The following is a 59,507-nucleotide window of genomic DNA, read 5'->3' as shown; positions in this document are numbered from 1 at the left end:
TTGTTGTAGTAAATTTATTTGCATCCGATTTGATAAGTACATCTTTTGTTGGAAAAACATTTGAATCAAACTTGCAAAAAAAAGTTGTATTTTCTGGTACATGTGTTGACTTCACAAAAGTAAATAAGTGAAGATAAAATTTAAAATCCTTTTAAAGCACAGCAATTACAACACTTATATCCTATCATATTAAATTTCTATCCTTTTAATCAATCAGTCAATAATGATATTGTAACTTTGTGTTTTCTGGTATTTACTTGACTGTTTTTCATGTGTTTGACCCTGCTGTGTTATTTTCTGCACATCTGTTAAAACACTGGATGGTTCATTTATGCAAAAAAAAAAAAAAAGAAAAATTGCTGATCTACTTCAATCTTTCTCTAGTGTTATACCTTATACATTGCATTTATACATTGTCACTTGTTATATTTTTATTCACATAATGTCTTATTAATAGTAGTGTTGTATGTATTCATGCTCTGAAATGTGCATTTTACTGTATGAAAATAGAAAAAAACTGGAATGAACATGTACAACACTTTCCACAAGTGGTACCATATCTGAGAAAATTAATCTGTGACTGTACATGCTATGGATATTGTCCTACTTACATTTTTAATTTGTTTCTATACTTGTCTCCTTTGTGGTCGATATAAACACAGTCTGCAGTTCAGCCGTCTCTGTACTTTGATTTTTTCTATTTTTAAAGTTTCTGGCTCTGATAAATGATGTAATTTTGTGGATTATGTTTTAAAAGACAACGTGCCTTTTAAACCTGCCAGCAGGTTTTGAGGTTCAGAGGAGCTTACTATAAAATGAGTGGGATTATAATGTCATTAAATCAGCTCGTGAACAAAACTGTGCTCCTCATCAACCAACAGCAACGATAAAAGCTCAGACATGTTAAAAAGATGAGATACAAGCCGGACTTTGGTCCTCCACATGTGAGGCCGTCCCTGAGTCTGGCTCAAAGTTCAGGTCATGCAGACAGTTTCAGTATTGCCTCTGTGACTGTCATTATTCTACCTGTGTTCACTCTGAGCTGCAGGATGGTCTGCTGGGCCCGTGCTGTTCCCCTGCTGCTCCTGCTGGGCCTCTTCAGCCACAGTTCTGTGGGTCAGGAGGCTGGAGACCCGGCAGCAGCACCACCACCAGGCGAAGGCTCGGAGGGCAGGCAGGCTGAGGGTGAGGAGAATGACTGGGGGATGGACTCCCTCAGAGGCAGCTTTGAGGCCGTCAGCGGCTACTTTGACTCGATGCTGGAGTTCATGGGCGGACGTGATGGAGTTTGCCAATACCGCTGTAGATACGGTGAGTTGGTTAGACGGAAAAGTAGAAATATTCACACTGATCAGCCAGTGTGAATGGGGCCCTCCACTTGTGTTCATATATCTGTATTGTATATTTGCTGAGTTAAATGAAGTACAGAAGTTTATTACAGCTTCCCTTTAACCCTCATTTACAGACACAAAAAAATATAGTTTCCATGTCTGAAAAAAATCCCAAAAAATCTGCAAAAAAAATTCCTCAAATTTCTGAAAATTTGCAAAACCTTCAGGGAGAAAATTCCAATAATTCCTGAACAGATTCCATAAAAAGTTTTATTTAAAAAAAATTCCTTAACAGATTCCCTGAAAAGTTTTATGTAAGAAAATGGATAGAAAATATTTTCAAAAAAATGAGTAAAAATCTTTGAAAAAAAAATCCTAAAAATATCTAAAGTGAAGATATATATATATATTAGTAAAATTTCTAATATTTTCTTTAAGAACATTCACAAAAAAATCAACCAAAATCCAGAGAAACCTGGGTGAATGTTCTTAAGAAACATTTTTCACCTTTCATTTTTTGCACCAAAAAATGTTGGAAGATTTTCCAAAAATGTTGAAAATGTGGACATCAGAAGCTTCACTGTGAAACTGTTGCTCTAACTAGAGTTTGTAAAAACAATAAATTCTGCATTCCTTGTTGTAGCCAAGAAACTAATAATGACATAGCTGTGACCAACAATTACATAACATAAATTCAGGGATTTCAGCTAAACTGTGGATTGTATTGACACAGTGCAGTGAGTGATAATTATGGGAAACAAGTGAAAAATTTAAGTAGTAAAATATTTACAGTATGTAGAGTCTTTTTTCCATTTCAAAGCCTTTAAAACATTATTAAGACACAATTCTAAAGGAAACACAGAATACATTCTGTGTTATTTGGTCACAGGTGTAGATAAAGAATCATCAAAATGTAATCTTTATAAAAGTGCATATAATAAACTGTTATCTCTGATGATGAAGCCACGTCTGCAGCACAGCCCTTTATAACAAGATGCTGAAGCTGCATCCTCAGAGTCTTATTAATCACTGAGCTTCTTTTACTGCTCTTTTACATTTGCTTCTAGTACACACTCAGTCTGCTTAAGGTTAACACTGCCTCTCTCACAGAGAAATTCAGCAAACTCTCATTTAAATTTGATTTAAAATTACTATAAAGAGGTGATCTTACATTACTGATATTAAGGCACAAACAAATATCAGCTAAAAAAAAGTTCTCTGGTCAATAAATCTTTGAACAGACACTCCTGTGTTGCTCTTTAATAAACTATCATGTGAGATAAGCCACAGCACACCTCTACTCTAATAGGATTTGCTCAGGCTAATGTTGTAAACTCTTCACTTATCTTTTTTGTTATCATCTGGACGAGGGCCTGGAAATGGACTGTGACCTGTGGATGAATGTGTCAGATAGAATGAACCAAATGCTGAACACAGGATGTGCAAACATGAATCTGCTTTAAACCCACGAGGTTATCAGAGTGTAGCTCCCTCACACCAGCCAGTTGTGAAACATGACCTATACTTGATGTTTTTTCTGCCTTGTTTCGCCCCTCAGGTAAAGCTCCTCTTCCTCGACTCGGATACCAGACGCCTGAACCCAACGGATGCAGCTCCTACTTCTTCGGTCTCCCCATTCCAGAAGGGGTGGGTCTATTCTGACTATTCACTGAAAAATAAATGGACAGCTAGTTGTTTTATCCTCCATTACTGTTTGTTGTAATAAACTGATTTTACCTGAGCTATTCCACAGATTACAACAAAAAATTGAAAAGAAGTGGCAACAAAATGGCTTAAAAAAATGCAAAAATATTACTTTAATTTAGATATCTTTTATGAATTATTGATGGTTTTCCATCCAATTTGATTACTAGATGTTTGCTAAAGGAATAATTCTACATTAAGTCTCACTCAAGAAGAAATATCTCCACAGCTGTCAGCACCGTAGAATGGTCTGACTGCACCTCATTAGAACTCTGCTGTAAAAAAAAAGGTGTGGTTTTTATTTGTTTAACCCTCCTGTTGTCCTCATTTACAGGCTCCAAAAAATATTGTTCCTTGTCTGAAAAAAATCCCAAAATTCAGCAAAAAAAAAAATCCCCAAATTTCTGAAAATTTGCAAAACCTTCAGGAAGAAAATTCTAATAATTCCTTAAAAGTTTCCCTTAAAAGTATTATTTTTAAAAAAAAAAAACAAATTTTGCAAGAAAATTCTTCTAAATATCTTGAAAAAAAATGAGTCTACATCCGGTGATTCACACTGACTTCCTGTCAGATTAAACTCAGCATCGGCACTATTTTAGTGACTGTGGTGACTGCATACATGCGGCTGTAGCCTGAAATCGCTCAGAAGTAAAAGGTAAAAAAAAAAACTGACTAAAAATAAAATCACTGATGAAAGCTCAGCTAAACCTGACAAAAGCAAAATTCACTGAAATTGGGACTAAAAATAAAACACACCACTACTGCAGGAATTCGGGGCAGAGAATTACCATGGAAACGGCTCTTAATCACCTCTTTCAGCTTTTCTGCTGCACCAAAACAACTGCAAATACTAGCTACTGGACGTACTGTAGGAGAAAGAACAATGGATATTTGTTATTTTACCATTTATGGTGGATTTTATGCTGAAAATGGTGAGACGGGGGCATCAAGAGGGCAGAAAAATGGTGCTTACTCTCCTCTCTAGGTGTAACCAATCACTGCTGAAATTTTTCACGGCAGCTCAGAAGTATCGTTCCTGGAGAAGGTACTTTTTAATCCCCTAAAAACTGTCCAGAAAGAGGTTCTAAAGGGTGGTTCTTGCAGTTGGAACATGCTCAGAAGTTGAAGAAGAAAACTGAAGATGAAGAAAATCAGAAATCCTCTTACAGTTGTGCTCATAAGTTTACATACCCCGGCAGAATTTGTAACATATGGACCATTATTCAATGACAACATGAATGATCAGAGCAAAGACAATAAATAACTTTGTTTTTATCATGAACCCTAAAGGAAAGAAAAGTTTTTCCAGGATCAAACATATTTTGGAAAAAAATAAAGGACAATATTTCACAAATTTTGCCAGGGTATCTAAACTTATGAGCACAACTGTGTAAATATACGGTGTACAACAACAAACCAAGTGCTCAGTCAAGCAAAACACTGACAAATGCTGAACAAAATGCTAATATACTGTATGTTTGACTAACAAACAGGTTCAGACTGCCCTTAAACAGCCTTCAGGTTCCTGCAGGCAAAAAGAAACAAACAAAAAAACATCCAATTTTCATCAAAACTGTGAATCAACAATAGATGTCTTTTGCAAAAAAGAGGAATTACATGATCCATATCTGATCCAAGTTTTCCTACAGTCCTTAAACATCCAGAGCTCTCTGTTTGGTGTGAGGTCTGCATTAATTACCAGATTAATCCTTTTTCTTCCCCATCAGATGGACATGGGCATCCCTGCCATGACCAAGTGCTGCAACCAGTTGGACACGTGTTACGACACCTGCGGCTCCAACAAATATCGCTGCGACTCCAAGTTCCGCTGGTGCCTCCACAGCATCTGCTCGGATCTAAAGAAGAGCCTCGGCTTTGTGTCAAAAGTAGAAGGTCAGCGGCTCTTTAAAGCTTTACTTAATCTAATGAGCCCTTTTACTTCAGCACTGATCACCTTCACCTCGAAGTTTAAGTTATGGAACTTCCTCTGAGAATATTTCAGACTAGAAATGTCTTTTTTTAACCCTCTGAACCTCAAAACCTGCCGATGTGTTTGAAATGCATTTTAAAGTTTGTTTTTTTAGTTTTTGTAAAACAAATGAAGAATTTCAACACATTTTTTTTCTTTTTTTATATGGTTTATGGCTTTATAACTGTGTCATGCTGCACAAAAGATATTTCTGAGTTCTCTCTCGGTCTCATCACAATTTTTCTGTGAGAGCTGCAGGACTTTATATTTACATGAATAATGAGCTCAGTGAATAACAAGAAAAGCACCCAGAGATGCAGCATTTTTTAAAAATATAAATGCAGAATTTATTAAGATATTGATGATCAGAAATCACAGCACCATAGAATGCAGCCATTTAATACAGACGTACCCACAAACAAAATGACCTTGTGCTGAGCATGTGTGTGTTATGTGTGTGTACGTTATGTACGGATACCGAATCACGTGACCTAAATACGTAGCGGACGGCAGGAATTGATGGGACTCAGGAACACCCCCACAACTTAATTATTCCTTGTATCATTTCCGATGGATAAGTTCACAGTGGTGGATTTGTAGTAGGATCACAATCATGCGATCATCACCAGGCAGCTGACGTACAGTTCACTTGTTGCCATGGTTACAGTGACGCCGTTCCACTATCTTGCAATGATACAGAAATCTTTAACAAATCCAGGGATCCAGACTAAAAGCCACATCACTGCCAAAATCTAATCAGTTGGTCCTTGTGTCATTTCTGACCTTCCCTGAAAATGTCATCCAAAATCCATAACTGTTAGTCTGTTTTTGGGCACAGACAGACAGACGAACGCTGATGGTCATAGAATTACGCCAAGTTATTTGGCGGAAACTGCTTGGAGTTCAGAGGGTCAGAAAATTACTATCATGATAAAATGTCTCTTAATTGTGGCTATGTTGTTTTTCTGGTTGGTTTTATTGTTTGGATGTTAACGTTGTTGTAGAAGGGCACCACATGAATACAGCTCATTAACCAGCTATGATCACATTTCTTGTAGCAGTACAGGTTTAACAGAACATTGTTTTATCTTTGGAATCTGTGAACACCCTGCTGTGCTCTGACTGTCTTTTCTTTTTCCTCTTTCCTCAGCATGTGAAACTGTAGCCGACACTCTGTTCAACACAGTGTGGACTCTGGGCTGCAGACCCTACATGAACAGCCAGAGGGCGGCCTGCTACTGTCCAGGAGAGGAGAAAGACGAACTCTAGATCCAGAGCAGAAACCACTCTCATATTTATAAAACTGTCTGTCTGAGCCACATTTCAGGCGACGGTGCTCTGAGCTGTAGCGCTGCAAAGGCAGTTTAATTTATTTAGAAGTTGTTGCTTTTGTTTTCCTCAAAACGATGATTCTCAACTCAACTCATCTTTGTTAGCAGTTCCACTGTGCTGTGAGTAAAAACCGCAGCGTTGGTATTTGTTCAAATGCAGGTGGCGATGGAATATGACACATTTTTTTCCACTGTGCATGTGTAAAGTGTGAATAAATACAGTAAAATACACAGAATTCAATGACAGCAGCCTTCACTCCTTTTACACCAGATCGGTTCATCCAATCTACCTCACAGATTACTTAGTTTTTAGAAAGTAATAAAGTATAATACTCACAAAACGGAGCTTAAATGAATCTAAAATGAAATGAAGACAGTGTTTTATATATATACAGCAAGTGATGTCTTCAGTGTTTCTGGGAATCTTAAATTCAACAATGAAAAATATACGAGTTTTCAAGGCTGATTCCAGTAGCACAGTATTTCTACAATTAAGAGAAAGTAGTACTTGATTTTCAGCTTCATAATTTTCACAAACTTTAAGTGTTTGTTCAGAGACAAACCTCTAAGACAAAGATTTTAATGTAAGTTTAAGTTGTTGAAGTATAAAGTAGATTATATAAGAAAAGGAAAGAAGTGGCTCAAAGTAGAACCATAAATTATGTGCCAAATTGAGGCAGGAGTTGGTAGTGACCTGAATCATGCACTAAGAAGCACTGTGCATTCAGTACTGGCATGTGTCAGTTATTTCATCTTATATTAGTGTTTCTTGGAATAAAGTGACTTTTGAATGAGCTCTTCCACAAATTACAACTAGAATTTGTCACTTTCAATTAGATACCTTTCATGAATTAACGATGGTCCATCTGAATGGTCTTCTAAACGTTAAAGAAATATTTCTGCATAAATTGTGTTGTATTGCCAGAAATATCCTCACAGCTCTGTGTCAGTGCTGTAGAATGGTCTGACTGCACCTCATTATCAGCCTGCTGTGGGAGAACAACCTGAAAGCACAGGATCAAGCTGTTAGAGACCAAAACAGAGCTAAAAGACAGTACACACGTGGACAAAATTGTTGGTATCCCTCAGTTAAAGAAGGAAAAACCCACAATTCTCACTGAAATCACTTGAAACTCACAAAAGTAACAATAAATAAAAATTTATTGAAAATTAAATAATCAAAAACAGCCATTACTTTTGAATTGTTGATTAACATAATTATTTAAAAAAACAAACTAATGAAACAGGCCTGGACAAAAATGATGGTACCTCTATAAAAGATTGAAAACTATTTGACCAGAGTGACATGATTAACTCAGGTGTGTCATTTAATTGACATCACAGGTGTTTCCAAACTCATAATCAGTCAGTCTGCCTATTTAAAGGGAGACAAGTAGTCACCCTGCTGTTTGGTGAAAAGGTGTGTACCACACTGAACATGGACAACAGAAAGCGAAGGAGAGAATTGTCCCAGGACATCCGAAAAAAAATTATAGACAAACATCTTAAAGGTAAAGGCTATAAGACCATCTCTAAACAGCTTGAAGTTCCTGTGACAACAGTGGCTCATATTATTCACAAGTTCAAGACCCACGGGACAGTAGCCAACCTCCCTGGACGTGGCCGCAAGAGGAAAATTGATGACAAATTGAAGAGACGGATCGTTGGAATTGTATCCAAAGAGCCCAGAGCAACCTCCAAAGAAATTAAAGGTGAACTCCAAGGCCAAGGTACATCAGTGTCAGATCGCACCATTCGTCGTTGTTTGAGCCAAAGTGGACTTCATGGGAGACGACCAAGGAGGACACCACTGCTGAAAAAAACTCATAAAAAAGCCAGACTGGAATTTGCAAAAATGCATGTTGACAAGCCACAAAGCTTCTGGGAGAATGTCCTTTGGACAGATGAGACCAAACTGGAGCTTTTTGGTAAGGCACATCAACTCTATGTTCATAGACTCAAAAACCAAGCATACGAAGAAAAGAACACTGTCCCTACGGTGAAACATGGAGGAGGCTCAGTAATGTTTTGGGGCTGCTTTGCTGCATCTGGCACAGGGTGTCTTGAAAGTGTGCAAGGTACGATGAAATCTGAAGACTATCAAGGCATTCTGGAGAGAAATGTGCTGCCTAGTGTCAGAAAGCTTGGTCTCAGTCGCAGGTCATGGGTCTTCCAACAGGACAACGATCCAAAACACACAGCCAAAAACACCCAAGAATGGCTGAGAGAAAAGCGTTGGACTATTCTAAAGTGGCCTTCTATGAGCCCAGATCTGAATCCCATTGAACATATGTGGAAGGAGCTGAAACATGCCATTTGGAGAAGACACCCATCAAACCTGAGACAACTGGAGCTGTTTGCTCATGAGGAGTGGGCCAAAATACCTGTTGACAGCTGCAGAACGCTCATTGACAAATACAGAAATCGTTTAATTGCAGTGATTGCCTCAAAAGGTTGTGCAACAAAATATTAAGTTATGGGTACCATCATTTTTGTCCAGCCCTATTTCATTAGTTTTTTTTTTTTAATAATTATGTTAATCAACAATTCAAAAGTGATGGCTGATTTTGATTATTTAATTTTCAATAAATTTTTATTTATTGTTACTTTTGTGAGTTTCAAGTGATTTCAGTGAGAATTGTGGGTTTTTCCTTCTTTAACTGAGGGGTACCAACAATTTTGTCCACGTGTGTATATACTGGGTTTAAACACAGTCATTATAAGTTGGATGTTTAGTATTTTGACAGCACTGTGTCTTAAACCTACAGATGAAGTGGACACAGAAATTATGTGGTGATGTTAATTAAACGTCAGAGCATCAATAAAGGTCATCAGGATTCATCCTCTGACTGGATGATTGTTATAAATTAATCATTATATAATTAACAAAACAATTAAATAAGCTAGCATCTGCTCTAAACAGCAAACTTCTATAACAGACTGTACTGAAAACTACACGTTTACATAACTTCATTTTCTAAAGATTTTACTAAGTGTGTCAATAAACACCAGGATCTGACCATTTTTACAGCCTCAAACTATTCAGAGTAAAAACCTATATATGGTTAAAAACTGCAACAGAGTCTCCAAAATGTATTTTGTGTAAACAAATTTATACAACAAAAAAAAAGTCCAAACAGGCACAGAGTTACAAAGTAGTGACATTTATAGAAATGTAGATCTGTAAACTGGCAATTATTTGCACAAAAATATTATTTTTGAAGATGTAATTACATTTTAACAGTTGAGTATGTATCTACAAATGCAGACCACAACTAAAACCGTAACTGATCCTTGAGCACTGAACTGCCTGTTTAAATACCTAAACATGAGGTCCATTTTCTGCCCGGACTCACCACAGTTTCAAATCACAGAACAGACAGAACTCTGGAAAAAGAGAAAAAATATATATAAATACACAGCAGTTACTTAATGCTAGGTATGAGCTGATATTTATTAGCCTAGCCATGCTACACCCATGTTTCTAACGGCACAAGGGTCTAGGAACGCTCGGCAGGGAGGGAGGCGGGCTAAAAGGTTGTCTATCAAATCACTCTGCAGCAATTGGGTAGGTATACAACCAATCAACGCAACGAATAGGCTGACGTAGTTCCGAGAGCACCGGCGGATTGTGGCTAAGTCCCATTAGCTTCCCAACCAGCGGAGCCGCGGAGCCAACTGGTATATTAAGGATTTGCCATATCCCGTCAGCATAAGTCCAAATACGTCTTTCTTCTCAATGAAACACTTCAGTGCCGTCCTTTGTTTATCTTTCAAGTTGAATTTTAGCTTCAAATCTTTAGCCGAGTCGAAAGATAACTGTTTATTGTGCGCCGGTTGTTTCTGTCAGAATCGTCGTGCCTCTGTCGTCACTTAGTTACGCCAGCCTTCTGACTCTACACTTCATGGTGATTCGTCCGGCCAGTTTTAGGAGAATCCAGCCTCGAGCCTTATGGAGGGTAACTAGACCCTCCCTGGCAGAGAATTAAATTCGTTGCCGTGGGTTGTCTAGCGCGGCTAGGCTAGATATTTATATCACCAAGAACAATTTCAATCAACAATTATTTTAACTTTTGTAGAGACTATTTGCTTTGTTTTGTCACCTAATACATGAAATCATAATATTTCATTTCAGTAAGTAAGAGAAACTTGTTCTGTGATGTGGAATTTGTAAAACAGAGAACAATAAATGGAGGAAAGGCAGATTTTAAATAGATATTTAACACAATATTTGATGATTATTCTACAGGGAAACATGTAAGTTATAGCAAGGAATAACTGAAACATAAATTTAATCTCATCTGTGGATCTTCTTCCAGCTAACCTTACCACCCTAGATACCCGTCACTGCAGGCAGATTCATAGTAGCCCTGCATGACTCAAAGGCACACGGTAACCACAGTAATTGGAAAAACACCAGGATGCAAAAGGCTGGAAATATCTGTGAAGATAGCTTACTTCAACCATTCTCAGATGTAAGGGAGTTAGCTGGCTGCATGACTGTGGACTGAAGGAGCTGGCTGCGGTGCTTCGCCTTCTGGTTGAATGCGTTAAGCTGGAAAATAAAAATAAGAACGATTTAACAAAACAACACAGTAATCAATAAAGAAAACAAAAGTCTGTGAGATTTCTTCCTCAATCCTTCTCTGGGCTGTTTCTCTATAATGATGGCAAAAGGGAGGCAAGCCCCCAGAAAGCGGTACGAACAAATTCAATTAAAATCTGTCTTTGCTAAGTCTTGCTAACAAATGAGCAGACAAATGGGACAAACACTCCTCAACTCAACCTCCTAAAATGACATGGATGGAGGAGCTGACGAACCCTTTTCCTCAGGTTGGCCTTTATTTCCTGCTCCGTCGGCTGCGGTTTCTCCTCATTTGACTGTTGGGTTTTGGAGTCATCCTTGTCGCCCTGCGAAGCCTCGGCCTTCTGTGCCAACTCCCGCAGTGCTTGTTCCTGTCTCAGCAGTCTCTTTCTCTCCTTTCGCTTCTTTCTGTTCTCTGGAGTCTGTGTCTTGTTCCTTTTCTTCTTGGGGCATCCGATGATGTGCTTCAGACAAGGCTGTCGGCTTGGCTGCACAGTTCTGACGGCCTGCAGGAAGCAAGGACGAGAAGCCGATGCACCCTGACCCTCGCTCTCGGCCAGGTCCGGAAGCTCACATGAGATATGATTTTCAAGACGGCGCTGGCGGTGGTGCTGGTAGGGGGTGATATGAACAGGGACTATCGGGGCAGAGACGTTTGGGTAAGGAACAAGAGGCTGTGACCAGAGAGGATGTGCTGCAGTGCTGTAGGCGACACTCTGGTTGTTGGTGTAATGAGAATACTGCAACAGACTGTAACCCGGAAATGCAGGGGGAGAAGGATGGGGGAAGGGAAAGGCTTGATTTTGCGTATAAGGGTGCTGATAAGAAGACATCTGTTGGGAGTTTATTCCATCTTGTTCCCTGTCCTGTGTCTCTTCGCTGACATGGCGGCCATCCTGTCGCTGATGAGGCGACGGGCTCTGACTGAAGCTCCGAGAGGTTGACCTGGAAGATGAGCGGGAGGAGGAAGAAGAGGAAGAAGAAGAGGAGGAGGGGGAGGAATCTCTGTTGGAGCCCCTCTGCTGACTCTCCTGCTCCTCTTTGCTGTCAGTACTCTGCCTGTCTACAATCTTCTTCCCGTACAGCCTCTCCTGAGTGCGATCCGCTAGTTTGCTCATTTCTTCCACTTCAAGGCTCAAACCCAAAGTTTTAAGAATGTTCTGCAAGTGTGCCTGATTCTCATCCACCTTGGGCTTCTCTTCTTCCTCTTTCTTCTTCTTCTTCACTACCGGTGGAGACTTTGATCGACTACTAGAGCCCAAACTGTGACGTCCTTTGTCATTGTTCTTCTCCTCTGCATCAGGTAAGGAGAGTCTCTCAGTGAGTGAGCCAGTTTTTGTCTCTGAACTATTGGTCCGACTGTTCGACTGCTGGCTCTCACTCCTAAAGACTGGATCTGACTTTTTCTCCGCGTCTGAGGACTGAATACTCAGGAGCTCCTCCTCTAAAGGAAGGTCCGCTCTGTCATCATTGACAATCCTACTGAGCATGTTGATGTCCACTCCTTTGTTCAGAATGCTGAGGAAGCGCTCGAAACCCTTGTTGACACTGTCCTCCTCCTTTGCTGGTGATGTGAGGCTTCGGCTGGGAGAAGGGAGCATGACTTCAGGGGCCTGGGAAAGATAAGACACACAAAGACATCACTTATTGGAAAATATTATTTAAAAAAGAAAGACTAAATTCTACCAGAATATTTTACAGGATGAGAAAATAGTAATAGACATCTCTAATCTCTCCTTTTATAGCACAGTATCAAAAGTACATCATGTCACATATCATCTGCTGTTTCAGTCATTTTGCTTCTCTAAATACTATTACATGTCTCAAAATGTTGTTTTCTCAATGTTTTTGCAGAACTGAGCAGACAAATACTGGATTTTTGAGGCTGATAGTCGTCCTATAGGAGCTGCTAAACGGCCTACGTTGTTCTATAACAAGGACAATGAAAATCTATTCTATATTCTAAACAAAATTCAAACATCTATAAAGACCAGTTCAAATTCAGATCAAAGGTTTATTAAAATCTAGAAGTGAAATGTAAATATTGCACATATTTTGATATGTCTTTGTATTTTTACATTACTGATTAGCTCAAATCAGAAAAGACACCGAAACAAACCTGAATTTAGGTAAAGGTCTTCATTTCTTGCCTGCATACATACTCAGGAGTGCTTTGCTTTATTACTAGCATGTACTCTGCATGCTGGCATTCTTTGCTTTTGAAACAGAGTAACGCAACAGACCACGTAAAAAGCTTGTCTTCTGGTACAAGCAGAGGGTGTTTTAAAAATCAAACTGATTTGTTGAGACACCAGTAAACTAAGCTTCTAAATAAAAAATGAAGGACAAAACTAGCAAACAAAGCATTGCTGATTGGACGATCTAAACACCTAAAAATGCGAGGAGAGGCATGTTTAGGTATTTCAAAGTGGAACAATAACCAACAAAAAACAGACAGTAAGCGTGCTGCCAACTTTCTAATGCACAGCTGAATTATTCTTTAACAATAAATATGCCAGAAAAGAGTAGAGCAACATCAATTGGACGACATTTATTGTATTAAATGTATTTTTGTATTGGGATGACACAAGCCTGACTAAACAAATGTGGACTGTGATTATAACCCCAAGCATATTTCATACAGCCGTCTTCTTTCCATCCATTACCTACATGTTTATAGTTTCTAATTATTATATGCTATGGAAATCCACAATCACTACAAAAATTTAAAGTTTTGCAGAGGAATTGGACTCCAGCAGAACAACAGGAGTTTTACTGGTGAATTAGTCGTCGTAATGAGAGTTCTGGCCTTCCTGCATTCAAAAGTTCAACAACAATTCCAACATCAGTACTTCAGCAGAATACAGCCGCTACGTTCTCAGCTTAGCTCTGCCCAATATGCTTGTGACTGGTTTTAAGAAGAAATCAGAGCAGTTTTGTTCCTTCTAGCAGACTGACAATGAGGTGCAATAGAATCACCCTGACCTTTTCTGTATATCAAATGTGAATATTTTAAGTGTAATTACACATTCATTTATCCATTTAACCATTTTCTTCTGCTTATCTAGAGTTGTGTTGCAGCGACAGCGGGATAGACAAGACAATCACAATATAGCCTTCACTATACTTGTTATGCTAACTTACATACTGTTTGAATTTTACTGCTAGCTATATATGGAGTATGTTTAATGTCAGAGCCGTACATCATAAGAGTAAACTATGTGTCAGTTTTCAATATTAGCTTATACTTTGTCTGTGTCACATATCCTGTCATGCATGTATCCAAATGTGTGTTGTTTTTTCCGTGCTTTCCCACCCCTCCCTCTTCTCCCATCCCTCCCCCTTGCCCTCCTCTGTTCCTCTCAACCCGCCCGGCCATCAGACAGATGGGTCCCCCCTATATAGAGCCGGGTTCTGCTCGAGGTTTCTTCCCTGTTAAAAGGGTGTTTTCCTTGCCACTGTCGCCTTTGGGCTTGCTCTGGGGGTCAGGCATATGGGTTCTGTAAAGCATCTTGAGACAATTTGACTGTAATTGACGCTATATAAATAAAATTGAATTGAATTGAATCAGATAAATGTTATCTATGTTATAGGTTTTATCACAGTGCAATTATGTGGCTGGCTTTGCAGCACACAAAAGGTCACGATGTTGTGGCACAGATGCGATTTGTTTTCAGTGTAACGGTGTTCATGAAAAGAAGTATATGACAAACCTCCTCTCTGTCAGCCAGCAGAATACAATCGTCACTGCTTCTCTGCTTCATTACTTCCTTCACTCTGAGCTTCAGGGGATGTTCCTGCAGCAAACCCTCTTTGGTCAAGTTGGATGAGTTTGTTCTGTCTTTACGTGACTGGACCTGAGCATGAGAAGAAAATACAGAATATCATCTGAAAGGTAGTTAACCTCTGGAAGCTGAAAGTCAATGTACTCCTCTTCACCTTTGAGTGGAAGCCGAGAGGACATCGCTGCTGCAGAATGACATTCACCCGATCTCTCAGAGTTTCACTTTTGCAGGAAACATCTGCTGTTGTCGTATTCACAAGGTGCCCAACTGTTTTCAAGGCAATGGAGGCTTTTTTGTGTATGATTCGCTCCTCTATCTCTCTGAGCTGCTGCTTCTTTCTTGCCAACCATTCATCTTCATTCATCTTCACCGCCTCTCCGTCCGGCTCCTCCAGCTTTGAGTCCTTCCTGTAGACGATAGGAGAGGGAGGACTGGGGTCCATCTGCCCCGCATTGCTGCCGTGAGGTTCAACACCAGCGTACCTTGCTGTGTAATCGCAGTAAGTATTCCAGTTATTGCTAGATGCTGAGGTATTCCCCATGCTGCTGTTGACAGCACTCTGGTGATTTGGCTCCAAGTGTCTCTGCAGTCTTTCAACGGCATCTTTCCACTCATGGGGATTCATTGTCCTGCAGTTTATGAAGAAGAAGCAGTGGTTGTCTAAATGGTACATGTACTGTGCATATACATGACAAACACAGTGTAAGAGTCACAACCAAGCCAATCACATTTCAGCAGGTCTGAAGTGTAACTCTACAGAAGATTTTAAAGAACAATTCATGAGCAAGACGAAACTTGATGAAACGGGGCATTTTCATTTTCAAAAACCAAAACAATGTTAAAGTTGACATTTGGAAACAGTGCTATTTGCTGAAAACAACGCAGTTCTCATGAAAATATTGACGCTGATACCTGAACCAAACTTTAAAAACTGTGGATGACGAAGAGACGTGGAGGCTTAAGACAAATAAGGTTTTTGTAGCTTCCAAATCTCTCTTCGGATCAACTGGTAGTACATGGATTCCTACGCACGTAAACAATAATAACGTACATTCTCATTTTTCACGGTTCTAAGTGTAGCAGTTAACTCCTTACTTAATATAAACATCAAGGTCTTTTGAACAAACCTTCACATAATCAACAAAAATCAACACAGACATTAATTTAGCTTACATGTTGATTTCTTACAAACTAAAACACAAAACTCAGCGTCTTTCTAAATAGATATATAACTGACTTGTTAAGTTACGGACCGACGAACAGCTAAACTAACTGTTATTAGCTAGCTTAGCATGGCAGCTAACACACCGTTTACCTGCTGCTGCTGCTCAGACCAACTCTTCTTCTGTTACGTCGCTAAGCAATGTTCATTTTAAACGTCTGTTACTCCGATAAAGGATAGTGGAATCCAAAAATGACAAGAAGTGAAGGACAAAAATTAAAGTTAAAGCAGCCTGCAACGAAAAACAGAGGGGGCTGCGGTTGCTGCTGCTGCTGAGGACTCCTCCTCTGGACTGCACACCGCCAGCAGCAGCAGCGCCCCCAGTGGACGGAGGACTGACACTGCAGCTACAAAGAGCGCAGTATATTCATATTTAGTGCTAAATTTGGTATATTTACTAAAACACTGTACTTTAGTACGATTTTGAGGTACTTCACTTGAAAATACTAATCTTTTTTTTGCTACTTTCTCCTTGCACTCTATTACATGTGAAAATATCCCACATCCTTACATTCATACAATATAAGTTATCACATTATAGAGTGAAGCGGTTCATGTTATAATAGGAAAGTACAGTCTCTTGTTTTTCCATTATAATTTTGCATATTGTAATAACAGAATAATATCTTGCTTTAATGCTAAATATGACATGATTTCATGTTGCAGCTGACAGTTTTATATCACAGGCTACTGCTATGGACACTTAATAGCACCTCAACTGACAATTTTGTTTAAAAAAAATCAGGGCAGTATTTCTGTATTTTATGTGGATTAACCTCCATTATTTTCTCAAGTTCTAAGACACCATCCATTGCTCTCGAGCTCAAAAGAAATTACCTGGCAACCATATTTAGAATTAACTAATTTCTAAGCAGAAAAGGGGAATTAAAAATGTTTTAACTTCAGCTGTAGGGATTATTGACAGTGTTATTAAAATATTTAGACATTTACATACAAGAAACTCTGTTAATTATCAAACGAATCAACTGTCAGATGTGCAGTCTGGATAGAGAACAGACTTTCCAGAAGCTTTCAGCAGCTCTACTTCCACCTCTCTGCAGGTCTGACATCAAATTTGACTAATCTAAATTCTGAAAAGGGACTATTTTAGTATTTTGTTAAGTAAAAATGTGCAAAATCCACAACAGAGACTAAAACAACTTCTGCATTTATCATTTTGATATTTTACAAATCAGAAACTGATTTGAAATGACAGGAAACCTTAATGTGAGACAACACAGCAGAAACATTTGGCTTGGCTCCTCGCAGGAAGTCACAGGAGACAACACTGTCTTTTTCTAACGCTATGTGCACAAAATAACCTGCTGGGCTTATAAATTAGCAACATCAAACACTTACCACTTTACAAACCAGTTTGTGGCGTTTTACAAAATCCTCACTGGTCATATTTTCTGTGCAGAGGTTTAAGCAACAACATACTTGATACTTACTCAAGGGTATTGACTTTGAATTCTGTTTAATAATATGTAGTTCAATATTTATACAACAGTTTCCTGCACAGATACAGAAAAAAAAGAGGAAATCGACCTGAAAAACAGAGAAGCTTAGGTGTGGAGAATGTTGTGTGTGTTGCAGGTGGGCTGTGCTGCTGATTTATGAGGATAAAGTCTTCTGTGTAGAATTTCAACAGCAATCATAATGTATCAAATTATTGTGTTTATACTACTCAACAAAATTAAGTAGACAAAGCTTTCAGATCGATAAAAAACATTTTCTGCACATTATTTCAGTGTTTTTCTTTTGGGACGTATGCACTATGTTTAAAGCAGACTGCGACGAGGCTCCAGCGCCACCATGTGTTCAAATACTGCATGTTCTTTAGCCGTGTTTCCATATATTTATCAAGTGAATTCGAAGTGAACTTTAAAAAAGTCACAAAAAATCTGTAGAACGAAATGTGATTTAGGCTTGTTTCCATAAGCTAGGCTGTGTAGTGTCTTCCGAAGGTAGCGCTACAGGCTATGTTAAGGTGTGAACAGATTAGAAGAAGCCAGAAACAAAACCAGTTGTTTGCCAACTGTTTAAAAAACCTTGAAGAAAAGCAAGAAACAAGCACAACTTTGTCCACCTACGAGAGAAAATTCGAGAACAGTCTTCAGAAATAGTTTTTCAGCCAGCCAGGTTGTAATCATTTCTTCTGGTCATGCTATTTAAACATTCGATACATCACACCTTGCTCAAAAAAGGTGTTTCAATCTCCCATGAAGCGCATTAACTCTTTTTCAAAATTGTCAAAAACTAACTCAAGCGAGCGTAAAACATTTTTGTACAAAATTGGGCAAGTTTTCTTTCTTATTTGTCATTCCCATGAACCTTTTCTAATGCGGTATAGAAACGCAACACGCCATGGAAACACGGCTAACGTGTTTTTGATGCTGATCGGGTTCTAGCTAATACACTGATGCTCTTCGCTGCAATGATCAAATCCGTGATTAGGGGTTCAGGAGAGACTCCCTGAAGTCCATTTTAAAGTCTCATTTCCACATCAAGCAAACATTTTCATCCAGGCTGCTTGGTTTCGATAACCTGCAAACAGCGGGGCCTCGACAGCGTCTTTGATTTTTGTGGTGTGTTAAGTGGTTGAACTGCATGTCTGTCTGGAAAGTTGTAAAACGGCGGCTGTGGAGGATTTATGTGCTGCGGGTAAAGGTGCCTTGTTTGAGCGAGCACACCTGGAAAGATGTTCAGAGGGTGGATGCGGGGGTAAGGTATGAAGGGATTCAGGCGGGGCATGAAAACCCCGGGGGCAGCATGGGGTAAAAGGGGAGGCAGAGCCGGGGACAGAGCTGGAGACAGAGGTGGGTATGGCATCGGTGCACAGCTGACAGGAGAATATGCTGGCATGACGGGTGCAACAGGAGGCTCTGACACAGGGTAGGTCGAAGTCGCAGAAAATGGTTGCAATGCAGGAGAACTTTCCTGGGTGTTAACTTCACATTTCTCACTGTCCTGTAAAGAGCTCATTGCCTGGCCATAATCAACAGCCTGATGCACCTCTGCTTTATCCCTCTGAGCACTGTACGAGTCTTTCTTTGAGTGATACTCTCGAGGTAACGAGCTAAAATCAGACCTGCTCGATGACGATGATCTGCTTTGACATTTCGGAGAATACACCTGCCGTGTGTTGCTCTCCTTACTCACAATACGGAACTTGTCACTTTCCTTCTTCCCATAGAGCCGCTCCTGGATTCGATGGGACATCTGGCCGAGCTCCTCGAATCCCAAATCCATGCCGATGGCCTGCAGAACATCCTGCATCTGCCTGTGTTTGTGCTCATCTTCAGGTGTCAGTGTCATCTTTTCCACCACTGGGGGAGACCTGGACCTGCTCTTGAAGTAGTTTTGCCGGCCATCGCTCCGTCGCTGAGGCTTGTCGTCGGACGGAGGACGCCTCTGAGGACTGAGGGATCTGTGATGATGCTGTGGAGAAACCGTTCTGCGGTGGGAACCTTCGCTCTCGCTCCAGTTGCTCTGGTGCTTTCCCTGCTGCCTCCACGGACGATCAGCAGAGTTCATGAAGGAACTTGGAGACAGAGTTCGATCTTTGACTTCTGCTGAGGTCTGAGTCACAATCTTGGTGAGAACGTCGACATTCACGCCCTTGTTGAGAACATCCAGGAAACGCTGGAAACCCTTTGTGGACTTCTGCTCAGGAACAGTAGAATTATGGGTGGAGACGTCACTCTCAAAAGACTAACGGGAAACACACAGAAGAAAATGAATAAATAAATTTACACCATTTATCAGAGTTAGAAATGGCAGAAATACAAAAAAACATAAATTCAATTAAGTTTTTTCCTTTCTTTATGATTTCTGTCATTCTAGCTATGTCTGACTACACAACAGATATGTTTGAGTTCTCTGTACTTCCAGTCATGGTTGTTCTGTTTCCAGAGCATGCAGGACTTTATGATACAGGGAAAAATGAGACAAAAGTGAGGAAAAATGCAAGACACAGACATGAAGCTGCAGTATTACTACAAAAATCTAACATTTTTTGCAGAGAGAAATAGAAATCTCCGCATTTTCCAGTTATTTTTCTAACCATTCACTGAGCCAAATGTCTGGTTAAAAACGGGTTAAAATTCTCAATTTTGAAACCAAAAATGGCTTTATGCAGGAAAAACACTGACTTACACTATGGTGATGCAGAGAAGCTACACTGTTGAACAGCTGTAAATTATGAGAACAAACATGTAACAAAGCTTTTCATTTCTGGTTGACTGCAGACTTTTGTATATGTTATTGATCTGGTTTGACAGTAAAATCCATGTGTAGGCAGAATATTCCTCTTCAGATTAGAAAAATATATATATTTTTAAAGTAAAGTCAATCTTTTACACAGCAGACATGTTGGCAGGTCAAAGCAGAAAAAAATACACAGTTCTATATAATACCATCAAGAATGTCTGTTTTCTATTTGGCAGAGCCACGGTAATCTGTGCTCCGAACTTATCGTTAATGTCAGTAGTTCCACCTGAGTCACAATGTCTCCTGTAAAAAAGCTCTGTTGCAAGTTAAATGGTAAAATCAGCCCACCTGTTTACTGGATTCATTCAGGAAAAATCTTGTTTTGTTCTGATGATAATCCTCATGATGTGAAGACGTGGACGGGCTGTCAGTCTTCTCTCTGGGTTTGACATAATTCTGTGTGACACAATTAAACATTTTATTAAACCACAAAAGGAGAAGAAAAAATGAAAACAATTTTAACACCGATGCAAACACAGGACTGAGCGATGAAAAGATAATAATATGTACCAGTAATGTACATTTCACCAATAGCAATAGTAAGGCTGTTTCATAATTTCACATAAATGTATCAGATGTAAACCACCATGACAGCACAAGATGAAAATACAAAGTTTTCCAGCATAACAAACACAAAGATTGAGGTTAAATATAGTTTTTCATCTTACTGATGTTCTTAATAGGGTCAGTTCACCTCAAAATTGATTTTACTTTCTTTCTTAAATGTGTACCAAATCAATTCTTGATCCTTCCCATATTCATTCTTATTTTAAGGTCCTCCTCAAGGTGCTCAAAAATTATTTACGCCTGCCCTATTGACAGTGTTTTGGCTGGGAATATCACCACCTGGATGGGCAGCAGCACCCAGCAGGACTTCATGGTCCTGAGCAGGGTGGTCTGCTCGGCTGAGAACATCAGAACCACCCTCCCCGACCTGCAGGACATTTACAACAAATGCTGCAGGTTAAAGGTCAGGAAGATTGCTAGTGAGCCCACCCACCCCAGCCACAGACTGTTGTCTCTGTTGCCGTCAGGGCGGCATTACCGCTGCCTGAAGGCAAACAGAGAGGATGAGGAGGAGCTTCTTCCTACAGGCCTGAAACAGCAGACTCAATAGACAATCAACATGCAACCTCTGTTCAATATCCTGTTCACTGTCACCTTGTGTATATGTATTATTTGCACTATTCCACTTTGATTTATTTTACTGGTTTCTATCTATATATGTATGCATATTTCTTGTGTGTTCTTATTCTTATTGTTTCGCTCTAGAACAGGTTCACACAGCATTTCACTGTGCATTATACTATGTTTAATTGTGTTTGTGATAAATAAAGGTCTTAAATCTTGAAATCTTGAATCTGTTTTGGTGGTTGTATGCCAATAACTATCACTGGGTAAGATCATCACCAATTTGACATTCTTGAATAAAGTGTCTCTGATGAAGGCTCAAATCAGTAAAATCTGAGTGAAAATGGAAAAAGCATCGTGACTGACCTTCGTAGAACGATCCTGCGACCGTGTCCTCTCCTGTGAGCGATCTCTGCTCCGTTCATGTCCATCTCTATCTTTGTAACACCCAGACGACCGTCTGTAAGTTAAATCGTCGTGTCGTTGTTTGTATGTGAACTCCTCATGCCGATGTCTCTGTCTGGAGTCTTGAGGTGTTTTTCTGAATTTGAAATCCTCTTCCTGCAGCGGTGCATCTTTAAAGTTCTTGGATACATGTGCACGTGAAGAACTGTCTGACTGCCAGTAGCTGTTTTCCTGAGGCTCACCTCTGTATCTGTAGTCGCCTTCATCATCCTCTGCAAACCGTCGCGCTTTCTTTTCGGATGGATCCCAGGTGGGTGAGGACATGTGTCTCCTCACTGGGCTTTTTCTGCTCCTGTCTCTGCTCAGTGAATCTTTACTGTAGAGCCTCTTAGGAGAGTCACTGTACTCTCTGCTCCTGCATGTCCTCTCTGTGCTGCTGTGTCCATCCCCTCCATATTTATGGTAAGAATCTCGGTGAGGTTCGCGTCGTTCTTCATCCCACTGCCTCAAGCTTCTGTCACTGTATTGCCGCCTGTGGCTGTGCTCAGATCTGTTTGAGTACATCGTCTGACAGCGACCCCAACAGCTAAAAGGATGCAACAAAATACAGAGAAAAACGGTTAAAATCATGAAATACAAAGCTCACTTCACTATTTCCAGCCTCCATGTCTCCCAAAAATAGATTTTGAGCGTTTTGAAGGATGTTTGCTGGAGGAGTGAAGAAGCACAGGTGTATCCTGAATGGATCTGTTTGGCATCTGTGACGTATTAAAAAAAAAAAGCATGACTCTGCTGGAATAAACATATATTGTCAGGACATGGACTGACAAATGGACATGGACTGACATATTATGTATCACTGAATCATAGCATAAATCGCTCTATATCCACATTGTGCTTTTTGTGTATCATGACTGTTTTGTGTCTGTACATTGTCATCACATTTTGCAACAGTGTGGATTGAGTAATTACGAAAAATACAGCACAAACTGTCATGAACAGTGATTGCTCATCTGATGGAGATGACAAAATACAATGGTAGCTGTAATCAAACCACAGACAGATGATGAAACGGTACCACACGTCATATTAAAGTGACATTGCTTTAAAATGATGACTCTGAAGCAGAGACGCCTTATGTTGTTAACACTTGTCTCTCTCCATATGTTTCTTTCTCACCTCCTTCGCTCATATCTCAGGTGTTCAGTTGTGAGGAGAGGAGTCACGGAAATTAAGGAGGAACTGAGAAATGCGAAGGGGGAATATCTGGTCTGATATTCAGCCTTTTTCCTATTATCAGTTTCTTCTTAACCAATTATAATCAATTAAATTATAAATATACTTGTGAGGCTCTGATGCAGCTCTCTGCATCTGTACTATCTGACTGGTTATTAGCCATGTGTAATCACCTATCAATACTGAATGATGAATGTAATAAAGTTCTATTTTAATCAAACATGATAAATACATAAAAATATAAAGACATTTAGCCTCTATGTTAAAGTTAGCTTCTGATTTGGAGCATGTGATCAAGCATCCTTGAATTCTGTCTGAAATTCAGTTTAAAAAGGAAAAAAATGACATTTTTATAGACTCTTTAGCATCTCTGGGACAATCTAGTTAGAATATGACAAAGGTGTGCATCGTGGGCTTAGATCTGGAGCTGGTCTAATGTGGTCCAGATGAGAGAAAAAAAGCAGTGAAATCTTCCTTTCTTGCAACAAAACAAATGTACTAAAGGCAAAACAAATTACAAACTACATTCTATGGACTCTTTAGTCTCTGGAGGACAATCTAGTCCAGATTTGACTCATCCATATGTAATTGGCTTAGATCTGTACCTGATCTAATGTTGTGTACATGTGAAACAATGAGAAGCAATTACCAATTTGATCTATTTTCATGCATTTAAAAGAGGGCATTAAACAGCAATAGGGTTTTATCTAAAATGTCCAACACAGTTTTAGATGATTAAAATGTGGGAAACACTGAGAATCAGTCACTCAGCACTGTAAGTTCAGTTTTCCTTCAGTGTTGTCACTATAACAAAGTTTAGTGTTGGAGTTTGTGGTACTCTAAGTTTGACAGTAAGATGGATATTTCTAACTACAAACGTACATCCAAATACCCAACATTCAAATATCATTTACTCATAATTCATATCAGCTATCATTAAACCCTATCAGATTAATGAAAAATATCAACAAATACACAATTTTACCCCACTAAAACCGACAATGACGATGATGACCGCACTGTCAGACTGAAAACCTGCATTCACTCTTGCACATAAAGGATTCTGTGACAAGCATATAACACAATGCTGCAAATGGATAACTGACATCATATTATTCTACATGAAAACCAAAAGGAGTCCCCCTAACATGGTGACATACGTAAAAAACAAAATATCTATGTAAATTTGTAAGACTTAAACCGTGTTCTGGCTTGAACTACATATGTGTAGATTACAGACACACTAGTTACCTTCAACATGAGACTACCTGTGCAGTAAAACCACCTGCAGTGACATTTTAAACTGAAAAAAACGTACTGAGCATCTTTAATGGAAATATTAATGTCCTTTGACCTAGCTTAGCTGGCTAGCTGCACTGGCTGTTTGCTAGCAGGCCAGCTAGCAGACAATATTTAGCAAGTTAGCTTAAAAATTAATGCAACTTACAGTAATTATCTTCGAGGGGAGATTATTTCCAGCTACCAGTGATGGATTTGTTTAAGTTTTTCTGCCTGGTGAAGTTAAAGCTAAACTGAAAGCTAAAGTTAGCAACATAGCGCTACACTAACGTTAATTTACCTTTACCATTGGACGATTCCACTTTCTTTACAGAGGGGGGGGGGGGGGGGGCTGAGGTTAAAGTAAGTCAGAGGAAATGCTCAAGCTATAACTTTCTATTTCTAGTCGTTCTCCCAAAAACAAACTGTAACCCGGTTAGATTGCTTTGGAAGCTAAGTTGTGCCTGAACCCCGGGCAGTTTGGGTTTCCGCACCCCTCTCCACCATTACCACCCACGTCAGGCAGCAGAAGTTTAAGCTGCCGCCTCCTCCTGGATGGAGGCTGAACAGCACACAGGTGAAATTAAAATCCAGATTTTTAAGCTTCATACTAGTGCAAATTTTGGGTTTAACTGGGTTTGTTTTGAAGATAAGTCTTACAGAACCTGGAATAAATGTCATCTTTGTGGGTCTATTATTTTTTCTTGTTGGCAAATTCACGACAGCTCTCTCACAGCTCTCCAGTTAGAGGAAGTTGTTCAGATTAACTAAAAATGATGTAAATTCCACATTTAAGACATTTCGATATTCAATATAAGCATCAGAACATTATTTCAAATAGATAAACAATGGCCTAATTTACATTGCAGTTAATGTCATGTAGTGTGTAATGTAGTGTGATTCATAAATAATAATATAAGGTTTTAGGGTTCATAACTTAACTTGTTTGGCAAATTCATAATACCAATCTTCCTCTTTAAAGTATGCAATATGAATAACAGTGATTGACATGACTACTGGGGTTTTGTTGCTTTAATTATTTTACTTGTATCAATTAATTTTGACATATCACATTTTGCATCCATAATATTTTGTGTTTACCTTAATCCTAACTGTTGGTACCTTTGGAATTTTCTGTCAAAACACTTTGTAAACTTTAGTTTACTAGTACTATCGCAGTTTCATCACATAGTGTCGCTGCAAAATAACACATTATAACCCTTAAAGTAATACATTTCTGAGAAGGAAACCCCTTTTTTCCTTTTCTTATCCAAGCGCAACACAAAGTGATGATAAGAAAAAACACAGAGTAGTGACAGATGTTGAATTTTTTATTTATTAGAGCAAATCTCTCTGCTTTAGTATTTTTTAATGTATTTTATTTGGCCTTGGAATCACATGGCTAATGGCTCATAAATGACCTAAAACTGGAGGTGTAGGTGGTTGTGAAAATGCCACTTGAGGAATGACTCAAGATGTGAATGTTGGCGAAATCTTTTGGGGAGAGATTGCAATCATTGTAGAGGAAGGAGTCTGTAGCACCACTTATCAGCTACTTATACTGTGGTCTTGACAGGAAATTTCACCACCATCAACATTTTCATCGCCACTCCTCACCTGGCAGCTTTGCAACATTTCACACCTCAAGGAATGCGAGTCTGGAATCCTAAAAATAAAACTCTGGTTTCCTTCTATTTACATTTTGCATTTTCTTGCAATTGTCTGTTGCGCCCAAGTAGCCAAAACATCAATTATGCTGCTAATTTCATTAATTAGCCTTAATTTTGTATTCAATGCTATGAGTATAAGATTTTAACTTGAATGCTAGCAAGTCCTCTAACACCACGTACAGTTTAAGATGAAAGATTGCAAACGTTAAGCCAGTAACATTCAAGTGTAACTGGAACTGACAGAAAATAGATCATCGGTTGTATAAATTATGACCTGTTGGTGGCTCTAAGTAAAACATAAAACCATCATCATGAGGCTTTCCTTTTCTTTTTTATATTTTTAGACAGACTATGTAACTGACAGCAGCTCCTACAAGTAAAAACACTCCATTACATGTGAAAGTCTTGCAGGAAAGACAAGTAAAAGTAGCAGAGTATCAGCAGCAAAATGTAGTTTCAATACTGAACTTAAAGTCTCAGTTTGGTCCCTCTGACTGATATATTATTGAATGTGCCATCACTATAATTTTAATAGTCAAGCATCAGTGTGTCATCATCAGCAGGTTACTGTCGAAGCAGCTGCAGGTTTGAACTGCTTTACATCAAGTTTTATATTCAGATTAATCTGAGGGTTCCAAACAGGATTAATGGGAGAAGGAGGAAGAAATCTATTTACAAGTTTTTTTCTTATATTGGGTTTTTGCTATTTTTTGCTGAGATTGTCTATCATTTTATCGAAATAAAATTAAGTGAGAAGCTTAAAAGGGAAAATAATGGTGGAACTGTGAACAACTTTTTTTTTTTTTTTTAAAAAGCACAAAAAGGTTGAAAACTACTGGTGTAATCTTTAAAAATGTGTTGCATTTTAAAAGCCTGAGTAAAACCATCTTCAAAAAAAAGCAGAAAGTAAAGAAATACTTCCCTCTGAATGTAGTGAAGTTGAAGAACAAACTTGAAATTGAAATACTCAACTAAAGTACCTCAAAACTGTACATAAGCACAAAACCTAAGTAAAACTATTTTCCAACAGCGTGCATGTGCAACCCCCAAAAAGATGAAAACCCACTCAGGACCATCTATGCTCAGGACAGGCTATGCACATTCTTTATTAGATCTCTCCTACAGGTAGCCACCAGACAAAATGACAACCCATTCATTTGCAACAACAAACAAAAATGTTAAACAAATTGCCAAACTCACGGTATTTGTGCAACGTCACACAGCTCTACATGGCGCCTGTGTAGTCTACATCATTAAAGTCACTAATGAGGTGCAGTCACAGCTCCCTGGGCGATACAGATGATTAAATATGCTCCAATCACATGTGCATTTAGACATTTAGTCTGTGTTAAGGATGGAATGGGGTCAGAGATGTGAGGTGGAGGCCGATCAGACGAAGTTTTTAACAGTCCCTGGGTCTTCTGCTGCCACCCTGTGAGTACTGGGGGTGTCCACCAGAGGGCGCTGTAACAGAGGACAACGCATGTTAGAGGATTAATAAACCAAGAGCATTTATACACATGGAGAAATCACAGCTTTCAAGATTTGACTTATTGACGTTTCTTCCAAACTGTAGAGCGGCTCTAATGTCTTATAATGTTCTAGAGAGGCTTGCCCCCCCCCAAAAAATGCCCAAAACACAGACTAAATCCAGAATACAAACTACAGAAAGAAATCTATTATGCTTTAAAAAATTTTTTAAAAATGCTACTTTTGCCGTGCATTACTATGCTTTTGTATCTTCGTTACAATGGATCACGAATAAAATCAGCCCATTACAGCTGTATGATTCATGATGATGACAAGTAATCGCTAAATTACTTTGGCTCTCTGAAAACCAAAACTTGCAGCTAGGTTTGAAAAGTATGTTATATGTGAAAAATCTGCAGAAATGCATCAATAATCAAAGCCAGAAACTATAATAACAGAAACATAAAAACAGATTTTCAACTTTCCAACACTCCTAAGCTAACCTGATTAATGTCTAAAATCATGATATTTCACCAAAATTACTTTATTCTGTGCCAACTATTTACTTTAACCAGAATCAGTAAAAACAAAACGTATTTTTTTTCTTAACTCTGTATTGCAACCAAGAAATAATTAACTGTCTGAAAGGTATCTTGTCTTAAAAAAAAGACCAGAGTTTCACCATTTGTCTGAGCTGAAAAACTGTACACACAGACAGAATCACTGAATGAATGTTAAGTTTCCTGACAGTTCTTGAACTACTCATCTGAGTTGCTGTTTGTTCAGAAAAAAAACCCTGAACCAAATCTCAGCCCAAAGTCACATGTCGCATTTACAAATTCACCAAAAATAGACAGTTTGATCTAATGCGATTCTGTAAAAAATGAAAAAATTTACACATCATGATGCAACTCAGAAAGCATGAGTCACTAAGCTGCAACCAACGGTCACGTGACAAATATTCAGAGAATCTTCAGCTGAACTGCAGGCTGTTTACACAGAGCAGATGGTAGACAAGTATGGACACAAATTAAAGATGTAAATAGTAAAGTATCTACAATTTGTATAGCAATGATTTCCCCCAATATCAGTAACACAGTTTTTGTAAAATAAATCATCAGAAAAATGTAATGTCATTTTTTCTCTTCTATGATTTATGGCAGCACAACTTTGTTAGACTGCACAAAACATTTCTGAGTTCTCTCTGATTCTTCATGACTGTTCTGTTGCATTGAGGTGCAGATTTTTCTATTGCAGTGAAAATGAGCCCACAGTGAATAAAAATGTGACAAAAACAGGAGCCCATAAACTGCTTGGAGGGCACAGGGTTGATAATGCATGCTGCTCTTGTACGTCACAGCTAAAGTGTGTCGGTGTAATATGTCAAACTTTACTTACTTTACCTCAAATATCGGAAAAAATAAATAAATTGGGATGTCGATTGCCATAAAAGAAAACAGAAGACAAACCACATGTGGTTACCTAGACTGAAGTATTATGGTTTTCATAAGAAACGTTTCTCTTCATCCATATATTTCAGAAGCTGCAGCATAACGCAAAATCAAATTTGGCATATTCAAGGCATTCTCTGTGACGTGGAAGAGGTTGAGGACAATATATTATAACCAGTAGTGCAAATGGAAGAGATGTATTGCCACGTGACTGTAAATTTCTGTTTAGGATTACAAATTGCAGGTAAAAAAAAAAAAAAAAGTCCCCTTAAAGCCTGGACTCATTCATGCAGCAGTAAAAGCCTGCTGAAGCCTCCCACCTCCTCACTGGTAGAACTTGATCTCTGTGTCCACGCAGTCAAAAAACAAGTCGCCCAGCTCGTCTCCGGGTATCTCCCCTTTGAGCATCGCTGAGATCTCACTCAGACACTGAGACTCCAGATCCCTCAGGATGCTGTAGATGGCTAAACCTTCATCCTGAGAGAAAACACAGAGATGTCAGAAAAACAGCAACACCTGAGTCAAACAGCACGGGAACAGCAGAGATATTCAACTCAAAAGCCCTCTGTGTTGATACAGTGCAACAAAAAACAACAACAACAAAAAAAAAACTGCCAGCATGTTTGAAACGGATGTTTTCTTCACAAAAACTCCCCTATTATACTAACAATCAAAGCCAGAATTGCCAGAAACAGAACCAAATCTAACTTGAAATTGTGACTTTTTATCATAATAGCTTTATTCTAAATGTTTTAATTAAAATCCTCCAGAGATAAACTGTTCGCAGTAGCCAGATTCTGTAAAAGAAAAAAAATTGCTCTCCTTGTGACAGCCATAAAGTCATTAGTGAGTCTTAGCTACAATAAAAAAATTAGAGACTTTTAAGCTTAACTAGAGGTTGTGTTTACACTTAGCAAAGAGGAGGCAAGTCTGCAAGCTAATTATAAATGTAAGTAGTAAAATATGTAGAACATGTGGACTCACCTTTTTTTTTCCACTGTTGGTAACATCTATGGACACTATGTGTTGATCATCAAAGAAATTCAACTGTCTTTGAGCATTGTAGGGGTTTAGGGAGCATCATGATTACGGTTAATGACTTCTGGCCTGTGTTCACATACAGATCCTTTAGCAGTGCTGTGTATCTATAGTCATGTGACACATGTGATGTAGGAAACACAACGTTAAGAGCTGTTATCTCTGTCCCACAAGACTTTCTTTAACGCAAGCTCGCCTCGATATTTGGGATAACATCGAGCCTGTTGGTAAATTAAACCTTTAAACTGAACACTTTATTGCTATTTAATGCTCGCTAATGTTAGAGTTCTTTAGGAACCTTCTGCTCAATCATGTCCATCTTGTTTCAAACTTTCTCATCATAAATTATGAATATTTAGAATTAGATCTGTGAAATTTTAGATTGATAAATCAATAATTTATCTACCAATGTTTTGGTTTTTGAGGAATAATTTGTCATATTTGCTCAATCAATTATGAAACTGAGCAAAAACCCTTTTTTTCTATTTTTGAGACAAAGTATTTGATATCAAAAAGCTTTCTATACATTTTGTTTTATATTATTTTGTCACACAGCTACATATGGTTCAGAGTTGACTTCTGCATTCCACTTTATTTTTATGTGAGCTCAAAGATGGGATTTTACATGAAGATTTTTTTAAGTTTTAACTCACTCCTTATCAGTGACTATTTGATCCACTTGTCCGACATTGCAGATTCAGAAGCAATGGTGAGAAGAAAACAGCGAACATTTCAGGCTTTTATCTGTAATAGTTCCTCAGATACTGTTCTTCAAACAGCCTCAAATTTCAAAGTGTGTTGAAGGGCAATTTAAAAAGAAATGATCTTATAAAGACTAGTTTATCAAGCTAAAACTTCACAAATATGCATATTTAACATGATAATAACTTCAGGCAAATCAGGGAAGGTTGAGGCTGATTTGAGATGGGATTACTTGTAATTACTCTGATGCACAACAACATCTTTTCTGTATATTTTGTGGTAGGTTTCAGTCTAAACAGGACGCTCTCCTTCCTGTGACTTCTAGGTGACCTTAAAACCACACACATAATCTCAGACTGGACATCAGCTAAAAGGCCTGAATGGAAAATTGTTTTGCAGAGCTCTGGTTGCTCAGATTCAAACCCTGCTCTTTGGCTTTCAATGTGCACTTGTAGAGTGTTTTTGTTTAGTCTACGCTGACGCTGTGAGCTTCTGTTGTGTTTTGCTCTTTGCTGGGAGTGTCAGTCCTCTGCCAACTGTAATTTATCAGCAACCGGATCAACTCTTATGTATGCAGGATAAAACCCGGGCTGGTTCTGCGTGTCGCTGGCCACCCACCGGGTTGGAGTCCATGTTGCTGAGGGCCACCTGGTGGGCCTTGTACAGGTCGTGTCTGCGGTCCACCTGGCTCTGGAAGCGAGGCTGCTTCCTGACCGGGTCGTCTGGGCCGAACTGCGGGGAGACCACCCTTGGCACTGGGGTAGAACAGTCCGAGAAGATAAAAGGCTTGAATATAGACCTACCAGGGAGGGATGGGTTGTCGTGGAGGAAAAAAGGAAAGAGAAAGAAACGTAGACTCAGAAAATCCCATCGACTAAAAGAGGAAAGAATGTAAGGAAAGTAAAGATGAAAAGCGAAAGAGCGTCCAAGTCTCAACATCTCCATGAAGTATTTCACAATTTTTGTACAACATATTCATCTGTAGCGACTAAACTTGTAATATTCTGTCTGTTGTCCATCTTTAGGCTATTTTTATACCTTTATTACTACTTACCATTGTTTCTTTAGTGCAGCTATTGATGCTAATTCTGATGCCATAAAGAGAAAATCCATCAATCTGTATTGCTGCTTTTCCCCCAGAAAAAAAGCCACCACACACCAGAAATGCATCCAATATCAAAGGTTTTTCCAACAGTCTCTTGAATTTTAATATACACAGAATAAAAGAAAAGAGGAATCTCATGCATTTTTGCACCATTTACAACACATGCAGTAATGTTATATTTTACAGGTTGGTTTGTTAGGTTGTATCATCATGTATTAATTAGAGCATTCTTACACAGACACATAGCAGAAAATGTTCAGAGATTTTTAATGAATTTTAATGTGATCAGTTAATTGAGTTATATTTATCATTGATGTTTTAAGGCGATGTCCTTCAGTGATTCATTTTACCAACTGAAAACAAAAACCTGAGGCTGGTTTGAAAGACATGATATGCGTTTTAAAAGAAATTACTAAAATTTGAATATTTATATGCCGGACATTGTAAAAACAAAAAGAATCCTTAAACTACTAATGCGATGTGCTATTTGATCAGAAAACGCAACCAAAACTTAAAAACAGTATTTCATGAAAATCTTTTTTTTCTACATGTCTCATTTTTTTTAAAAATGCCAAAAATTAACCAACAACTCTACCTGGGATCCATAAAAAACTGAAAATTCTGTGTTCCTTGGCGCAACCGAGAAGCTAAGACTGATTGAGCTGCGATCAAAAGTCACGAGACAAAATGCCAGGAAGATTACACAGAGCAGAGGAGAAAAAGGCTTGGATGAAAATTACAAATGTAAGCAGTACATATCTATTGTGTGTGGAGGCACAACATACTGTACGCGTTCTTTGTTTCCTTCTTTAAATAAATAATCAAATAAATTCAAACTGCATTTTCAGTTTTTTCCTCAGATGTACGGCATTCCAACTGTGTACTGCTGTTCAAAATATATTTATGAGCTCTCTCTCCTTCATGGTTGTTCTGTTTCCATAGAGGTGTAGTTTTTTATATTGCCGTGAAAAATGAGACCATAGTGAGGAAAAGCGAGACAGGAGCAAATGAAAAATTAGAAGGTTAAACCAGAGTAAATATTTGTTATGGTGTTCCTCTGACCTGCAGTGAACTAAACGGACGCCTAGAATAGTTTAGCGCTTTGAAATAATCGGAAACCACGGGTCTTTAGCACTCACAATTCTCTTTTAAATGATTTAAGTTTTTTTTAGCAACTTCTGAAGCTGCAAAATCCAATATTTTAACCTGTTTATGAATGATATACACCACCAGCCAAAAGCTTGGACACACCTTCTTACTCAGTGGTTTTTATTTAATTATTTTATCCATTTTAGATTAATAATGAAGACATCAAAACTATAAAAGAATACATATGAAATTATGCTTTAAAAAATTGTTCATCTTCAGTGTTAAGAAAATAATACAAATGACAAGCATTGAAGTGAAGGTGTGTCCAAACTTTTGACTGGTAGTATACATAGTTGATTATAGCATTAAGTGATTATCTTACCCTAAAATGAATTCTCATCTGAGTTAGCGACTAACCTGGAGGGGTCAGGGGTGGCAGTGAAGAAGTGGATACAGGGCAGGCTAGTGTCCGTGGGCAGAACCGACACCATGCTGCCTGTAGTGCAGAAACCTCCAGAGTCCATGCAGATCCCACTGGGTTTGTCCCTCAGAATGGACATCATCACCTCCACCGTCACCGAGCCTGAGACCACAGAGATAAGACAGAGGAGACGCTGACATTACAACCGGAACATTTAAAACAGCAGCTCATGGCTCTGAAGTCATTTGAAGTTTTCACAGCCATTTTCTCCTGTCATATAACGACGCATAGTTTCTCTGTAACCTCCTGATATTTAAAAATACATTTAAACACTGATTGGCCTTTCAGTAGGAGACTGAGCACTGATTTTCTAAACTTCAAAGGCCTTGAGCTCCCTGAAGAAGGTTCATTTGGCAGAATTATGTAAGAATTTGTTACACCTAAAATGTAATGTCACAGCTGTAAAACCCACAATGTGCAGAAATGACTCAAAAATTGTATGTTTTGTGCATTTTTAAAAAAAATCTATAACTTTTTTTTTTCCACAATGTAGTTACAAGACCCTTATCTGTACTCTTCCCTCCTCTGAACACCAAAACCCATCCATCCATCCATCCATCCGTCCATCCGTCCATCCATCCATCTGTCCATCCATCCATCCATCTGTTATCTATACACTATTTAATCCTTATTAGGGTTGCGGGGGGCTGGAGTCTATCCCAACTGAATTAGTGTGAAGACAGTATACACCTTGGACAGATCACCAGTCTGTCACAGGGCTACATATACAGACAAACAATCACACTCACATTCACACCTACGGACATTAGAATCATCAGCTATCTTCAGCATGTTTTTGGACTGAGGGAGGAAGTCGGAGAACCCAGACAAAACTCATGTACGCACAGGGAGAACATGCAAACTCCATGCAGAGGTGATGATGTGAACCAGGGATCTTCTAGCTGCAAGAAAACAGAGCTAACCATCGATCCACTGTGCAGCCCCATGCCCAACCACACCAGCGCCGTATGAAAGCATGTTGTCTTTACAAAATCATCAAAATTAAACCATGTATGAGAGACAGAAAAGTAAAAAAAAAAAAAGTTTTTAACAGTCTTTATAATACTCAGCTGTGAGGTCATGAAACATAACAAAATCTAAGCTTTAAAGAAATAACAAATGCAGAAGAAATAATAATCGTTTTTTTATTTTACAAATGTGCCCTAAATGAATAAAATCAGTTTTTATTGCCGAATATGCATTTACTTTTTCTTTTGTTTCAGCATCAAGTCTCTCCCTGTTTTCAAAGACAATCTCCAGAGATGTTGGTTCTTTATTCATTTTGGCGGGGGTTGGATTGACAGCTTCATTTAACACGAGGCAAATATGGGAAACAAGCAAAGACGGAAGTGATGGAAGATAATCTAGCCATTTGTTTAAAAAAAAAAAAAAAAACACTGCACATTAGGCAAGAAGCAAAATAACACACAAAAATTTTTTATTCTTTATGTGCAGTACCATGGCCTGGTACTGGTCTGTGACCCGGTGGTTGGGGAGGGTTAAAGGTAAAGTTCAAACATACCGTCATGCTGCTGGAGCAGCTCGGTTCCTCCTTTGTAGCGCTGCTTGGCCAGCTCCATCCGGGCAGGAGGGTTTTCTGGACTGAAGACCTGAGAGAAGTTAAACTCTCCTTCGCCGTCCCACCAGCCGTTGGCCTGAGCGACGCTGCGCAGCTCCGGATGTTCAGCCGTGATCTCAGTACCGATGGTCAGCTGGTTGGAGATGTTCTTCACCGGATCTGAAAGCAGGAAATCTCTGTTAGTGCGATGAGGAACCTGAAAATCTTCCCTTATTAGAGTGAAACACGCAGTTAGTGTAAAACATGTTTCACGGTAAATGGAGCAGCTTGTGAGGTTTATTTGAACTACACTCTGAATTATACAACCATCTATATAAGCTGTGGTCTCACAGTGAAAACGAAATGAGATCTAAACGGGTTTTACCTACCATGCAATTTAGTTTCCACATTAAAGAGTCAGTAAGTATTTAAATATTTCATATGGATTTTCAAATCTCATGTGTGGTTTAGGCAGATTAAGCAGCAGAGAACTCGACGAACAACTTCAGTTTGGTTTTTCTGCAGCTTTAAGGATGATACTGACAGTCAAGACTGAGGTATGAGGCGACGTTCATGGTTCTCAGAAGATTGAACTTCCAGACTTTTTCTCGTAAGCCTCTTTCAAACATGCATTTCTTTCTGACGGCAGCTTCACATCTGAATGAGCACCAAAAATCTGACTTTTCTGCATCACTTTCAACATAGCACATGTGTGACCTGCATGAAATCACTTGAACAGACAATGACAAGACTACAACACAAGATGTTTCCACATTTTAGGGCCATTTTCTGCAAAATCACAACAAGCCCTTCTCATTCTTTTTGCTCTGTCACAAACTGAAATGTCCATAAAATTCAAACTTTGCTGCAGTGAAGACAAGAGTCTGATCAATGAGACTCACTGATCACAAACAGGAGCTGAAGTTTAGTTTGTTCTGGTCTGAGATGCAGGTGCTGTCATGACACGCAGGGGTTCTGAATGCTGCACAGAGAACTTTCAAATTTAAAGTCTGTTTCTGCACAAATTGCTTGAATCTCACAAGCAGTGTTCATGTCACAGCTTCAACTTAAATTTGTCAATTAAAAAAATATTAGAAATTTTACTGGAATATGATCCTGAAAGGTAGAAAAAAAAGAATAGTTCAACATTTTTGGAAATATTCTTTTACTTTTTCATGACTATGAGGTTGTCAGATACCCAGCAGACCCACTAATAAAACCACATAAGAGCTGCAAAAAGGCAGGAAAGTGTTTGGAGTGAGCTACGTGACCTGATGTTTCCTGTTCCCAATCTTTATGCATGAGTTATGAGTTTTTCATGTTTGTATTAAGAAGTCCTAGTAAAGCTTTCTGCAAGAAGTTGTTTTAAGCTCCTAGGAGGTTCTTAAAGAGATAAACTAAAGAGATTCTAAACTTGTTTGGTGCTGAAGTTGCATTGAGAACATCCTTCCTGTGTTTTTATGTAAAACTAGAAATGTTTTACAGAACAATGTTCAATAATGTGTTTCTTCAGTGCTATCCTAAAGCATCCTCAGAATATTGCAGGTAAAATGTTCTATTTTACCGTTATTTTACATTACAGAAATGTTTTATAAAAATCACGTAGGGTCCTTGAGAACATCTTGAAAACATTTTTCTTCTAAGTTCTGCTTGGAGAACGTACTTCTGACGTTATCATATGACATAAGATGTGGCTTGACAACATCCTTTATCCCATTTCAGTTCATTTTTAACCTGATAGAAGCATTAGTTCAAGAAATAAATGTCTCTAATATGTTGGTTGAGCATTAGATTAACCCTCTGAACCCCAACATCCTGCCAGTGGATTTGAAAGGAATTTTATTTTCTTAAAAATAACCAAAATGACACAAGCACTCATCTTGAAGCCAGAAGATCCCCGGTTCACATCCCAGCCTGGGCCTGGGGTCTTTCTGCGTGGAGTTTGCATGTTCTCCCTGAGAACATGGTTTTCTCCAGGTACTCCGACTTCCTCCCACAGTCCAAAAACATGCTGAGTTTATTTGGCGATTCTAAATTGTCCGTAGGTGTGAATGTGAGAGTGATTGTTTGTCTCTATATGAAGCCCTGTGATAGACTGGTAAACTGTCCAGGGTGTCTCCTGGACTCCAGCCCCCCACGACCCTAATGAGGATTAAGCGATGTATAGATAACGGATGGATGTTGGTTTGAAAGGAGCTTGAAATAATCAGATTTCAGTTTTGCTGGGAATATTAACCAAATTCTAAGTTAAAAGTGTGACACTGCATCAAAACAATTATATTCTACATGTCCTATTTTATTTACTTTAACCACATTCTGTAAAAAAAAAAACGTAAAAAATGATGTGCTCTGTATTGCAACTAAGATATCATTACTGACCGCAACATTGACAAAAACTCTGACTTTCTGGTTGAACTGCAGGCTGTGTTTCCATGTTGAAGTGTGAAAATACACTCTGATAATGTGACAACAGCAACAAAAATGTCCAGAAACTGCTTGGAGCTTAGACAGTATAAACATTTCCTTTAAAACATTTGTAGAATTTAAAAGGAATAATAATAATAATGGTTGCATTCCCTGCTAACTAGGTAACAGTCTGCTGACATCAACTATGTGAATTTTCCCGAATTTACTTTAATTATTTTCAGTCTGTCAGCAGCACCAAAAGCATCAAAACAACAACCACAAACTCCACTATGCACCTTCAAACATGTCAAACCTTCAGCCTCACCTGAGACTTTCTGCGCCACCCACAGCCTCCCGGCGGTTTCCAGCACCCAGGCCTCGGCTCGGTCCACCAGCAGGAAGGTGTTGTGGTAGCTGAAGGGTTCTGGAGTCTCCCTGCACTGGCCGCCCTGACCGTGCTGCTCCAGGAGGCCGGTGATGACCTGCAGCGCCGCCCAGGCACTGTCTCCTCGCTCCAGGCCCAGTCTGATGGACAAAACGCTGCTGTTATCTACCGTCTGATCAGTTGTTGTTTGGAGGAAATGCTGCTCAGAGTCACTTGGCTGCTCTCCATGCTGCCTCAGTGTTTTCAGACACGAGCTGCCTGTCATAACACGCTCGTAACAATCTACACACCCTCCTGATCAAAGAGGATTAAGTTAATACTTCCACTGCAAACTGTGTTTAATCAGCAGTCGCATTCATTTCCCTTCATTTCTGAGCCTTTTTAAAAAATTTTTCTTTTACTGAGTGATATCGGCTCACCTGACCAGGTCCATACCCAGCAGAGCCTCTCCAGGAGCGACCGTCTCTCGGGTCCAGACGGCTTCATTCCCGATGCAGACTCCCTGGTCGTTGGCTCCCATCTCGGCCCCCCACATCCAGGCAGGTTTGCTGAGGACGACAGCATGGGTCTGCTCCACTTGAGGGATCTGGATGTATGTGCACTGTGCATACAAACAGTTTATACTGAAGTTATGTTGGACTGCACAGTGACTTTAGTTACATGCACTGGCTGCAGCATGTGAAGCAGAACATCTTATCAGACATATCAGAGCTGGTGTAGAATGCTAGCTCAAGCGTAACAAGTTTCTTTGTCTGTGTTATTGTGGAACTTTGATGATTCTGTTCAGATCTGAACAAACAAATAAACATAAACTGCCACCTGATCGAGGCAGCGATGACGAGCAACTCCGGTAAAGCGGTGAAAATATTCAAAGCGCATCCTTAACTCTCTGATCTGCAAGTTTCTGTGTATTTCTTTCATATTTTTACTTTAGATCAAATAAAGATAAAATGTGAGTTCTATTTACTGTCCAACAGGCTAAGCTAAGCGAACTTTTTCCTGGCAGTCAGACAACACAAACTCTCTGTAACAAAGCAAATAATAATAACAATCTGCATAAAATAACACTGAAAAAAACTAACTCACAGGAAGTGCTAAGAGTTCAGAGGGTTGAAAAACTTCTGTGATCTGTTCTAAAAGTCATATTACATTACATCAGAAAGTTGATTATCCTATTTCTGACGTCGGATGTTACATTTTGAAGGCCTGCATTTATCAGTTATCACAACAAAGTCTGACTCTCCAGACAGCAGCACTGACTTCCTCCTAATCTCTGCTACAAGTTTCTGCCTTCCTCGTCTGCCTGCATCACATCCCTTTAATAAACTGAGACAAATGTGGAATTACCAGAAGAAGGTAGACTCTGTGTTTAAGAAAATATCATCTTTTAAATGTATTTTAAACACAGTTTGTGCTACAAATGCCTAAATTTATCATCTCAAAAACTGGATATAATCACTGAGTGTCAAAAAGCAAATACAGGATTTTACAAATGTTTTGTCTCGATATGTCTCCACAAACACGAGATCATAATTTCACATTTTCATGCACACTAAGTCTTAAAAACACTGTGGAAATGTCATGAATTTGGAGTAGCTATTATTGGCGTTTTGTTGACAGCCCAATTGTGCCGTTTGCCTGCACATATAAAACCACAGTAGTTACTCAGACTGACATATTACGCTTTTCACAAGAGCCTTCTGGCTGGAGCTTATTTAGTCAAATATTTAATGTACTGTCAGATTAGAAAAGTCTTTAGGGTTAATAATGATGCCTTTCTGTCAGGCTACAAAATCAGAACAGGAGAACTGGATGTCAAAGTGCATAAATGTGAAACTTGGTGACACACATTAAACAGTTGAAAGGCAAAAGAAGAGTCACAGTTACTGCTGGTTAACTATTAACAGGAGAGAATGCGTCCACATAAAATGTTACTGCAGTTTCATTGTTTATGTAGAGCACCAGAGCCTGTCTCCATAAAAACAAGATAAGATCAACTTTATTGACCACTCACCAGAGAAATTCACAGTAGTCTTAGTTTAAGCCACAGATGCCTAAATGTGTATAGATACTGTAAGTCACTCAGATTTAAACAGTATGTTTTTATAAGAAACCCTCCTTATTGTGAAGATCTTATGTAGTCATATATGTGCTTTAATGTCAAATTAGGAGTGTTTTTGGGCAATTTGCAAACTTGTAGAGAAGAAGGTTAAAGCCTCCCTGTGCAGGATGGAAAACAGTTTGTCATCAGCTCCTGATACAAAAAAAGAACAATTTTATTAGAACTGGACGACGAAGTGCAAAAACAGAAAAAAAAAAAAAAAAACATTCTAAATTAAGTCTAATAGACGGAGATATCTGGATTTTCATTTTCTGCAGTGTACCATATTCTGTGTTTATGAAAATAGCCTTCATATATTTGTGTTTTAATCACAGTTTAAGCCACAGATTCCAAAATTTACCACCTTAAAAAGTGGATACTAAGAGTCATGTCAAAAAGCAAATGTTAGATCGCAGTCTAGGAAGTGTCTAGATATATTTCCACAGACACAAAGTTTTATTTTCCTATTTTTATGAACACTCCTAACCGACCACATCATAGATTTATCATATATCAGAATATCACCATCAAATCTAAAGCAGTTATTATTCATTGAGCTGTTTACGTGTACGGATGAAGCCACAGGTGGTGAATCAGAACTGAACAATTAGTTTTTCAGAAAGAAACGCTCCTTTCGGCTGAGATCTTATTTAGACATATATTTAACTAAATGTCAGATTTGGAGTTTTTAGGCTTATTGTTAAGGCCTCAGTTTGTCACTCAATTTTGATACAAAAACAATTCAGACTGAAATATGATGTGTTTCACGAGAAACTTTCCTTTCTGCAGGGATCTTAGTTGGTTATATATGAAATCAAATTAGGAGGTTTTAAATCTTTTTTTTAAAAACTTGGGTTCTGGTGGAAGAGTAGAAGGTCTTTGCACAGGATGAAAAATACAGTTTGTTGTCACATCCTGATGTCAAAAAAAGAACCTTTACAGGAGAACTGGATGTCAAACTGCATTAATGTGAAGCTCAGTGACAAGTGTTGAGAGGCAAAACAGGAGCTACAGTCACTTCTGGTTAAATATTAATAAGAAAGAATGTTTCGACATAAAGCCTCAGATACAGATACTTGAATATTTCATTTTCTGAACTGCACCAGAGCCTGAAAAGCAACTTGTCAGTGTGTTTGAAGTGACTGTGGTCGTCCTGGTGTGGCTTTACCTCCAGCAGGGAGCCTGGAGGGTGAGACGCTGCAGGGTGGTGGGCCACCTCCTGCACCTCGTCCCGGGGACGGTCCGAGTTCTTCCCAAAAATCACATGGTTGTGGTGAGATCCAGGGGGCAAGGACACAAAACAGTCACATGACCTGGGAGCCTCTGCCATCCTGTAAAAACAGACACAAACAAACACGTGAAATAACAGAGCAGTGGAGAAGTGAGGCTGTCTGTGGAGGGGGAGGAATTGAAACTCAGCTACCTCATGTACACAAACTAATGATAAGAGTGTGACAGTGTGTTGGACATCCAGCACACAGTGTCAGCCTCCTCCCTCTGACCATAATGTGCATGTGTGGAGTGAAGAGGAAGAGATCCCTCCATTCCCCACCCAGCTTTTTGCAGAAACTCAGCTCCAGCCGGTGCACTGCCCATCCCTTTCATTAGGATTAGGAGGCAGTCTTGTGCTGCACTTTACTGACAGTAATCTTCGCTAAATCCCACCGCCACGTTGCTTTATTATCGCTTTTGGGGCCACGAATCGCTTTCAATCCGGAAACAATGTCGCAAAAATGCAAAAAACGCCAAGCAAACACAATGTCGCAGATGAATCCGGCGGCTGGAGATCCGTGTTTCTCCCGGAGATCAGGCCCAGCAGAGCCGCTCACCGCCTGTCATTGTTGCCCGGAGCTGTCCGCGCACGCCGCCGAGTTTCTCGGGGCTCTCTGCGGCCGGATCTACGGGGCGACCGTGCGTAAAGCGGTGGGTGCAGGAGGAGGACGGAGCCGCTGCGCAAAATGTTTACCTTTTTTTTTTTTTTTCAATGGTGGGAGCGCGCCGCCGGCCGGGAGAAGGCAGGTTGGAGATACCGTATCACGTGACCGCGCAATCCAAAGGTCTGTACTTAAAGGTCTCGTCTCGTCTGGCCACAAACTCAGATCACCGTCTAACTCGGTCCACACCTGTGTGAAAGCTGCTGCAGGCCGGAGAGATGATGCATCCTCCTGTTTATCTGCGACACTCATAATTACAGTCGTGTTGTTAAATCCTGCAAGTTTGCACAGTCCACTGTCAAAGCAGGATTTTTTTTATCTTCTATGCTTTATTTCGCTTGATATCAATAAAGAAAAGTGTAACAAATGCAAGAATGCCTGCAGTCTTCACTGATGAGTTCATGTCTGAGTGACTTAAAGGATGATCTGCACAAAACCTCTGACCTTGCATTCACTCCAGTAAACAAGGTTGCATAAGGAGGAGACACACGTTGTTAGAAATATACAGTGATTTTAAAAAGGATTTACCCCCACTTGGAAGTCTGCCCCTTACACTGCTTTTCAACATTTAGCTATGATCAATGTAATTTAGCTTTTTGACGAGAATTTACAAAACTAAATTTAGAAAGTAATGTCAATTAATATAAAATATTAAATGTGAAATAATTGATTGCACAACTTTTCAGCCCCTTAAAGTCATCATTTTGTAGTTTCATCTTTGGCTGCAGTTACAGCATGGAGCCTCTGTGGATAGGTCTCTATCAGCCTGAACATCTGGGCGTTGTACTTTTACCCCTTTCCTTTTTGCAAAGCTGCTCACAATATGTCAAGTCACACAAGGCTCAGGAGTAAACCGCCCCTGTCAAAGCCAACCTCAAAATCTTAGATTGAGGTGTGGGCTGTGACTTGGCTACTCCAGAACATTCACCTTATCGTCTTTAAACCATTTCTGTGAAGCTTTGGCTGTTTGCTTCAGGTCATGGTCACAAAACAAATCTGCTCCCAAGTCACAGTTCTCTTGTAGAGAGATTGTCCTCAAAGATTTCAATATATTATGCTACATTCATTTTACCCTCTACCTTTACAAATCTTTCAGGGCCTGCTGCTGAGAAGCATCCTCATGCCATGATGGTGCCACCACCATGCTTCACAGTAGTGATGATGTGCAGTGTTTAGTGTCCGCCAAACATAGCGTCTAGTCAACCTTCTTCCAACTTACTTCAGGGTCTCCCACATGCCTTGTGATAAAATTTTGTTGAGATTTAGTATGAGCCTTTCCAGCTGTGTCTTTCTTTTTGCCATTTCCTCCAATAAAAACTTTGGTGAAGAACAGGCAACAGTTGCTCTATTTACGGTCTCTCCCATCTCAGCCATTGAAGCTCATAACTTCTTCAGAGGAGTCATAGGTGTCTTGGTGGCCTCCCTCCCTCGACTCTTTCTTGCTAGGTCACTTATTTTTGAGGACGACTTGCTCTAAGCAGATTTACACATGCCATAGGCCTTCCATTTAATAATAATGGATTTAAATGTATTCCAAAGGATATGCAGTGACTTGGACATTTTCTTGTATCCACCCTATGACTTGTGCTTTTCAATAAACTTTTCTGAGTTTCTTGGAGTGTTCTTTTGTCTTCATGAAATCAGTTGCAATCAGTTAGACACATTCACTGCACTCAGACAATCTGAATTTCTTTAAATGTGTGAATTCTAGCAACTGGCTGTACCTGTGTTCAATTAGGTTTGTAACTTTAAAGAGGGTGAATATTTATGCAATCACCTATTTCACATTTTATGTTTTTAATTAATTGGCATTACTTTGTAAAAATTTGGACAAAAAAGAGTTTTTTGTGTAAATTCTAGTCAAATATCTGTTTTTAATAATACATTAGAAATTCCTTATACAGAGCACAAGCATAAAACAATGTAAAAAATGAAATCAAATGAAGTCAGCATTTGCATGAACACCACCATATATTTACTGAGTGAAATAAACTCTTTGAAACCAGCTAAACACATTTGTTTTCATGTTTGCAGCAGGAAAAGGTCCCAGTCTTCAGCACTGTGACATCAACACTGCACACTACTGATTTCTACCAGCGCTCTGGATCACATGTTGACTAATCAGTGTAATTAAAGTTGAGCCAATTCCTGTGTGTCAGTAGTTTATCAAGTGGGCGTCTCCCATCGCTGGTGTTTCATTGAATTATGTCGCTGACACTCCCTGTCTCAGTCTTTCTAGACACACTCACTCCCCAGCACCTTCCCCTGCTCTCTGCACTGCACTGATTGACTTTAAAAGGTCAAATTGCACATTTTAGCCTGTAGTTTCTTCAGTAGAAAGTATTTGCACTGAAATGTCTTTACTGTAGGGTGTAGGGACACATTTCAGATTTAAAAAATGCAATTTTTCAGTCTTTTCTGGTTCCAGAGTTGAGAGTTGCTTGCTCATTAATTTGGTGTTTTTCTCCACATGTTCTTATGTCTTCTTCTAGAGCCAAACAAAAATGGTGACTAAAAGATATCCACAAAATGCAGAAAGGGTAGATAAAACTAACAGAAACTATAGAAATAAGATGACAAATGCTATGTATTGTTCTTTATTATCTGACTTTGCAGTTTCCTCTTTAGCCACAATTGCTTCCATTTTAATTTGTTTTGCTTCATGTTCCCCGTGAAAGCAACATACGTTCAAAGAAAAAGACTAATAAATCCATCACACCTACTTTCCCACCACCAGTAGTCAACATCAACAACTAGCGAGTGAACATAGTGGAGATTTTAGCTTCCAAAGAGCTTTCATTTCACACAAGTACTCGTGGAAAGTAAAGCAGTACTCAAACAAAAGCAAATCTAAATGTTGAAGTTGTATTAATCTGCAAATAAATGCTAATATTTGCTATTAGTAAATACAAGATGGATCAATCTTAAAAGTGAAGTCATTTTTTTAAATGACTTAAAGCTGTGTTCTTTCTAACAGCCAGCAGGGGGCGACTCCTCTGGTTTCAAAATTAAGTCTGATTGTATAGAAGTCAATGAGAAAATGATCCTACTTCTCACTTGATTTGTTATCTCAGTAAATAGTTTCCTTTGTACTTTATGGTCTCAGTCACGAGTTTCAAATCTCTGTCTATACGGCATGATGTGTATTTTGTAATTTATGATTCCATTCACAGGAAAATAGACAATAAAGCAGGACATATTTTAGGGTGTGGCTATCATGATTGGCAAGTACCTGTCTAGATATTTAGATACTGATACTATAACAATACCTCAGCAAAAACTTTAAACGGCAGGACAAGTAATGTAATACTACACTATTCAAACCTTTACCAAAGGCTAAAATTTTCATTGCTGTAGGCTGCTGCCTGGAGGCTGTTGTTGTTGTTGTCTCTCATAGTAAATAGGATTGTGGAAATGGCAACGTAGATAGGAGAAAAAGAGGATATACCTGCATCAAACGAACAGTCAGTGGCAAATTTATACCTTCAATCTACATTCAGTGAGTCAGACCATTTATATGCAGTCTACAGCTGCGGCACAGGCCTCAGCTGTAGTCCCGCCCTCCTCCCTCCTGCTATTGGCTGGATTAGAGAGTCTGCAGCCAATCACCATCCTGCTAGGGGAATTTAAACCCTGAGGTCTGCTCTTCTAGGAATCCTAGCCATCTTTTGCCACCTGTTTTCACCAAGAGTAGTGTTTCATAAGCTATTTGGTTTGGACTTTGAATGCAGCACAGTTGTGTTGTTGCTAGGATAAATTTAAGAGTGTTGCTAGATTTAAGTGACATATTGGTTTTTGCTGTTGTTTTTCTCTTTGTCTATGTTCTATTTTTGTGGTTTTGAATTTTCCTAGGGTTTATTTATATATTTAGGTAGTCAGGTTTAGGATTGTATTATTTTTCCTGAAGTAATTTAGTTATTATTGTGATTTTATTTCTACTTAGGGACTTTTGGTTTGTTGTTTGGGTCTGGGATCTCACTGTGGCTTCCTCAACTGGTGATAAAAAAAAATTACTGAAATGTCGAACAACTTGATTCTTGACATTGCTCCTCTAGTCATATGTCACTCTCCGTTCTCTTAGACCAGGGGTCGGCAACCCGCGGCTCCGGAGCCGCATGCGGCTCTTTCAGCCCTCTGTTGTGGCTCTCTGTAACTTTGGAAAATAAATTGTTCTGCCTTTCAGGCGTGTTTCAATGCATTTTAATATAGTTTTATTGTGACATTACCGCTCTTATTTTGCCGTATCACTCCACCGGATGTGTTGCTGGGGTTTTCCCCTGTGACACGAGAGCGCAAATTGATGCAGAGAAACAACACGGAGCTTCTGATTCCCATACGTTTCGTGCCTTTTTTTGTTTTACTCCTGGAGAAGCAACGCCTGTAGTTTCACATCGTTTTGTACTCAAGAATGGCAAGCCTGTGTATTAAAGCTCAACTCCAAGAAAGACACATCTTTTCTTTGAGTCAGAAGTACTCATGATAGGATAATACACGTTACTCGCAAGAACACCGCTCAATGTCCAGGCAGCAGAGAGTCAGAGGAGTGTCGTCTTGGAAAATAGGGCAGCGACTTACCGGAGAAAAGTTATTAGCTTAAGATAAATACATTTTACAAGTTAAATAGGCATTCGCAAAATATTGATTTCCAGCTAACATTATGTAACATATGAGGTCCAGGAGCAAAAATGACATTAGCCAAGTAAGATAAATATTAGTGGAAGGACACAATTTAAAAAATGAATCTTATCTAATTAAAGGCTTTGTAATTAATTAATCACGACTGATTAACAAGGGCATAGAGGTAAAAAAAAAAAGCGATATATGCAGTGTTGTCTTCATTTTAAATGTCAAAAGGATTTTGCGGCTCCCAGTGTTTTCTTTTCTGTGGGAAACGGGTCAAAATGGCTCTTTGAGTGTTAAAGGTTGCCGACCCCTGTCTTAGACCATCTTGGGGCTGTAACATTTACTGTATAGATGGATGAACTTTCCATGACGTCACATACAGGTTTTCTGAACAGCTGTTTAAAGCTCCAGTCATTGCAATCTTGTCAGCAACAACTGCAGTTAAATGTTTGCGGTAACTTGGGATCAGTCTTTTTCATCTTTGCAGAATAGTTTTAATTCAGTCACATTAGATGGGTTTCGAGCATGAACTGCCCTTTGACGGTCTTGCCACAGTATCTCAATTGGATTCAAGTCCAGACTTTGACTACAAAACCTTAATTTTGTTCTTTTTGAGCCATTCAGAGGTGGCCTTCCTTTTTGAGCTTAGGCTCATTGTCTTGCTACACAACCTATTTGACCCATATCTTTTAATCTACTTGTCTTTTAGTTTTACTGTCACTTCTTGCAAAATATATACAACTTGAAATGGGAAAATAGCTGTAGAGACCAAAGCTGATTTTGCACCAGGGTTCAAATTTATTTACTTCTGCTGTAAAGTTGCACATTTTAACATGGGGGTCGATGGGGGTTGACCCACTTTTGGAGCCAGTGCCAAGGGGTTACTTGAGGAACTGGAGTTTTGACTAAGACTAGTTTGTGTTAGATTATTTTTTTGCATTCTTTGCATAAACTGAAAATGCTCATTAAAACACACATCTGTAGGTATGTTCTAAACAGCAAGTATGTAGATAATGAATTTGTAGAATTCACATAAGTTTTGTTTCTTGCCATTGAAAGACCGTTACAGCCTTGCCGGATGCTAGTGTCTTATTCTAGTTGTCTTTAGGTTTTACCTTCACCTTCCTGTAATCGAGAGCTTTAATGTGGACATTACCTATAGAGACTAAAGCATGTTTTTGCACCAGGCTGTAAACATGTTTATTTCTGTTGTTGGATATTTTAACATGGAGCTGTCTGGGGACTGACACACTTTTAGAGCCAATTCAGGCATAAATCAATTATTCCCAGCAGCTGCCAGTGAAAGTTAACCACTGATATTTTAACTGCAGATGACATTAGGGACAAATTCTTTCCCCGATTTTTACTTTTACTATCTGGAAATCACCACAGCTGACTGCATAAACCGGTAATGCAGCTCACAGTAATCTCATCTACTGTACAGTAATGCACAACACAAAGTCAAGGAAATAACTTTGCCTGTGTTTTTGTTCTACCTAATAATAGGAACCCGCTCAGCTGCATTGCAGGGCCTGACACTATTCTTACAGTGTCACTACCAATGTCAGAACCAGACTGCTGTTTTATCGTTAACTTTCCTGTTTTGCAATCCTCATCTATATGCATACCAGCACATCCCATTCTTAAAACTGACCTGTGTTGCATCTGTAAAGTTTTGGTGATGCAGAGTTCTTGAAGCGCTTTAATAACAGTTTACATGCTGGTGAGCACATAGGAAAGAAGGAGTGCCAGCTTAGCTCCTCCAAACGTCAGACTGAAGGCTTCCAGATCAAACACCTGGACCCCACTGGTGTTCACTAGTGCCAGGTTTGAAGGAGGTGTTGAGTTATTTCTTGAAGGTGAGTGGCGTTTCCTCATGGCTCACGAGGAATGCTGAAGGCAACAGGGCCCAAATTGTTGAGAAACATCTCAGAAGACAGCCTGTTACCTGAACGGCAGAGCGGCTACTTCTGCTCCCTCTCCGGCCTTTCATCTCCTGCAGCGTGCTGACAAGCATCGCACATCCTGTCTACCCTCACACAAAACACCATGAGAAGTAAACACCCACCTGAGCCAAAGGCTGACACACCCAGGCAAAACCTCGCACACGTATACACTCACACATCCACACCGACAAACAAGCACAGACAGAGTGAAACTAAACGGACGAGTGAAAAACAAACCTTGTAAATACAGCTATATATCAAACCACCCTGACAACAAACACTTATGCTGAGTGATAAAGTGATGATTTAGAAAGCACAAGATGGGCTGCGGATGTTTTTGGCCTTGCAGAAACTTATATTTGAGCAGTTGAACTTTATCAAAACAAATTCATAATCCTGATTGAGCGTAAAATTACATCCGTCTGGGTCCGAGCTTCACCCAGTGGGCACAAATAAGACGGTGCAAACCACGCAAGTGCAAAGACTTCATCAACTTATCAACACTGCGTCTGGCCACCATGATATATTTCCAAGAGTCGGCATTTGCACATGTACACCCACAGCACTACGCTAAAGATTTTGTACGTTTGTAAGCCCTGCTGCCATGTGAGGCGGAGGACCGGCCGGAGAAAGATGAGGGGTGTTAAGGGACGGAAACAGCTGGTGAGAAGCCCAGAGGATATTAATCTGAGGGGGGAGACAGGATGGCAGCAGAAGAGGCCGTCTAATAAAGCATGGTATTACTGCTGCAAAGGTGTCTGTGTGTTTTCGTCTGTCTGTCTGTCTTCCTGGCGGATTACTGGTGAGCTAGGAAAAAAAAGTTGGGCGTCTGTGTCCAACTGGCTACTACAAATTTAAAAAGTTTCTTCTTGCGAGCAGGTTTCTTTTGCAGTTCTCAGTTTATGGCTGTTGGCAAATCTGTGATTATCTGGTGAGGCAAGTTTTTACAACTCACACAGAGAAAAAAAAAGAAAGGAGAAGGGGGAGTTTTGAAAATTAGATAAAAATAAAGCAATCCAAATTTTCCTCCAGAGCAATTAAAGTTCCGGTTAAAAGGCAGAAGGTGGAAGATGGGAGGGGAAGCTGGGCGGCATCAGTCGCACAGACAGTAATGACGGCGCCACTGCTGTTTAACAATCAAAGATGGGAGGCGGGGGCTCGCGAGGAAGTCTCTCCTCGAAAAATACAGGTGTTTGGTACAATCAAAGCTCAGCTCGCAGAAATGACTGGGTTTGAAGTTGAAAGGGGAGGCAGGAGGAGAGGGGGGCTGCTGTGGTGAGTGAGTCCCTGTATGAGAGGGGAGAAAAAAAAGTGACTCAGAAGACAACTGTGGGCTGGTCTCTCCTCCGGGATTTTGAATAATTAACAAGGATAAGGAAGCTGACTACTAGGTGCTTACTGTTTACTTTGCTTGGATTTCTTGTTGCCTGTGGAGGGGAAGTGAGGCTTAGCTCTCTGGAGGCTGGCGTGTTGGCAGGAGGATTTGTCTGGGACACCGGTGTGGTTCCCGTGGGACTAGAGGCGAGTCAACCCAGCCAGTCACCCAAGTGAACCAGAATCAGAACCGGCTCCTTACGGTGGGAATCTTGTGTACAAAACAGGAAAGCCTCGAGTTGTATACACAGAAATAAACTCTCACACACAAACTGGGAGCTCTGACCTTCAGGGGAACGACAGCAAAAGCTCCAAAAACTAGTTCCTGACTAATTACTGTAATCAGATATACAATAGATGCTAACGAGCAGCGATACGGTATGTTTAGGGTGTGTAGAACATGAGAAAACAGCTACAGGAATAGTAAGTCAGAACTACTTACAGCTGCTGAGAAACAATTTAACATTTTGTGGATTTTTTTGGTTGACAGCTGAGCAAAAAAACAGGAAAGAGTGGACAAAAATGCACCTACATACACCTGTAAAGCTCATATATTTAACATTTTATACCCCGTGAAGTGTGAAAACAGTGCTTTTACTGGGACTAACCTTTAAACTTGAGGCTTTTTTCTGAAATTACCACCTGAATAAACATCCTTGCATTCAACAGTGAGGTCAAAGTGACCTCTATGGATCAGAAACACTTGTGAAAAATTAGGAATGTAATACATTTTCTGTGTCTCCATCACCACACCTGAGTATAATTTGAAAAACTCCAGCAAAACCTGGCATATTCTAATTGTGGAGTAAATAACAGCCTTATATCAGTGAATGTACATTTAAACTTCTTTGTTTCATGTTGTGTTCTAACAGCTTTTTCATTTGTATTTTTAATGCTCTGTATCAAGTTGATTTGATTATATTTTGATGTGACACAAACTACTGTGTTATTAGTATGTTAATACTTAATTATCACCATGTTATTAGAAGTTATCACCAAACTGTTAATTCTTAATTATTACCATGTTTTTATGAGTTATTATCAAGTTGGATTCTTTTGTGTGCTTTAGTTTCAATCTGTTTATGTAAATGTAAAGAGAGAAAACTATTTAAAAAAAAGAAATTTTGCTTAGTAAAGACTAAAAAACAAAATGAGTCAGAAACACTGATGGTATTTATCTTGTTACAACACTTTTCAGCTGCAACTCGAGTGAAATGTGATACAACAGAAAAAAAGCACAACATCTGTTTAAATCACTGTAGGCGACCTTTTCATCGTCACATCAGAAGTACAGTCTGATAACAAGATACAAGCTGTAAACTGGTTGGCAGGTTTTTAACTTTTACTCCCATAAAGGCTTCTTCCCGCCGTGACTGACCTCTCTGCTAAGCTGAGCTGCTGGTTGTTTGTTTCAGCAAGACACTGAACGAGTTTCCGAACATGTCAGATTGTGTCTTTAATTAAACGAGCATGAAGAGGCTTATTCTTGACCTTGACTTCAAATTCAGTGCTCAGTAGACAGAGTTTACTCAGCTTTGTGGAGATTTTCATTTGCTGAATTCACTTATTCCTTTATTTTTTCTCTGTTGTAGTCTTTTAATAATGTGACTCTGTTGCACACTACAAGAACTTTAGAATTTTCACAAATATTTCTATTTGAAAATAGTTAATGATTATAGGACGACTGGGATGAGTTTTTTTTTTAAATTTATTAGTTTTTTTGTATCTGCAAAGAAATGCAAAATAAATAATAAATCATTTTTTAAAAACTGAAAAAAGCTGCTTTGGAGCTTTCTCATATGGAGTAACTTTGGTAAAGACATCAGAAATAGGTTTTGCTTGAGATGACATTAAAATCTGGCGTTGCACTCACAGAGCTTTGTGCTGCTGATTTAAATGTCATGTTAATTCAAGTTTTCTTCCCAAGTGTAGATGCAACAGCTGCATAACACTGCAGACACAGAACCTGTTTTTGTTCAACGTCATCCTTTCTTTAGCTGAAATATTTCCAAGCTACTGATTTTTTTTAAAAACAAATCAACCTTTTTGGTGTTTGTTTCATTAATTTTCTTGTGCACATGTGGAACTTAAACGTCTAGTAAAGTTTTTAAAAAAAAGCGTAACCAAGAGCCCTTAAATCAGGGTAAATGATCATCTATCAGACAGACATCTCTTGTAGTTTCATTATAGAAAATGAGAACAGTGTGAGTTTTGTTTTGTATCAAGCAGCAAAAAAGTTCTTGTGTTTGAGCTATTTTCCCTCGTTTCACATCGCTTTTTCTGCACACACTGCCATGCTGATGCTAAAGCAATATATTGCACAGCCCTACAAGTTTACACTGTAAACAGACACTTAATGGGAGTGAAATTAATTTTTCTTACAAAAAACACCACATAAAGATAAAACCTGTGACTTTCAAAGTAGTTCTGTAACTTTGGGACTGAGCTACATGAGCTTCTTCCACCTTTTGTAATCGATCTGCAGAACTGAGACCGCTGGAAGTATTCTGTTCTGAAATAATTCCAAAGATATGAAGGTCTCATATTTACTGCACAGACATGAGAGCAGCTTCATCTCAACTTTCAGAAAGAGAGCTACCGATATCAGATTACTGACTTAAGTTTTCACAACAAAGGTTGAGGGCTGACTGAAAGCAACGCAGACCTGGAGGTATTTTTATTCCCTTATTCATCAAAAATTAAGGTACTTTGTTCTGAGTATTTTTACTGTATTTTCATGTCTGGTGTGTATTGTGGCTGTACGGCAATGAAATAAGTGCATTTTAATTCAATTTTGTGTGTCAATTCCTAATTTGAGTGCAAAAGTTAAAAAAAAACTGTTACATCAGTTTTATTGTCTGTATTGGGATGATGTTAAACTGCATCATGTCTATCAAATGAAAAATGAATATATGTGCTACAAAAAAGAACGAAAGTGAAAATCCTCACATTCACTCACTTTGAATTCTTTCTGCACTCTTTCTTTAATCTTTAATCGTGTATTTTTCCAGCCCTTTAATGTCGTCTCAGCTGCACTCCACAAACAAAACAGCTCTGCTAAAAGGACAAAACCTAAAAACTTTCCTCACAATTCAAAGTTCCTCCTCCACTGAGATTTTCGAGGAAATTCTCAAGATGTTTGTGTTTTCAAGGACTACAGTTGCTCTTAATGGCTCTAATTTTTTAGTATTTTATATAAATTTTATCTAAACTTTCATCATATAACTTATCATCTTGCTTTAATTCTAATTCAGATTTCGTTCAGTTTTAATCTTCTCTTTCACTCTCTTCTGTGCAGCACTTTGGATAACTCTGGTGTTTTTTTAATTTGCTCTATAAATAAACTGGATATGATTAGATAAATATGTAATATTTGTGCAATTTTGTTATTTTAATAGTCAAAAAATCAGTTGATTATTTTCTTGACTAATCGATTAGTTGTTTGGTCGATAATGTGTCAGAAAATGTCTTGTTTTGACCACAAAACCATCCATAATTAAGAAGCTGGAAACACATCATTTTGACTTTAAGTTCTTGAAAAACGACTCAAACTGCCACCAAATTGACTAATCATCGCAGCTCTATTTGGAATGTGCAGCAAGAAATAATAAAAACTTTTACAGTTGCTCCCAATGCTCCAGAATAGAGGACAAACAGTCGCTGACATTTATAAAGTCCTGAATCTGGCAGCATGTTGAAAAACCATATTTGACTGACATGTGTCAGCACACGCCCTGCAGCTTTTAAGTCTTTATGAACCAACGATCCCATCTACTGTAATTAGTGAGAAGTAACCTGCATCACTGCATCAAAGGTCATAGGTGCTGCAGGGCCACAGTGAAACTCTCTGAGATTCCTGCTGGATCGGTGACGAAACTAAATGTCAACACTTGAAGAGAAGCTTCAGCTCAAGAGCGTTTAAGGAACTGCAAACATTTTCATGTACACAAAGTCGAGTAAGAGAAAAAATAAAAAAAATCCGTGAGCAGAGTCAGAAATAAAAACTGTCAAACACACTATCTAAACACATTTAAATCATTAGGAGAATTTGTAAGCCCCCGATTCGAGATGGCACTGTAATTAAATGTTATTAAGAAGCCTCTTTCTGATTGAGCAGCATTGTGTTCATGAGGAAATGTGCTGGGCTATTTAAAGACGTCGGTAAACACCATTTAGACGTGGTGTGTGGTCTGCACTTCACTGGGATACGACAGATTATTCTAATTCCGATTAAACTTTACAGATTTCTCAAACCAGATTTAAATGTTCTGAGTTTTAGTTCAGATTTAAATACCTGCAAAGATCATTTTTGTGCTTAAATCTCTGCTACAGCTGCTGGCCAAGTCATGGAAAAGACCCCAGAAGATCAGACTCTTCATGGCTCTGAGGTAAATCTATGAAGCTGAATTTTCTGTCGATGCCTCATGCTTCCATTTACACACGGTTGTGTAATCAAACTCAGCCTTTGTCAGAGTGCTGCCTCAGAGAAAGATGAGCAGAGTTTGTAGGAAGTGACTTCCCGCCGGCCTGTCTGTGGTCTGTGTTTGTCAGTTGATTTGAAGCTGCTGCACCAACATGCTGCGACAGGAAAGGAATTAACTCAGCGAGACGGCAAAATAAAAAAAAAGAAGAAGAAGAAGAAAAAGGAAAGGACCTCAAAGGGGATAGATGTTTAAAAAAAAAGCTAAATGAGCATTTAAAGCTGCTGCCATCAATTAAACGTGTTACAAGAAAGTTGACGTTTAGCTCAAACTGTAAGCGTTTAGTTTGGAATTTGATCATAATGTGAGTCACACACAGTGTCAATATGAGTAAGAGGAGTTGATGCAAAGACAAACGGATGGTTGCAGGTTAAAGCATCAGAGAAGTGCATGTAGTACTGCTCTGAACTAGAACCTTGAGATGGTTTACTAGAGTTTTTAACTATTTTTTGTACTACTTCAACTCAAACAATTCAGTGGGAAAACATTTATTTTCTACTCCACTACATTTATGTGACAATTTTTTAAGATTTTACACAATAGACTGTATGACAAACCTTTTAAAACAACACTTCATTAAAGATTAAAACAGTAGTTTCCAATTTTGAGGGGCTTTTTTTGAGTTATCGGCTCCATCAAACAGTGATTCCTCCATCAAACTTCCTATACGGTTTTATTTCAATAAAACAATCCAGTATTTCAGCAAAGATTAAAAGTCTGTATATCAGAGCTGACTTTTTCTTAATTTAATCATCAGATTTATCTACTCTTTTCTGTACCTGTACTATATAAAACTGGATTAAAGTAGTTCAAACCTGCATCAGCTGCAACAGCAACCTGCTGCTGACATACTGATGCTAAAAACAGGACTTTTACTGCAATATTTGAATTACAGTTTGCTACTCTGTAGGGTTTTTCATGCAGAATCTTTACTTGTAATGGAGTATTTTTCTACTGCTGTGTTGCAATGAAGGATCTGAATACTGAATATGGCATAAGACATAAAAATGATTCACCTAATCTGTTAAGCATTTATCTTGTATTTGTGTAAGCTGTTAAAGTTAGATCATTTTCAACGGAAGATTCTGTAGGAATCAAATCTGTAACAGTTTACAAACTTACTACCACTGCTTCAGGTGAAGAAAAAAAAACTAACTTGTGGAAGGTGGAGGGAAGTAGAAGATGTGCAAAAATCTATCAAGATGACTGTAAGTTAAGTTTAAAAAATAAATTTAAGGTTTATTAGCTGATTATTCTTACAAGGGCATTGACTCTGGATGTCTCAGTGCATTTAAACACAACAATGTTCAGGAGTAAATGCACATTAGAACACCCCAAACTGAAGGGAGAGATATGAAAATATGACTATTAGATATAGACTCTCCAGCTACTTTATTTCCTACACTGTCATGACTCATACTTAAACAATGATAAGTAGTGGTGTGCTCTACTGCATTATATTTAAAAGGAATATTTATCATATATTTTAACAGGGGTGGACAAAAAATGTATAAACCTTAAACTGTAGAAGGTTTGCCAAACTAATGGCAGAGCTGCTGGATTGGATTGTGCTGGATGTTGCAGGTGTACCTGTTAAAATCGTTAGTGTATAATTATACAGAATAGCTATGAATGTAATCGAAATAACAGACCACACTGGTACTGTAGGTTGTTTACAGGCAGTGCAGCAATGTAAGTATGCAGAAAGTGCTTAAATAAATATGAAATAGATGATGAAATAAGCTAGCTTTCCAATATTTTTCCAAACTATTATTTCCAAGCTTAATAACTATTTATATTTTTTGTTATTATACAGTTCTTCATATTACACACCTTGACCAATAAAAACAAGTCCTCCAGAAGTCAGTTTTCTTTGCTCAGTAGGTCATGATCTTGGTGACATTTTTTTAAAACAGGTGAGACCATTTCAGATTTCTTTCTATTCTATAAATAAAGTTTTTTTTGTTCATAATAGACTTCAGACTACAGCTGTTGTACAGTCACACACGTCTGCTGTGCAGCTGGGAACATGAATGGAGTGAAAGAAGTAACACGATTTATGAGAATCAAGGTTTGCCATTGAAAATAAAACATTTTGGGAACCCCTGCACTAGAAATACAATGCAAGTCTCAAGAAGTGGACGAAGTACTTAGATCTCAAGTGCAAGTAGCACTAGAGTACTGTGAAAATACTTCACTATAAGTAGAAAACTTGTATTCAAACCTGATTAAAGTCAAAAGTAAAAGTATGTACTCTCCAGAAAATGGTGTTTTACTGTTATATGCGATGCTACATGATGCCACATGATTACTGCTGATATAAGGTTTACTTTTTAACAATTTATATGTCGTCAGAAGCAGGACAATATTCTCAAAACACCTAAATGTTGCTAACTAAATTTATTTAAACAGTATACGTGGTGAACTGTTGTGTGAAAACGTTCACGCTGTCACTTTTTATAGTAACCTGCTCTTGATTGTTTTTGCTGTTTTTGGCAGTTTTTAACAGTGTTTTGGAAAATCCGACCACGACTGTTAGAATTTGGTTGCATTTAACAGTCCAATATATTACATCTTATGAGGAATGCTCACACTGGGAACACATTACAGAACGTGTTTTCAAAAAAACATTTCCACAGCATCACGCAATGTTAACACTGGGAGGATATTCTTAATGTTTTTAAGTCTTCTGATGAGAGAACGTTGTTTCTGAAAATGTTCCTGGAGTGTGAGGTATTAACATAGGCAGAACATTTTGACTGCAATGTTCTGAGAATGTTTGGAGAACGTTGTTGGATTATGTTAAATAATAGTAAAGAAAGAACGTTCTCAAAGGAACATTCAAAAAATGTTGTCTAGATGTTATCAAGGCCTCACATGATAGAACTTCTTTTATAAAACATTCCTGTATTATCATTTATTCACAAATTAGAACAATTTGCCTGCAATTGTCACATTGGGAACACATTATGGAGCATTTTTTAAATAAAACATGACCACAATGTTAGCCAACGTTAACAAAGCAGCATTCACAAAATGTTTTCAAGATGTTATCAAGTCCTACGATGATCTTTTATGAAACGTTCCTTGTGAGGTATTAACAAAGGCAGAACATTTTAAATGCAATGTTCACATTGTCAACACAATATCGAACATTTTTCTGTAAAACATTAACCCAGTGTTACCCAATTTTAACACAAGAAGAACGTTCTCAAAGCAAGATTCAGAAGCATGTTTTCTAGATGTTTCGGTGTCTCAGAATGATAGAACGTCTTTCATAAGAAGGTTCCTGCATTGTGAGATCATTTCAAAGGTAGAACATTTTGACTGCTATGTTCTGAAGATGTTTGGAGAACGTTGTTGAGGTTACAGATTATGTTCTGTGGTGATAAAGGAAGAATGTTCTTAATGTTCTTAAACATTCGTAAGATGTTTTTCTAGATGTTACTGAGTCACCCAACGATAGAACATCTTTGATAAAATGTTCCTGCATTGTGAGATATTAACAACAGTACAACATTAGAACTGATTACAGAACGTTCTTTTCTAAAACAGTGTTTCCTAGTGTTAACAGAGGGAGCACATTCTCAAAGCAACCTTCAAAAAATATTTTACAGATGCTATTGAAGTCTCTGATGACACAACATCATTTATAAAACATTCCTGCACTGTGAGATATTAACAAAGGCAGAATATTTGAATGTTCTAAAGATGTTTGGATAACATTGTTGAGGTCACAGATTATGTTCCATGGTAATAAAGCTAATAAAGTTTTTCAAGCCTTAAGGTATTTTCTAGACGTTATCAAGTCCTCTGATGATAGATCGTCTTTTATTGCACTGTATAAACGAAGGTAGAACATTCTGACTGCAATGTTCTGAGGACGTTCTGAAAGCAACATTCTAAATGTCTATTCTACGTGTGTTTTAGGCAGCTGGTACCAGAGTATCTTTCATAAAATGTTCCTCCAAAGTGAGATATTAACATAGGCAGAGCATTTTGCTGGAAATGTTCTGAGGATGTTTGGAGAACGTTGTTGTAGTAACAGATCATGTCCAAGAACGTTCTCAATGCAACATTCAAAAATTGTTTTCTAGATAATATACAGTCATCCAATGACAGAACATCTTTAATAAATTGGGAATAAATAATAAATAATAAATTTTAGAACGTTCTCTTTTTAAAACAGAGAGGACCTTCTCAATGTAACATTTGTAAAACAAATTAGGAATATTGGTGCTTAATGGTCTAAAAATGTTTTTAGAGAACATTACTAGAACTTTGTATAACTGTCCCAGGACATTTTCAGAACAAAATACTTTGGTTGTGAATGCAGCAGTGTTTTCTTTCTTAATGGCACATTTATTTTATAATATTTTTAGACTTTTATTGCGTTTTTACAGTAATTTATTTCAGTTTACATGAACTCCTCTGGGCTCACGCAGAAGGAATAAAATAGAAAATGTGTAAAATGCACATGAGACGTTCTGCTTGAATAAAAGTCCTCCACAGTTCTCTCTGATCCTGTGTTTTTTTTCCCCAGACTTTCGCTCAGCTCCAGCCGAGGAGGCGCATCTCCGGAGCGGCCGGTGGGCGGAGCCTGCGGCGGCTCTAGACGCGCAGCCTATCATAAGGCTCGTCACTGCTCGCTGCGCCGCTCACCTGCGCGCCTCACACCACCTCACCTGGACCGAGCGCGATGCGCATGAAATATGACGAGGATATTATTTTTCTGTGCGCACTTTTCGACTAAAGGAAGAAAACGCAGCAAAACTGACTCAGAAGTTTATCCCAGGCAGAAAATATAGCAGCAGCAGCAGATTCCAGGACGAACAGGTAAGTCGGAGTTTTAATTTGCTGTCAGTGTCTGAAGTGTTACCGCAACTCTTTATATCATCAACACGAGCACAAATCACCTCACTGGGCTTTAACTGAGTTGCAGCAGCGACCTGTACGTTAAAAACCAGCTGTAGAAAAGGAAAATTGACTATTTTAGAGCATAAAAGTAAGAAAAAAGCCCCAGCATACAGAAACTAAAACTCCTTTGACTTTGAGACAGAAATAATAAAAATCACGAAAATTAGCTAAACTTAAACATACTGCCACTAAATATTATTCTAATTACTGTATTTTAGAGGACAGTATAGGGCATGTATATGGTCGAGAACTAAATAAAACATCATTATAAAAGGAATATGAGACTTCAATGTCCAACTTTTCAGGTATAATAACATCAAAAATCCAACTTTCCTGCACCAAAAACCGAAATACAAGTTAATCTACAGGTGTGTGCAGCAGTGACTGACATCAAAAATGATTATGCAGATTTTCTATCTTTTAATTTTTATTATAATATTTCATCTAACCAACTAAGAGAGGAAGAAAACTTGCATATTTCATGAGTGAAAAAGGAATAAAGTCTCTAGATTTAACCACTGTGTGAA

At 38.7% G+C, this 59,507-nt stretch overlaps 4 protein-coding genes across 11 annotated transcripts; 1 reads left to right on the top strand and 3 right to left on the bottom strand.

The window, feature by feature from the left end:
- Positions 1–896: 896 nt before the first annotated feature.
- On the top strand, positions 897–6,436 carry LOC110950643 (group XIIB secretory phospholipase A2-like protein). Its single transcript, XM_022193347.2, has 4 exons — positions 897–1,311; positions 2,890–2,978; positions 4,763–4,928; positions 6,155–6,436. The coding sequence occupies exons 1-4, from the start codon at positions 912–914 to the stop codon at positions 6,271–6,273; spliced, it is 774 nt and encodes a 257-aa protein (XP_022049039.1). The 5' UTR covers positions 897–911; the 3' UTR covers positions 6,274–6,436.
- A 2,993-nt stretch (positions 6,437–9,429) lies between these two features.
- Positions 9,430–16,244, bottom strand: LOC110950644 (zinc finger protein 318-like). 2 transcript variants are annotated; one of them, XM_022193349.2, is made up of 6 exons: positions 16,014–16,244; positions 14,860–15,334; positions 14,634–14,777; positions 11,157–12,533; positions 10,794–10,890; positions 9,430–9,722 (listed from the first exon to the last, which is right to left on the bottom strand). In XM_022193349.2, exons 2-5 carry the CDS (start codon positions 15,328–15,330, stop codon positions 10,795–10,797), a joined length of 2,088 nt encoding a protein of 695 aa, XP_022049041.2. In that variant the 5' UTR covers positions 15,331–15,334; positions 16,014–16,244; the 3' UTR covers positions 9,430–9,722; position 10,794. The 2 variants fall into 2 exon arrangements, with proteins under 2 accessions (XP_022049041.2, XP_022049040.2); XM_022193348.2 differs by having other exon boundaries at positions 16,021–16,244.
- Positions 16,245–17,387: 1,143 nt separating this feature from the next.
- Positions 17,388–24,775, bottom strand: LOC110950645 (cyclin-dependent kinase 12-like). 3 transcript variants are annotated; one of them, XM_022193354.2, is made up of 4 exons: positions 24,419–24,775; positions 21,697–22,321; positions 20,488–20,595; positions 17,388–19,641 (listed from the first exon to the last, which is right to left on the bottom strand). In XM_022193354.2, the coding sequence occupies exons 2-4, from the start codon at positions 22,297–22,299 to the stop codon at positions 18,448–18,450; spliced, it is 1,905 nt and encodes a 634-aa protein (XP_022049046.1). In that variant the 5' UTR covers positions 22,300–22,321; positions 24,419–24,775; the 3' UTR covers positions 17,388–18,447. The 3 variants fall into 3 exon arrangements, with proteins under 3 accessions (XP_022049046.1, XP_051801167.1, XP_051801168.1); XM_051945207.1 differs by having other exon boundaries at positions 24,551–24,775; XM_051945208.1 differs by lacking the exon at positions 24,419–24,775 and adding an exon at positions 22,915–23,539.
- Positions 24,776–27,000: 2,225 nt separating this feature from the next.
- Positions 27,001–41,849, bottom strand: scrn2 (secernin 2). 5 transcript variants are annotated; one of them, XM_051945553.1, is made up of 9 exons: positions 41,829–41,849; positions 40,874–41,036; positions 38,024–38,205; positions 37,545–37,744; positions 34,778–34,993; positions 33,192–33,357; positions 31,199–31,379; positions 29,161–29,317; positions 27,001–27,383 (listed from the first exon to the last, which is right to left on the bottom strand). In XM_051945553.1, the coding sequence occupies exons 2-8, from the start codon at positions 41,033–41,035 to the stop codon at positions 29,165–29,167; spliced, it is 1,260 nt and encodes a 419-aa protein (XP_051801513.1). In that variant the 5' UTR covers position 41,036; positions 41,829–41,849; the 3' UTR covers positions 27,001–27,383; positions 29,161–29,164. The 5 variants fall into 5 exon arrangements, with proteins under 5 accessions (XP_051801513.1, XP_051801514.1, XP_022049047.1 ...); XM_051945554.1 differs by lacking the exon at positions 41,829–41,849 and adding an exon at positions 41,672–41,764; XM_022193355.2 differs by lacking the exon at positions 41,829–41,849 and adding an exon at positions 41,258–41,665.
- Positions 41,850–59,507: the final 17,658 nt, after the last annotated feature.

The sequence above is a fragment of the Acanthochromis polyacanthus genome, chromosome 3 (genome assembly GCF_021347895.1).
Source record: "Acanthochromis polyacanthus isolate Apoly-LR-REF ecotype Palm Island chromosome 3, KAUST_Apoly_ChrSc, whole genome shotgun sequence".
Taxonomy (NCBI): domain Eukaryota; kingdom Metazoa; phylum Chordata; class Actinopteri; family Pomacentridae; genus Acanthochromis; species Acanthochromis polyacanthus.
This window is presented reverse-complemented; position numbering and strand designations above follow the sequence as displayed.

Coding starts and splice junctions, on each gene's coding strand:
- LOC110950643 (XM_022193347.2), top strand. CDS start 912: ATGAGATACAAGCCGGACTTTGGTCCTCCACATGTGAGGCCGTCCCTG. Junction 1,312..2,889: donor CCAATACCGCTGTAGATACG/GTGAGTTGGTTA, acceptor TTCGCCCCTCAG/GTAAAGCTCCTCTTCCTCGA. Junction 2,979..4,762: donor GTCTCCCCATTCCAGAAGGG/GTGGGTCTATTC, acceptor CTTCCCCATCAG/ATGGACATGGGCATCCCTGC.
- LOC110950644 (XM_022193349.2), bottom strand. CDS start 15,330: ATGAATCCCCATGAGTGGAAAGATGCCGTTGAAAGACTGCAGAGACAC. Junction 14,778..14,859: donor CTCTCGGCTTCCACTCAAAG/GTGAAGAGGAGT, acceptor TCTCATGCTCAG/GTCCAGTCACGTAAAGACAG. Junction 10,891..11,156: donor AGGCCAACCTGAGGAAAAGG/GTTCGTCAGCTC, acceptor TTTATTTTCCAG/CTTAACGCATTCAACCAGAA.
- LOC110950645 (XM_022193354.2), bottom strand. CDS start 22,299: ATGTACTCAAACAGATCTGAGCACAGCCACAGGCGGCAATACAGTGAC. Junction 20,596..21,696: donor CGCAGGATCGTTCTACGAAG/GTCAGTCACGAT, acceptor TGTGTCACACAG/AATTATGTCAAACCCAGAGA. Junction 19,642..20,487: donor TGAATGAATCCAGTAAACAG/GTGGGCTGATTT, acceptor GTTTCCCGTTAG/TCTTTTGAGAGTGACGTCTC.
- scrn2 (XM_022193355.2), bottom strand. CDS start 41,310: ATGAAAGGGATGGGCAGTGCACCGGCTGGAGCTGAGTTTCTGCAAAAA. Junction 41,037..41,257: donor GAGTTTCTGCAAAAAGCTGG/GTGGGGAATGGA, acceptor CTGTTTTTACAG/GATGGCAGAGGCTCCCAGGT. Junction 33,358..34,777: donor GCTGCTCCAGCAGCATGACG/GTATGTTTGAAC, acceptor CTGTGGTCTCAG/GCTCGGTGACGGTGGAGGTG.